Consider the following 65303-nt stretch of genomic DNA (forward strand, 5'->3'; position numbering starts at 1 on the left):
ATCAGTAAAGACCCTTACGTAACATAACTAGGTTTGGTCCCCAGCATCTCCTAAACCCGGCTTGGTGGTTTGATCCCAGCATTTGAGATGTAAAGGCAGGTCATTCTCAGCTACATATGTAGTTTCAGGCAGCCTGGACTATATAAAACACTGTCTCAGATAAATTTTTAAAAAATCTTAAATGAAAAAAAAAACTCCTAAATGAATAAATCAGTAGTTGGTAAGTGCTATGCAGAACATATAATTAAATGAAGTGCTTGAGAGCGATTAGATGACGTCATCAGTGACAGCCTCTCTGAAGGGTGGCATTTTAGATGAAACTTGAATGACAGGAGCCAATCCAAAAAAAAAAAAGAGGAGAACACACAAGGAAAATGAGGATGGAGAACAGGACAGTGACAGCAAAGGTCAGGGACAAAGCCGGACGGACAGTAGGGACAGGCTAGGGGAGGGCAGGGAGAAGGAGACCAATAAGAACAACCTCCCATTATGAGGCTGTGAAAGGAGGGAGTGGCAAATATCCCCATGACTTCCTTATTTAGAGACCATGGCCATTGTGATTGCTTTATGCCACCTTGTTTTATTTGCCCAGTTCTTAAAATGTGTGATAAGGAAGGAGGGGTGCACCATATGGGCTGGCTCAACCTTCATGACATTGGCCCTGGCCACGTTCATGGTGTGTCTTTTCCAAATTTACTAGGCTGTGACTCAAGCCAACCATGACAAATGGCATTCGAGAAAGCAAAAGGGCAAAGATGTTTAAACTGTGTTGCTGTGTGCCTCAGTGTCTCAGAGGTCACGGGTGTTGAAAAGCAAAGGCTAAAAAGGCAGGACCCGGGGGGAGTGACTCCATCTGAACCGTTTTATTAAGGTAAGTAAACTCTCCCTGTGGAAGGTTGGAAATGTAGGGATTCGGAGTGTCTATATGTTTCTTTCATTCCAGTGTAGAAATTAATAGAAAGGTAAATTAGGCCTTAAAACATGTTTTGGATCCAGGTGTTGTTGTTCAGCACTTGAAAGGCTGAGGCAGGAGCATTGTCAACATGAGTTCAAGGCCAGGGCTACAAGACTTTGAGAAAGAAAGAAAGAAAGAAAGAAAGAAAGAAAGAAAGAAAGAAAGAAAGAAAGAGGGAGGGAGGGAGGGAGGGAGGGAGGGAGGGAGGGAGGGAGGGAGGGAGGGAGGAAGGAAGGAAGGAAGGAAGGAAGGAAGGAAGGAAGGAAGGAAGGAAGGAAGGAAGGAAAAAATGGAAAAGGGTGAAAGATAGAAAAGGGGAAGCTAAAAGCAGATAGCTCAGGCTGTAAAATCTTTGCTATGCAAATATGAGGACCTGAGCGGCATTCATAGCATCCATACAAGAAGCAAGGCATGGTGGTACACACTTGTCATCCCAGCCTGGAGAGTCAGAGACGACTATTGGGACTCACTGGCCGGCCGGCCTAGCTAAATCAGTGAGCGCCAGGTCTCAGTAAGAAAGCCTGTCTCAAAATACAAGGTGGGTCAGGCAGTGGTGTTGCCCGCCTTTAACCCCAGTGCTCAGGAGGCCGAGGCAAACAGATCTTTGAGTTCGAGGCCAGCCTGGTCTACAGAGTGACTTCCAGGATAGCCAAGGATACACAAAGAAATGAAGCCTCAAAAAGAACAAAAAAGGTGGATGGCTGCTGAGGAACAATATCCACGGTTAACCTCTGATTTCCACACACACATGCACATATAATGCACACATATACCCATGCACATTCTCCTTTTAAAGAGTGTTGGTCTGAGGGTTTATAACTCCATTGCTCTCAATTTACTTAAGGTAGAGCTGGCTCTGAAAAGTGATAAGCACTAATTAGAATTATAATGGGCTGGCTAATAAGTACACTATCATTTTATTCATTATCTATGCCCATTGATCAGCACAGGCTCTTCCTGGTAGGATTTGTGTTTGTGGGGAGGTACTGGGGATTGAATCCAGGACTTAGTTCATGGCAGAAAAGCACTCTACCACAGAGTTACACCTCAATACTTAATTTTACTCAATCCTTAGTATCATTTTTATTATATATATAATATTTTATTTTATATATATATATATATAATATTTTATTTTATATATATATCTGGCCTGGAACTCACTATGTAGACCAGACTGGTCTTGAACTCACAGAGATCTGCCTGCTCCTGCTTCCCAAGTGCTGGGACCATTGGCATGCACCACTATGCCTGGCCTACCTTGTTTTTAGAAACAGGGTTTCTCACTGGCCAGGAACTCACCAGGTGGGTGAGGCTACTTGGCCATGGAGGCTCAGAGATACTTCTGCCTCTGTGTCCCCAGGGGCGGGATTTAAAACGCGCAGGCCACCATGCTGGCTTCTCTCTGTGTATCCTGAGGACAGACCTCAAGTTCTCCTGCATGCAAGGCATGCATTCCACTGATTGAGCTACCTCCCCAAGCCCAAGATGGAAGTTCTTTATTGACCTCAACAACATCCCAGCTGATTTAGAATCACCCTCCAAATGTTTTGTTATTTTGTCTTTCCTCCACCCCTGTGGTGCTGAGGACCGAACCCAGGGCCTTGTGCTTGCTAGGCAAACGCTCTACCACTGAGCAACCCCTCCAACCCCTCCTCCAAATGTCTTAATTACATATCCCCGTATATTCCCACTGTCCTTTAAAAAGGGAACGGAATTTAGACGTAGAGTCCTCTCTTTGGCCGAGGGGCAGCAATTGGAAGTCAGAAGAACCCAGGGGGGTACTGTGCGAGCACCCCTCGAGTGGAGGCCACATGGCACTTTCTCACCTTGCTGGTCTTTGAAGGGAGAACTTACAGCAGGACCCTTCCACTGCCTCTTCATCCGAACACTTCAAAGGCCATTGATGAACAGTCAGTAAGCCTCCAAGCATCGCTGTGACATGGATAATTACTCCAACCAAAGAAGGAAGAAGATAAGTGGAGCAAATTCCTAGGCTAGGCTGAGTCAGCCACAAAACCACCAGGGAAACTTTAGTCCTCGCCATGAAAATATTTCTGCACCTGTTTCCCCCAAATGTCAGCATAACATTTCAGACTGAGTTGTTGAGGGGTTGGGGAGACAGCTCAGTTAATAACGTGCTTGTCTTGCAAACACAAGGACTTGGGTTCAATCCCATCAACCCCCGGAACTCAGTCCCTCAAATCCATGCGTAAAAGCTGGCTGGGCACACAATTGTAATCGAAGCACTGGGGAAACAGAGGCGGGTAGAGCACTGGGTCTCTGTGCCTGGACAGAGTAACTTACTTGGAGAACTACAGGCCAGTAAAAGACCCTGGGAAGGAAGGAAGGGAGGAAGGGAGGGAGGGAGGGAGGGAAGGAAGGAAGGAGGGAAGGAGGGAGGGAGGGAGGGAGGGAGGGAAGGAAGGAAGGAAGGAAGGAGGGAAGGAGGGGAGGAAGAAGGAAAGGAAGGAGGGAAGGAAGGAAGGAAGGAAGGAAGGAAGGAAGGAAGGAAGGAAGGAAGGAAGGAAGGAAGGAAGGAAGGAAGGAGAGAGAGAGAGAAAGAAAGACATGGGGGCTGGTAAGATGGCTCAGAGGCTAATGAAAGGCACTTGCCCCCAAACCTGAAGACCTGAGTTAATCCCTGGGACTCATATGATGGAAGGAGGAAAAAGAAAAACCTAACTCCCAAAGTTATCTTTTGACCCCCAAACCATGTGCCATGGCTCTTACACACACAAAACAAACAAACAAACAAACAAACAAACAAACAAATAAACAAATAACATAGTGAAAAGAAAATTAAGGTGGACAGTGGTTGAGGAACAAATCTGAGGCCGGCCTTTGGGCTTTATCCGAGTACCCAAACACACATACTTGTCCATACATAAGAAACAAAACAAAAACTGACTTGTTGAAAAGTTGAACTTCTTTTTTTTTTTTTTTCACAAAAACAAACCCGGCTCGTCTAATCAGGGGAGGAGAAAAGGAAAGCATGGCTGGTATCTTGGGGGAACAGCCAGGGTCCAGCTGCTCTGAGATCCTTTATGTCCTTCCCTCATCTTCCCAAATCCCAGTAACTGAGCTCCTGGCCAGGGTAGAACAGCCTGGGTTCCTGATGGCTGGCCCAGCTTGGCTTGATGAGCACAGCTGAGAACCATCCCTACCAGACAGAAAGCGTGTGCTCAGCTCTACCCCATTCTTCTCCAGCTCAGTTTCTGCTAAACATAGCTCAGCTCCCAGCTGGCAGGACTCTGAACTATTTTTAGCTAGGTTCAGAGATCAGGCCAATAAACGGAGATAGGTACCTGAGATTTAGCTCTAGTTAAACACACACACACACACACAGAGAGAGAGAGAGAGAGAGAGAGAGAGAGAGAGAGAGAGAGAGAGAGAGAGGAGAGAGAGAACCATTTATATTGTTTTATTCCCTTCACTACAATTGATAGTACCTTCATTTTAGATTTTTTTGAAAAAGTATAATTCAGGCCGGGCGGTGGTGGTGCACACCTTTAATCCCAGCACTTGGGAGGCAGAGGCAGGTGGATCTCAGGGAGTTTGAGGCCAGCCTGGTCTACAAAGTGAGATCCAGGGCAGCCAGGACTGTTACACAGAAAAACCCTGTCTCAAAAAAAATTATATATATATATATATATATATATATATATATATATATATATAATTCAAGAGAATGAGGAGAAAGGTCACATATAAAAAAATAAAGCATAAAGAAGAAAACCAAAATGCCCTATAATACTGTTTATTGAGGTATTATACATGCAACACACTATTCATAACGTACTTTTATGTAAGCAGTAAGTATATGCTTGCTTAATTACCACTCATATCAACATAAAGCACCCAGCATTACACCAAGTTCTCACTTGCCCCTTCTTACGCAGTGTGCCCCAGAGACAAATCCTTGTCTGACTTCTAACACTTTCCATTAGTTTTATGATTTTTGTTTCATTTAAGGATCATTGGTCTGTTTGGGTGCTTTGAGACAGGGTCTCTTGTGGGCTGTTCTAACCATAAACTCCTAGGTAGCTGAGGGTAACCTTGAACTCTTGATCTTCCTGCCTCTGCCTCCCAAGTGCTGAGATTACAAGTGTGCACCTGTTTTTACACTTCATACAAACGACACAATGCAACTTATCATTTTTTACATCTGTGTGACATTCTTCTGTGTTGTTACGTGTAGATAGGGTTTGGTTTTACTGTGTAGAAGTCGACCTTACTCACTTGCTGTGGTTTTGTTTATCGACTCTTGCTGTGTAGCACTTTGCTTGTTTCCAATTTGGGGGTTATTACAAGTCAACTTGAAAGTGAACATTTTAGGGCATGTCTTCTAGTGGTTATATGCACTTATTTCTTCTTAATACATTGTAGAGCTAGAACTGCTAAGCCACAGGATAGGTTCACACGTGGCTTTCAAAGTCACACCGATATTCTGAAGTAGCCATACCATTTTACATTCTCACCGTCAATGTGCAGAGTTCTAGTGGGTCTGTATCTTCCCGAACACTTGATAGTATCTGTCTTTAATACTAGCCACATTGTGGTTTTCAGTACATCCCCTAATGTGCGTTGTGTACCTTCTTAGATACTTGATAAATATTTAGAATCTTCTATGAAATCTCTGTCCGTCTTTTATTTTCTCACTTATTTTAGGAATTGAGTTGTGAGATGTATATGTGTGTATGTATATATGTGTGTATGTATGTGTATATATATATATGTATATATATATATATATATACAGGAGGAGCTCTCCACGTGGTTATCCAATACCAAGTGGCCAGACCTGAAATCATATATATATCCTGAAATCATATATATATATACATATATACATATATATATCCTGAAATCATATATATATATATGTAACATTATACAGATTCAGCAGGTTGTATATTTGTATACTAATATAATTTATACTATAATATATATAACAATTAAAGAGAAAGAAGCCATGAATTTAAGACAGAGCAAGGCAGGGTATGTGGGAGGGGTTGAAGGGAGGGAAAGGGAGGGGAAAACAATATAATTATATTTTAATTTAAAAAAATAAAGAAAAGCCGGGCATGGTGGCACATGCCTTTAATCCTCGCACTTGGGAGGCTGAAGTAGGCGGATCTCTGTGTGTTTGAGGTCAGCCTGGTCTATAGAGTGAGTTCCAGGGCAGCCAGGGCTATATAGAGAGACCCTGTCCCAATAAATAAATAAATAAATAAATAAATAAATAAATAAATAAATAAATAAATAAATAAATAAATAAAATAATAAAAGGCTCTTATTTTTAATGAAATCCTACTTATCAGTCTTTCCTCTCATGGTTAGTATGTTTTTCAATGTTTAAAATCTTTGATGTCCCCCATATATATATTATATATATATATATTATGAATATATTCTCTGATTTATTAACCACAAGCTATGCTTTTGTCATTTAGGACCCTAATCCACTTCAAGTGAGTTTTTATAGGCTGTGAAGCAGAGCTCAGAGCTCTTTTTGTAAGAAGATGAGATCATGTGAGAACATCACTGATTGAGGCCAGGAGTGCTGGCTCATGCTTGTTGTTCATCCTAGCACGTGGGAGGCTAGGCTGGAGAATCTTCGTGGGGGGGGGGTTCGAGGACAGCCTTGGCTACAGAGTGAGAACTTCTCTCAAAAGACAGAAGGAAGGAAGGAGGAAGGGAAAGAAGAAAGGAGAGAGGGAGGGAGGGAGGGAGGGGGGAGGGAGGGAGGGAGGGAGGGAGGGAGGGAGGGAGGGAGGAAGGAAGGAAGGAAGGAAGGAAGGAAGGAAGGAAGGAAGGAAGGAAGGAAGGAAGGAAGGAAGGAAGGAAGGAAGGAAGGAAGGGAGAAAGAAAGGAATACAAGGGACTGGAGAGATGGCTCAGCGGTTAAGAGCACTGCCTTCTCTTCCAGAGGACCCGGGTTCAATTCCCAGCACCCACACGGCAGCTCACAGCTGTCTGTAACTCCAGTTTCAAGGGATCTGACAACCTCATACAGACATACACGCAGGCAAAACACCAATGAACATAAAATAAAAATAAGTAAAAGATACATATGTCTAAAATCTCCAAGACAGAATTGTTGATTTAAAAGACTCTCCAGGACTGGGAATATAGCTCAGTAGTGGAGTACTTGCTTAACATGTATGAGACCCTAGGTTTGCTATTCTGTACCACACATGACCATCCAGCTTTTCCTCCATTGTGTATGTATGTGTGATACTGTATCTAGACTCTAAACTCTCTCCTACCAATTTGTCTATTCCCGTGCCAATATCACGCTCTCGTCATCTTGTATTAACTCCTTTAACCTGAGAGTATAATCTGCTGGCTTTGATCTTTCTCTTCAAGATTGTCTTGTGTATTTTAGATCTTTTACATTTTCTCATACATTTCAGTGTCAACTTGTCAGTTTTGACCACCTTTCAAACAACAAGAAGTTTCATTAGGGGGCTGGAGAGATGGCTCAGAGGTTAAAAGCACTGACTGCTCTTCCAGAGGTCCTGAGTTCAATTCCCAGCAACCACATGGTGGCTCATAACCATCTGTAATGAGATCTGGTGTCCTCTTCTGACCTGTAGTCATACATGCTATATATAAAATAAATAATAAATAAATAAATCTTTAAAAAAAAAAAAAAGAAGAAGAAGAAGAAGTTTCATTAGATGGATATTGAATCAAGGCTGGAGAGGTGGCTCAGTGGTTAAGAGCACATACTACTCTTGTCAAGGACCCAAGTTCGGTTCCCAGCACCCATATTAGGCAGCTCACATCCACCAGTCACTCCAGCTCTAGGACATCTGACAATCTCTTCTGGACTGCAAATGAACCTGCCCCTCATACATATACAAAGCCACATGGAGATGCACACACATACACATAATTAAAATATGATAAACCCTTTAAAAAGTAATTAAACTCCAAAATATATTTAAAAGAAGTATATTAAATCTGTAGATAAATTTTGAGAAGGTAGATTTTTCTTTTGTTTATTTATCTTTGTTTTGTTTTTAAAAGAACATCTCCCTGCCAGGCGGTGGTGGCGCACACCTTTAATCCCAGCACTCGGGAGGCAGAGCCAGGCGGATCTCTGTGAGTTCGAGGCCAGCCTGGGCTACCAACTGAGCTCCAGGAAAGGCGCAAAGCTACGCAGAGAAACCCTGTCTCGAAAAACCAAAAAAAAAAAAAAAGAACATCTCCCATAGTGCCATAGTCCAGGATGGCTCCCAATTTACTATGCAGGAGAGAATGATCTTCATGATTTTCCTGTCTCCACCTCCCAAGTGCTATGCTAGAACTCCTTATATAGACCAGGCTGGCTTCAAACTCACAGAGATCCACCTGCCTCTGCCTCCCAAGTGCTGGAATTAAAGGAGCACACCACCACACCCAATATAGATGGACTTCTTGATCCTGTGTTTCCCAGTTGTACTGAATGTGATGTATAACTCCATTTCTTTGGGTCTTTAACCATAGTCTGCTTTTCTCACTTTATAGTGTTAATGTATGTGTAACTATGTCATTAAACATTCTCCTAGAACATGACATTTAATGAACTCATGGTAACTACTATTTGGGAATACCATAAATTAACTTCATTCCTAAGCATTGGGCATTTATTACGAATATTTTGTTCTTATGACAAATTTGGAGATAGTCCACATTATAAATTATCTTGGAGCAAAAGCACAGCTGTGTAGAAGGATGTGTCTGTGCACATGGATGTGCACACATGTGTGTAGTGCCGGAGCTAGAATCCAGGGCCTTGTACATGCTAGGCAAGTACTCTGTGACTGAGCTACATGCCCAACCCTAAAAGAGACTTAAAAAAATTGTGTATATGTATACTTGTGTGTGATATATGTATGTGTTCACGTAAGCGCTTGCATGTGTACATGTAGTACACAAGTTCATGTGTGCACATGGGTGTGAAGGCCAAAGGTTGGACTCAGCTATCTTCTTCAGTGGCTCTCCACTGCAGTTTTGGGACAGGCTCTGTCACTGAATCTGAAGCTCACCCATTTGGTTAGGCTGGCCGGCCAATGAGCTCCAAGGGCTCCATCCACCTCTGGCCCTTTAGCCCAGCACTGGATACATGCCACTGTGCCTACATTTTCATGTGGGTGATGGAGACCCCCAACTCAAGACCTTATGCTGGTGCAGGTCACACTTTGCAACTGAGCCATCTCACCAACCCCCACCAGAAGAGACTTCTGAGGAGTACAGATAAGACCTCCCACCCACCCAGTCGAGAGAGAGAGAGAGAGAGAGAGAGAGAGAGAGAGAGAGAGAGAGAGAATTTTTGGTCTGCAGAATATTAAGCATGTGAGTTTTTCCCCCTCATTTTCTGACCAAACACATTATACATTTTTGTGACTCCGACAAATTCTATTCTATACAGGAAATTCAAGATTCCTAAAAGCAAAAGGCTAAAAAAACATTCCACTCAATCCAGGTATGCTGTGGGATGTCTTTCTGTACTCTGTGAATATGTGTTGCTATGACTGGTTAATAAAGAAGCTGCTCTGGCCTATGGAGAGTCAGGTTATTGCCAGGCGGGAAATACAGCAGAGAGACAGGAAGAGGAAGGGCAGAGTCAGGAGCCACTAAACAGACACAGAAGAAGCAAGATGACAAGGCAGAACTGAGAAAAGGTATCAAGCCACGTGACTAAACATAAATAAGAATTATGGGTTAATTTAAGTGTAAGAGCTAGTCAGTAATAAGCCTGAGCAGCCAAGCAGTTATAATTAATATAAGCTTCTGAGTGATTATTTTGTAACTGAGCCACAGAACTGTGAGGGCTTGGCTGGACCAGAGAAACCTTCTGACTACACAGGCATGAGAGAAATTTTGCTTCTAACTACTATTAAAAGTGAAGATTTTGTGGCATTTTCTCAGACTCCTGATTGTCTCATCTATACATAGAATAAGAAGCCAACTATGGTGGTGCATACCTGTGATCCCATCACAGAGGAGGAGCAGAGACAGGGGACAGGCTAACCTAGGCTGCCAGTAGCAGGCTAGCCTAGACTATACTGTGAGTTCAAGGCCAACCGGACCTGCATAATGAATTCCCGTATCAAAACAAACAAAACAAAACAAGCAAGCCAAAAAAGGGCTGGGGATGTAGCTCAAAGGTAAAAAGTATGCCTAGGACTCTGGGTTCAATCCCCAGCACCGCTAAAAGTAAACAAGTAAATGAGGGTCCTGACATTAAAATCCCTTCAACTTTGAACATTTCACTATTTCACTAAGTTCGTGGGGTCAAAACAGATGGATGAAAACAACCAGTACATATATAAGGAAAACAGAGTGAAGGAAATTATATATGCTAAGCATAAACAATAGGAGCTTCCCATCTGTGATGGTTAACATTGATTGTCAACTTGACAGATCCTACAGTCACCTAGGAGACAGGCCTCTGGGCATTCCTGGGGGAGGTTATCTAGATTAAGTCAATTAAGAGAGGAAGACCTACCCTAAATGAAGATGGTACTATCCCATGAACCAGGCCCTGGGCTGAACAAAAAGGAGAAAAAAAAATTGAGCACCAGTAGTCATCTCCCTCTGTATCCTGATTGCAGATGTGATGTGAACAGTGGCCTCAAGGTCCCGCCATTGTGGCTTCTCTATCATGGTGGGCTGCACCCTGAACTGTGAGCAAAAAGCAACCTTCCTTCTTTAATTGTTTTTATTAGACATTCTGTGGCAGTATTAAGAAAAATAACACACTGTCCAAAATATGGAAACTGACACAAATATATAGATTTAAACATGAATAGTCAATACCCAGTTATCTTCCTTAAGTAATCAGAAGTGAACAAGAAGTTCATAAGTTAAAAGTACAGTAAAGCTCATTAAAATAGGAAATTAACATGCTGTCAGCCTGTCAACATATATATATATATATATATATATATATATATATATTAGCAAAAAAGAAATAGAAATGGTTAAAATGCCAATAATACTTTCATGGTTGTGAAGTATTCAGCTACACACACACAAAAAAAAAAAAAACCCACCATTTTACAGGTAGCTTCCTAGAGTTGAGCATGGAAGTTGTCATTGGGTGAAGTTTCCTGGGGAGCAATCTATGAATATGTCCAAAGGAGCTATGAAATTAATTCTGTTGTTAAATAATGATTCCTAGCCATGTATGCTAGGTCATGCCGATAATCCCAACATTTGAAAGGCAGGAGAATCAAGAATTCCAGGTCAGTCTGGCCTAAAAAGACCCTACCTCAGCAATGCAAACACACACAATAACAGTTATTCTAATGAAATAATGTAGAGCTGGGTGGTAGTGGTGCACATCTTTAATCCCAGCACTAGAGAAGCAGAGGCAGTCAGATCTCGTGAGTTAGAGGCCAGCCTGGTCTACAGAGCTAGTTCCAGGACTACAGGGGGTAGGGCGGGGGGATAATGTAGATGAAAAGAAACAGTTTACAAAATTTGGACATATTTATTGTTTGTCCAGATGTTGAAATAAAAGAATAAAGTAACAGCTAAACAGGAAAATAAAGTCTTCAATAGAAATTTATGCCAGGTGGTGGTGGTGCACACCTTTAACCCCAGCACTTGGGAGACAGAGGCAGGCAGATCTCTGTGAGTTCAAGGCCAGCCTGGTCTACCCAGTAAGTTCCAGGACAGGCTCCAAAGCTACACAAAAAAACCCTGTCTCAAAAAAAAAAGAAAGAAAGAAAGAAAGAAAGAAAGAAAGAAAGAAAGAAAGAAAGAAAGAAAGAAAGAAAGAAAGAAAGAAAGAAGAAAAGAAAATTCATCTATGCCTCCATTCAATAAACATTCAAGTGCGTACTATCAAAAGAAAATGAATTTTGTTTGTTTAAGATAGAGTCTCACTATGTAGCCTAGGCTAGCCCCAAACTCACACTTCTCCTACCTCAGCCTCCCCAGTGCTAAGATTGCAGGCATGTACCACCATGCCTGTCTAAGGTAAGGGATTTTTTTTTTTTTTTTTTGGTTTTTCGAGACAGGGTTTCTCTGTGTAGCTTTGTGCCTTTCCTGGAGCTCACTTGGTAGCCCAGGCTGGCCTCGAACTCACAGAGATCTGCCTGCCTCTGCCTCCCGAGTGCTGGGATTAAAGGCGTGTGCCACCAACGCCCGGCTTGGAATTTTTTTTTTTTAAAAAAAGGAGGGACAGAGAGAAAGAGAAAGATACACACACACACACACACACACACGCACACACACACACACACACACACATACGCGCACAAGAGAGAGACCGAGACCAAGCGAGACCGAGAGATCTCATTTTTCCTTAAATTTGGACTCAGGGAGATAACATGAAATGTACAGACATTCCTTTAGGGCTTAATATGTCCAGGTTGGAAAGGATTCAGTCTTCACATATAACCCTGAGAGGTGGGCATGATGACTAATATTCCGTGAAACCTGATAGGGAAATAACCTTAATAATAAACAGAGCATTCCGGCAAAGGGAAGCACCGTAGGTTGTTTCTCTGCTCATCATCTGGCCCAGTTGTTAAGGGACAGCTCTGGGATTTGGTTGGAGGTCACATGGCTCCAAAGCTCCTGGCCCGGACTCCCACACCTACTGTCTCATTCACTTTTTATTAGGAATTATGGGGAAAGAAGTGGCAATAGGTACAAAGTACCACGGAAGCATGAAGCATAAAACTGTGGGTTTGGCAGGGGTAAGGAACAGAGGGTGGGGCCGGATCAGGGAGGACGAAGATGCAGAAAAGGCACAAGACACACCTTGGATTGGGCAAGGCCTGGTACACCCAGCTAGGTGTTTAGATGTTATCCTGAGGACAAAGTGCAACGGCTGAAGGATGTAAACTGGTGAGTGGTGCAATCGTGCTCGTCTGGTGAAGTGGGAGTTGGAGGATGGGGGAGGAAAAGCAGGTTGGGACAGTGCGAGTGCCGAAGAGGATGAATTGATATTCTCCCTCTCCTGCCAGCACAGAAGCCCGATGAAGGGAAGGACCGGGGCTCGGCTTTATCCGCAGCACAGCGGAGATACCCAATAACGACATATTAAATGAACGAAGCACAGATCATTTCTTGTGTCAAATAGCATGGAGTTTCCACTCTCCTGCCTCACATTCCAGGTCCTCCAGGCTGGCCTTCTTAATTTTCCCATCGTATACAGCACAGTCTGCTCGGGGGGCTCCAACCTCCCCATTCCTCTGTAAACTTCACCTGGGGCTGTAAAGAATCCTCCCTTCTCCATCTCCGTCTCCATCTCCGGACCAGAATGAATCTCTTTAACAAGTTCTGCTGTGTTTCCTTTTGTTTGGTTTTTGAGATCTCCATCAGTGAAAAGTGGGGGAGGGAGTGGATAGTGTTGCGAGGGGATTTCCAGGGGCAATGTTTCAAAATATAACACTATTTAGGAAAACGTTCCCTGAGTAACTCTTTGTGTTGAGACAGGGTCTCACTTTGCAGTCTGGCTTTGAACCCACATCGTAGGCCTGCTGGCCTTGAACCCAAGATCCACCTGATTCTGCCTCCCAAATGCTGGGGTTACAGATGTGGACCACCAATAGCTGGCTCCCCAAAGTGATTCTATGACAACACACCAGCCACTTGGACTGCAAGCCACTGATGTAAATTTCCCAATGCTTTAAAACCCCCGTCAAATCCTTTTCCAGCATTGGTGTTCTGAAGGCTTTACATGACCTCTCTGACCTCCTGACCTCTTTAAAATTCATTGGAACTCTAAAAAAGCTTAGGAACCAGCCCACACCTCCAGAAACAGTCATGCTGTACTTGAATAAGATAAAGGTTTCTCTCTTCCTTCCTTCCTTCCTTCCTTCCTTCCTTCCTTCCTTCCTTCCTCCCTCCCTCCCTCCCTCCCTCCCTCCCTCCCTCCCTCCCTCTCTCCCTTCCTTCCTTCCTTCTTTCCTTCCTTCCTCTCTCTTTTTTTTCTCTCTCTCCCCCTCTCTTTCCTTCCTTTTTTTCCCCAAGACAGGTTTCTCTGTGTAATAGCCCTGGCTGTCCTGGAACTCACTCTTTAGACCAAGCTGTCCTGGAACTCACAGAGATCCTCCTGCCTCTGCCTGTGACTAAAGGCACATCCCATCACAAGATAAAGGTTTGGGTTTTTTTGTTTGTTTGTTTGTTTGTTTTACAGGAATATAATGTTGATCTTACCAGGGCGCTACATGAAATGGCAGGAGGCTCCCTGTCCTTGCCCTAGTAGGAGCTAGGAATCACTGTCCATGGTTCACTTCCTAGAAGACTCCCTCTACCACCCAAATTGCCTGCTTCCTTCCCGATGTGAGCCTCAGCCTACCAACACAGCTGTCCGCATCCACTGCCCTAGCCCTACACTTCTCTTCTCCCTGCAGACTCCAGAGCTGCTACCTACCTAGCCCTAGGCAGTTAGAGGCTAGTTAAAGCCTCTTAGCCTTCCTGCCCATAGCTACTGTAAGCATTCTCAGCTTACTTTCTCAGCCTGTGTCCCTGGGGTGTGCTCACCCCTTACAGTTCCCAGCACTCCATAAAACTGGGCGTGGTGGTGCATGCCTGCAATCCTAGTACTCCAAAGGTAGAGGCTAGAGGCTAGAAGTTCACCACCGTCCTTGGCTGTTTAGCAAAGTTTAAGGACAGTTTGAACTGCAGGAGGCCTTGTTTAAATGGCAAAACAACAGCACGTGGCATTGCCAGTCATAGGGGTTTCTGAAAAAAAAAAAAAAAAGCTATTATCTAGGATATAGGTACAGGGACACAGAGCATCGCTATGAGGTCTGACCTAGGTCCTAGAGTTTGAGGTTGCTGAGTTTGAGGTGGCTCATCGCATTCTCTAGGTGGTCTGTGTAAGCTTGCAGCGGGAGAGCAACCTCTTGTGAGCAAGCGAGATGTCATCCTCTGAGCTGCTGGCACTGTTTAACACTTGGGGACACAACAGGAAAGTGTGGTCATCGCTGTTATGGTTTGCCCTCAAAAATAAAATAAAGAATGTGGGTCGGCAGGGGATGCCAGGTTCTAAGATGTCAGAGTAGGAAGGAGAGAGGCAGAAAAGAGGACTTTCTTGCATAGCATGGTATCTCTCAAGTAAAAATCTGGGAGTGACAGAGAGGAGTAGAAACAGCAAGGTCCAGATGCAGGTTCCAACTTCAGGATTACGTCAACAAGATCAACTTTTATAGATCTCAACTTCTAGTTAAAAGTAATTGTGTCTTTTTTTAAAGTTCCTAGCACAATCTGTCCACTTCCTGTTTTCCTTTTGTCCTTCCATCCCTATCCTTTGGTTAAGAGGCCAACTTCTTCTTAGCAACCAAACCCCCAGACACCATGGCTACACTGAGCCCACCCTGCCTTTCCAGTCTATGAGGCCAAGCTTTGGGCCAGGACCATCTGATAGAAGAGAATTTCCTTCATGCTTATTACTCAGGGCAGTAAAAACCCCTGTGTAGGTGGAGTTTTTTGTTGGAATCATCAGCTCCCCAAATAACCACACAGAGACTTCTTATTAATGCTCAGCCAATAGCTTAGGCTTGTTACTAACTCATTAACCCATTTTTTTAAAATCTATGCTCTAGCACGTGGCTGTACCTTTTTTCAGCCTGGCATGTTCATCTCCTGCCTGCTCTACATCTGGCTGGCGACTCTGCCCTTCTTCATCCCCATGCTCTCTTTTTGTCTACAAGTCCCACATAAACTAACTATTCGTGGCCATTTATCCTTTTATTAAACCAGTGAAAGCAACAAATATTCACAGTGTACAAAAAGATTGCTGCATAGTACCCCTGAGAGGTGTTTTCTGCTGTGCCAAATTAGAATTCTTGGGGAATGTTTTCCATTGATGTTTCAAAGACCGGTAATTGAAGTCCACACTGCTATAGATACTTTCCTATAGCTCCCACTAAGGCTCAGATAGGTTGTGCAGACCAATCTGGAAATGCACCCTTTGTACCATGGTCTCTGTGGGAAAATAGAGTCTGTATTCCAGAGCAATTGACCTTTTGGAGTTGAGCCAGTTCCTAAGTTGGGGACATTTTGTACACTGTTATATTATATGTGTGTGCTTCATCTGTGTGTCTTAGAATCAAAGACTTGCCAGGGGTAGAGGATACCATGAAGAGTATTTTAGTAATGGAAATCTTTTGTAGTTAATTATACCCAAAGTCAGAAGATGGATTTGGCTAACATTGTCCAGTTACTCTGGTCTTCCACCTTTGATCTGATTCTTTTCCTGCAACCCAACTTGTTCTGTGGCCATTTTCCCACATGGTCAATGACCTTCCCAAAGTACCTCCTTTAGTGCAAAATCAGACACAGTTTCTTGATACTCAGCTTTGCATTTCACTTTAGAAGTCTGTTCATTGTAAGATTTCTGTAAATATCGATGTGTGTGGCGGGGGGGGGTGGGGTGGGGGGGACGGGGGGAGTGGGCACACACCTTTAATCCCAGCACTTGGGAGGCAGAGACAGGCAGATCTCTGTGAGTTCGAGGATAACCTGGTTTACAAAGAAGTTCCAGGACAGTCAGGGCTACACAGAGAAACCCTGTCTTAAATGCCACCCCCCCAAAAAAAAATTCTAGGAATAACAAGGACCACAGGGTATTTCAATTAAGAACATATATGTTGGGCATGAAATGGCTCACTTTGTAAAGGTGCTTGCTGTTCCAGTCCCTGGAACCCATGTAAAGGTACAAGACAGAATCAACTCCACAAAGTTGTTCTCTACATGTCTCCATGCACACACAGGCTCTCACACACAATAGTCATACAACTTTTTAAAAAGAATAGATGCAGTGAACTGGACCTACCTAAAATTAAGGTGTAAATAATAATTCATAAATGCTATATTTAATCAGTATCTCCTACCTAAAAGGATCCATTGGTGATAAGTCTAACTGTAGTGAATATTTATCACAGTCACAGATGCATTGGTTTTAGTTTTAGGAGATATAAGCTGTTCATTTTTATGTGTTCTTACAGAAGAGCTATTGATCTCATGACATTTTAGAAAACTCATCTTGGGCTAGGGATATGTCTGCTCCATGGCAGAGCACTTGCTCAGTATGCGTGAGGTTCTGTGTTCCACCCCCAACAACGCCAAAAGGAGACAGAGAGCGGCAGGGAGGGAGTGGCAAGGAAGGAAGGAAAGAAGACAGAGGTCAGAGATTTATTTTATTTACCCGAGTCAGTTGAAAGAGACTTTCAGAAACCATTCAGGTAACTGAAAAGGCGAGCAGAACAGTTTTGGTCCTAAGAGACCAACTTGTATTATTAGTGAGAAAACATTTCAAGTGTTTCCTTTGAAACAAACTTTCACTTAGTATATTTTCCCTCAGCAACAAGTAGCTATTAGTGAGCTCTTGGTGTCCTGTTTGAAAGAGAAACATTTTTACAGATGTAGACCACAGAGCCTGTTGTAACAAACTAACCCTGACCTAAATACATACTGCCCCGGTAATCTCTTTACAAGATAAAAGGAATGGCCACAGACTCAACTCCAACCAATAAACGGTCGCCATTGATGGTGACTGTTCTTCTAACCTTAATTGCCCTCTATTAACAGTTTTCTATGGCTAATTAACCCTTCAGTCATTAGGGATTTGTTTTCTATTCAGTTTATCTTGAAGGGTCAAGATGGGGGGGGAGCTCTACTGTGTGTGTGTGTGTGTGTGTGTGTGTGTGTGTGTGTGTGTGTGTCCCTGTTGGGGGGCCAGGATAAATGAGAAGTCTTTGCCCAAGGTCAAGGAGACACTTGTGCTTTAATTATTTTGGACTAAGGGAGGATAGAGTGTATATAATAAAAGTACATATGTGTGTATAAATATTAAAAAATGGGAAGTATCTAAAATGACTGAGGACAAGGATTACGCCTAGTTTCCTTTTCTTTCTTTCAGTTTTTGTTTGTTTTTTGAGACAAGGTCTCATTATTGAGCTCTGGCTGTCTTGGCACTCACTGTGTAGATCTTCCCAGTGCTGTTATTAAAGGTGTGTGAGTCACCACACCCACACCCGGCTTGAGTTACTTTCCTATTGCTCTGATAAGACACCATGACCAAGACAACTTATAAAAGAAAAATCTTTAATTTGGGGCTTACTGTTTCAGAGGGTTTAGAGTCCATGATCATCGTGGTGGAAAACACGCATCAGACAGGCCTGGCACTGAAGCAGAAGCTGAGAGCTCACATCTTAAGACGACCAGAAGGCAGAGCAGACAGAGAGGCTGGGAATAGCAAATGGCAAGAGCCTTCTGGAACCTCAAAGCCCACTCCAGTGACACGCCTCCTCCAACAAGGCCACACCTCCTGATCCTTCCCAAACAGTTCCACCAACTGAGGACCAAGTATTCAAACATGTGAGCCTATGGGAGTCATTCTCATTCAACCCACCACACCTTCTTGGGAAACCAGTGGCTTTGCCATGCTGATTATTTTCTCATATGTGCGGTGAAATAAAATCTGAACTAAATCTTAAGGAAAAAAAAAAACTGAAGAATTCTGAATTATTACTTTTTTGGGGGGGTTGCTTTTTCTGGTATTTTTTTTTTTTTGAGACAGACTTCCTCTGTGTTACTATTGTTAGTGTCCTAGAACACAGTAGACCAAAGGCTGGCCTCAAACTCAGAGATCTGTCTGCCTCTGCCTCCCAAGTGCAGGGATTAAAGGTGCTCACCACCACTGCCCAACTAAATTCTTACATTTTTTTCCCCCAAGAGAGGGTTTCTCTATGTAGGCCTGACTGTCCTGGAACTTGATCTGTAGACCAGGTTGGTCTCAAACTCAGAGATCCACCTGTCTCTGCCTCCTGAGTGCTGGGATTAAAGGCGTGCACCACCACCACCACCGCCCGGCCAGAATAATTTTTTTGTACACTGTAGAGATTTTCTTTGTTAGGGCACCTTCTGAATGGTTTAATAAAAAGGTAAATGGCCAATAGCTAGGCAGGAAGGGGTTAGGCAGGACTTCTGGGCAGAGAGAGAAGGAGAGGAGGTGAATCTAGGCACAGGAGAGATGCCAGAGGACATGGAGAAGAAACAGGAGGTACAAAATGAAGGAGAGGTAAAAAGCTATGAGGCAAAATGTAGATTAATATAAATAGGTTAATTTGTTATAAGAGCTAAATAGAAACAAGCCCAGCTTTCATAATTAATAAGAAGTCTCTGTGTCATTATTTGGTACAGAGAATGACTTGTTATAGAAAGTGACATAATATCTACCTCCATCTGTAACTGACCTCTTCTCTGGTTTCTAAAAAGCAGAGTCAGTTTTGTGGTCTGTCTTTAGCAAATCAATAGGATCTAACGCCAGGCATTTTGCAAATAAAATTGCTCATTTAATCTAATCTTCCCCACTCTTGGTTTCCTTTTTATTTTCTTCTGTACTTCTAAAAATATATTTTTAGTCAGACATTGGTGGCAGAGCACGCCTTTAATCCCAGCACTTGGGAGGTAGAGGCAGGTGGATCTCTGGGTTCGAGGACAGCAAGGTCTGCAGAGTGAGTTCCAGGACAACCAGGGCTACTCAGAGAAACCCTATCTTGAGGAAAAATATTTTTATGTGTATGAGTGTTTTGTCTTCATGTATGTTTATGAACTATCTATGGACAGTGCCCATAGAAGCCAGAGTGGGCATCAGATGCCCTGGGACTTGTTAGATCTCAAACTGGGGACAAAAGGCTGAGGTACCTATTTAACCTATCAAAGGGGCTGCTGTCCACCAGGTTCTTTCTCTCAGCATCCCTCAGTCCCTACCATACAGGGTGACAGGCATACATACCCCACCTCTTACCCTAAACTTCTCCAGCCCAGCAGCTAGGCTGCCCTTCCCCGTATAGTCCAGCCATTTTGGTTGGTTACCTGCCCTTTTTTTTTTGACCTCTTGGATGCTGCACTTGGTGTGTGTCATCCATGCCCCCCCCCCATCTCCTCACTATATTCAGTGTCATGTCCACTCTGGACTCTCCCAAATGTCTCTGCCTCTGACTATGCTCTCTCTTTTATCTACAATAAACTTTCTCCTCCACCATACCTAGGAGCAGTCATGTTCTTTCCTTTTTTTATTTCTTGTTTTCATTCACAACTGAAGTTTATAGGTGGTTGTGAGTCATCGTGTGGGTGCTAAGAACCCACATGCTCTGCAAAAGCAGCCCAGTGCTCGTCACCTCTGAACCATCTCTCCAGCCCCTGTATTTGTTTAAATTTACCCCAACTGTAAGCATTTATTTAAGTTAATGTAAATCTTTCCTTCTGGAATAGAGTTGGGTATAAATAAAGTGGACTTGAACAAAATATAGTGAAAACGAGCCATCTCTTAACCTCTAAAAATCCCCAAAGCAAACTGCTAGTTTTCACAGACTACTCCAGAGTCTGTGTAGTCTACATTAGCCATCAATATACAGGCTGAGTTCTAAAATAGAGAAATAACTAAGGGGGTGTTTTAGGAAATTCTAGCATTCCTCTGGACATGTAAAGTACTTGATTACATACTGTTTTTTTCCAAAACAACACACACACACACACACACACACACACACACACACACACACCCCTTAGTTTCTGCTCTCCAAGTTCGTGTCAAAGCATATGCACCTTTGAGAAAGAGCATTGCAATTTGGTACACATTCTAGCACTGGATTCCTGGGTTTGGATCCCAGTTCTCACGTTTGTTTGGAGTCCCAGATAGTCTTATCCACAAGTGGATGTAATAATGGTACCTGCCACCTAGGGCTTGCTGTAAGGATTAAATGAGATGCTGCTGCATGACATCTAAATTAGTGCCAGGATACGCGATCTCAGTAAGTGTTAGCTATTAGTGGTGTGTGAGCGAGAAAAGCGTACCCAGCCGTGCGCTCTCAGCTTCATGAAGTTTGATTTCTGGAAAAGCACCGGTTTGGGAATAGGTAAAATCTTTGCCTATATCTTTTCCGTGGCTATTCTTCCTACTGTCCTTTGGTGGCAATTTAGGTGTTGGAAGGAAAGGTGAGCAACGAACCTTTCCAAGTCCCCGAGTTTCTATTTCTCCCTGTCCTGTATGAACCAGATACTTGGTGGGTGGTGCAGCCACAAAGATCAACGTGGTGTGTATGGTGTCTTGAGACAGGAACTCCTGTAGTACAAGCTGCCAGTCAGTCCTGTTATGTAGTTGACGATGACCTTGAGCTGCGGCATCTGCCTACATCTCCCAAGTGCAGGGATTACAGGTGTCTCATGCCTAACAAACGATGTTATCCTCTAGGAATCGAGTGCAGGAGAAAAATGTTTAAATTATCATAGGATTATTAATCTTCATAAGAAGATTAAGCAATATAATTGAGCAACGAATAGAAAAGCACTATAGAAAAGTGGGATCTAGAGTGTATGGAGATGTAAGGTATGATAAAAGGGTTACAGAGGCAGAAGCCGGGAGCGTGTAAAATCTTATTACTGATGACTGGGGCCCACTTTGATGCTTGTTTCATCCAGGGCCCCCTGGAGAATCAGCCACACTGGTAAAACGATAATAACCCCTCATTTGCAATGTCAGTATTTTTCAGCAGAGAAGTCTCCTGCTTCCAGCACGAGTAACTGCGGCACACGTTCCCAGCTGGGCGGAAACCATGAGGTACTGTTTGCAAAAGCCGTGAACCCGAACCAAGAAAAGCAAAAGGCAAGGCGGGAGGGCCGCCAATCGCTAACTCTGCGGAAACTCCAGGCCCCTAGGTGTATGTAGCAAGAGTCAGCGAGGAAGGTCATTCGTGCCTACGCGGGCTCCGCGGTCGCTCTGCGCAGCCAGGTTGGCTCCGCCCTGCGCCTGCGCAGCCCGCCACAATGCGGCGCAGTGCCCCCCCCCTCCCCGCGCCCTCCTCCCCGGGATCGGAGCGGGAGGGAGCCGCACCTGCGCGTTAGCTGCGGCGGAGGCGAGGGCGGGGCGGGGACGGGGACGGGGACCGGGGGGAGGAGGGACCGGGAGGATGGAGGAGCCGGCGCCGCGGGAGAGGCGGGCGGGGTGAAGGTGGCGCGCGCGTGCGCACGGCTCTGCGCGGCTGGGCGGCGGGGGAGGGAGTGACGCTGGGGGCGGGGCTCTCCGTGGCGCTGGCGAGCTCTGCGGAGCTGGGCGGCGCCGAGGAGGAGGAGGAGGAGGAGGCGGTGGTGGCGGCTGGGGTCTGACGCGGCCCGCCCGGTTCGTGGGGCGCCCCCACCCCCCCCAACTTCTCCGCTCCAGATCGTTTTATTTATTTATTTATTTATTTATTTATTTTTGCAGTGGGGTTTCCGCCGGGCGCGTGCGTGAGTGCGCGTGTGTGCGGGGTGAGCGTGCGCGCGCGCTCTCGCTGCTCGGCGGGGAGGGGGCGGGGAGGGGGGGGAGTGAGAAGGAGGGCCCGCGCGCGCGCGCGCGCCCAAAGTGGGGGGGAGTTGGAGCCGGGGTCGAAACGCCGCGTGACTCGTAGGTGAGAACGCCGAGCCGCCGCCGCCCCTGCCGCCGCCGCTGCCTCCGCCTCTCCCGCCGCCCCTGCCGCCGCCCCCGCCGCCGCCGCCGCCGCCGAGGAGCCCTTGTTCCCGCTGCGGGGAGGAAGAGTCTGGTGCCGACAAGATGGCGGACGGGGAGCTGAACGTGGACAGCCTCATCACCCGCCTGCTGGAGGGTGAGTGCGGCGCCGGGCGGGCCGCGGGGCCCTTTCCCGCTCGAGCCGAGCCCGGGGGAGAGGGCAGGGCGGGCGGGCGTGCTGGCGAGCGGGCGAGCGGGCTCGGTGGTCCAGGAAGCCCCGGAGCGCGGGAGGGCGGGCGGGCGGGCGAGCCGGCGGGGAGGCCGGGCCTCGGCCCGGGGACCCTCGGCGGGTACCGTCTCGGCTGGAGGCGGCGGGGCCCGGCTGGACCGCTGGGCCGGCGGCCTCCGCTCACCCCTTCCGAGAGCAGGGGCGACGGTGCCTGCCGCTGGGCATTGTGTGTCCGTGGAATGTGTGTTTCTTCTCTGTTCTCTTTGTGCGTTGCCCTTGGCTGCCTCCGATCGTCGTTCCGGTTGTGAATTTTACACCACCACCACCACCACCACCCCCCAAAAATAAAAAAAATAAAAACCCTTCCCAGGAAGGCTCTTGGATCGTTTGCATTTTTGTTTTTCTGGATGCTCCAGAACAGCTTAAGGGGAGGATAGGATGAATAGTTTGCCATTTCTTATCTGGCGTACAAAAATAGTAAAAATCTTGGATCGGGTTGAGAGATGTCCGTTAGGAATACGAAACGCCCGAATACATGGGGGCTGAAGGGATTGATAATGGAGGGCTTAAAATTACAACACGTTTGAGCCGAGTTTAATTTCTGCACAAACTTAGTAAATGCCTGTTGTAGCAGCCTCTGGGACTTAAAAGGTATTTACGAGTCTTCCCAGCACTTGAAGTTCCGGGCTCTCATGTTTTTTTATTGATTAGTTGTGTGTTGGTGGGAGCATGAGGAGGAACGAGAAGGCTTGCTAAGAGAGACCAGTAGTTAAATGTATTGATCTGTTGCGGGATACTATTCAAAGTTAAGGGCGGGTCTTGGTTTAAAAAAAAAAAAAATCCTTTTACTCTAAAATTCGCGTCGTCACTAATTGTTTGGGGAGTGTGTAAAAAAAAGAAATGCCTTTTTGAATGATTTAAGAATCTTCTTTGTCAGACACCTAATGAATGCGTGTGTGCGGCTTTTGTTTACTACATACAGCGAAGCAGTTTGTGCTTATGTTTGGAAATTTACCAAAGAGGATTGTATGGGGAGGGGTGGTGACTTTTTCAACTGAGGTACAACGTTTCTATTCCTTGTTTTTTAAAAAAAAAAAAAAAAAAAAATCTCTGAATATTTGCTCCGGATAGTAAAGCTTTCCAGCAGCCTTAAGGCTGAGAAAGAAGAAGAAGTTTTTTTTTTTTTTTTTTTTTTTTTTTAAACCAGGAACTCTCTCTTATTTACCTTTTCCATTAGTATCAAGTTATTCCTGGGAGGCCCCCTGGTGCTTGCTGCGTTCACTACTTGGGACTTCGTGGTCTTTAACTGATAGGAACATCTTGCTGGGTCTGTGAGCCATGTGTTTAGAAAAAAAAAAATTATACTTACAGTGCATGACTGGCTTTATAAGGGAAATACAGTTAATTAAAAATTTTTATATCTTGTTAGTCTTTGGAAAAGGGGAATTTAAGCCTACCTCTGTCTTCGCATTCTTTAAAGTTTAAATCTGATTGTATCTCAGTTTATTCATATTTAAACTTTTTCATAAATACCTAATAGCCGATTCATGTATTTTAAACTGCTCTAGAACCCTTTAAATCAAATGTACCTTTATATGATTACAGATATTTTAACTAGTAGAGGGTTGTAGAGAAAAGGGTGAAAGCAGCCTAATATTTGGTTCTAGCTTCAGTCACCTCCAACCCCCTTTGGGGGGAAGAATTCTTGTCAAGATACATTCTTCTTTTTTTCTAGTATAGCAACTGTGTATTGACTCGCCTGTGCCAGGCACCAGGAATCCAAAGATAAGACACATCTCCACCCGAGGAGCTCAGTATAAACAAGCCACTCCAGTGTTTTGTAGAACTTCTTGCTCTTCCGATGTTGAACATACAGTTTACTGGTGGTTTTTTTGCAGTCTTGTTCCTTTATCCAATTGAAGATTATTTACCTTGACATCTCCCTGTTACTCTGAAATATTACCAGTCCCTCTCTTTCTCCCCAAATCTGGATCTGTTCAAATAATTGTCAAAGACTTGGATTTTCTAGTGAGTAGTTTTAATCTTAATTTTTTTTCTTTACTTTGGGTTTTAGAGATGTTATGTGCTAATTTACCTCATTCAAGTGTTGCTATTTTGCAAAGTTGCCTAGCAGAATAACTGGGTGTGTATGTGTGTGTGTGTGTCCTGAATGAAAGTAAACATTTAAATTGGACCAGTAAAGATACATAATTATAGTTAGAATACATTTCAAAAGACTTCTATCATAGCAAGATTAGTGGTCATTGTATTGAAAAAACGGTGAAGAGAACATATGTTTTGTGCTCTAGGCACAAATATGATAGCCTTGTGAGGTAAAATTTGTGAATTCAATATGTTCAACCATTCCAGTGTATGTACACTTAAAAACATCGTATTGTACCTAAGAATATGCAGTGTTATCTGTCAATTAAAGTTTGCTTTTGGCTGGGCAAAAGATGTGGCTAGTATATGTCTTTAATCCCAGTACTCAGTTGATAAAAGCAGGCAGGTCTTTCTGAGTTTGAGGCCAGCCTGATTTTGCATAGCAAATTCTAGGCCAGCAAAACAAAACACCTTGCTTTTGTAAAACTGTTTCTGTATTAAGGGGAACAAATGACCAGGATCTGGTTCCATTTTAAAGTGCTTACTCTATGTCACAGTATATTACTTTAAAAAAACAACTTCTATTGTTTTATTGCCTGTACTGACCTTGTAGAGTAACTCACAGTATTCTTGTGATTTATCATGATTGATTGATTATTTAAATTAAGACTAGTTTGTATAAGGTAAGCTAGAAAGCCCAGTAAAAGGTTTTTGCTAAGTAGTTCTGTAGGTATTTGAGGTGGAAGTAGGAATTCCCTAGGGGCTTCAGGTCACATTATAAATGCTATTTATTTTGGAAGAAGTCAAAAGTGGAACTATGATGCTTTTGGGAGGAGACTCAAATGGTGCTCTTGGAGGCCGGAAGATCTAGAGCTGGAATTAAGGTGGTTGTGAGCCACCTTGTGGGTGCTGGGAATCGAACCTGAGTTTTCTATAAGAGCAGCCAGTGCTCTTACAGCTGAGCCATCTCTCCAGCCCAAACCTTCCCTTTTAAAATGACAGCTTTATGAGATGCAATTCACGGCTTGCCTGTTGCTGGTGTGTTAGTGATTTTTAGTGTGTTCACAGTGTTTTGCAGCCATGGCCACAGTCAATTTTAGAGCATTTCCAGACACATCTCCCACAAAAGCCCCGTTGCCTTTTTCCTTCATCTGTCTCCCTCTAGTCTAGGCAACCATTACTCTGCCTTCTGTCCCCATGGATTCGCTGTTTGTGCTCACTTCATGTAAATGAAAGTGTATGTGATGTGGTCGTTTGTGACTAGTTTCTTTTCTTTTGAAACATTTTGAGACAAGTTGTCACTATGTAGCCTTAGCTGGCCTCAAACACGCAAAGATGATGCTGGGATTAAAGGCTCCTGGGCCTCTTTTAATGTTTTTAAGTTTCATCCATTTTGTAAAATGTATTAGTACTTCATTCCTTTTATGGCCGAATAATATTCCATTTTGTCTACGTACCAGTTTTCAGAAATACTCACTGGTAGCTGGCTGTTTCAGTTGTTTGCCCTTTTGACCATTGTGGACAATACTGCTCTCAACTTCTGTGTTCAGGTTTTTGCATGGACTTAGGCTTTCGTTTTCCTAGAGTGTGTTGCTAGGAATGGAATGCCTCGGCACATGGTAACTCTGTGTTTAGTGTTTGGAAAAACTTGTAGACTGGCTAAAGCCCCTTTACTGGTTAAATTGCTTAAAATTCAGGCCCAGCAGTTAAAAAGACAAGGTTGAAATGCTAGCTGCTCAGGCCACCTCTGCATCCACAGGGAGCATCATCATACTGTATGTATCATACTGCGTGTGGGTGTGAGGCAGGACCCATTAAAAATAAGAACAGGCAAGCCGGGCAGTGGTGGTGCACACCTTTAATCCCAGCACTCGGAAGGCAGAGGCAGGCGGATCTCTGTGAGTTCGAGGCCAGCCTGGTCTCCAAAGTGAGTTCCAGGAAAGGCGCAAAGCTACACAGAGAAACCCTGTCTGGGGAAAAAAAAAAATAAGAACAGGCTAGAAAGTAGAGGAGCTCATTGGAGGTAGAATTTCTGGACAAGAGGTGAGTCTAGCATCCATAGAGAGAGACATTCTTTTTGTAAACTAAGTCATAGATCACTCCCACCCCCTTGTTAAATAGTTCCAGCAAATAAAGGAAGCTAATTTGAGAAAAACAATCCATGCTTATTTTTATATTTGCTACTTAAATCTAGTCCTGGAAGTTTTCTATGAAGTTTCCAAATTCAAGATAAAAATTCATTGAGATTTAGAAATGTATTTGAATTTCTATTCATGAAGAAAACTGTAAATTACATCTAGCAAGATTTTTCTTTTGTTACTCCCCCCCCCCCCCTTAGGTACTGGGGACTGAACAAAGGACCTTACTTACACTTGCATGCTAGGCAAATGCTCTACCAGTGAGATACTTCTCTGGCCCTTTTTAATTTCTGTTTTAACAAATTCTTGCTAAGAAAGTAGCCATTCTGGCCTTGAGCTTACCTGTATCCCAAGTAAGCCTTGAACTTTGAATCTTCTGACTTAGCTTCCCAGGTAGCTAGGATTACAAGTATATGCCACCGTACTCTACGTTTATCATTTAACAGACTATTCATTCTCCACAGCCACAATGGCATACTCATACCAGTAAGTAGAATCATCAAGGTATTTTTCTATGACTAAACTCCCATTGAGTATTTCTGAAACTAAAGTCTCAGAATTAATTTCAGTGTCGGTAGGCAAGCAATGGTTTAGTGGGGTATGTTTGGACTCTTGAGTCTCCTGGGATTTAGTTTTGATCGGGTACAAATTATAACCTCTGACAACCACTTCTGTTGTAACTATAAATACCCATTTCAGGGCTTATTTTCTCTAGGAAAAAAAGCATCTATGAAGGTAGAAGTCCTAGGCGTGACTTGGTGATAGACATTGGTCAGTTGGAAAATGGTTCAGCTGAATTATATAGTTGATTAAATGTTAATAGATCAAAGAATGCTATTTGTTAACCTTGGAGGTTTCCTCATAAGAGACTTTAAGACTGGATGAACTATTAGAATAGATACAAAGTTTCCAGTGTTTAAATTTTACACTGAACTGTTGAATTTCATCATTGGCTGTGAAGTACTATTTCTTTGAAATGGCAGGTTTTTGTTTGCTTTTGAGAGTGTTAATATGTAAGTCTGGTAGCAATAGTTTGTCAGGCATGTGCTTTCCTTTGAGACAGTTACTGTGTTGTGGTATGCAGCAGACATGTTTGGATACTTTGCATTTTCTCTCTCTTTTTTTTTTTTTTTTGGTTTTTCGAGACAGGGTTTCTCTGTGTAGCTTTGCGCCTTTCCTGGAGCTCACTTGGTAGACCAGGCTGGCCTCGAACTCACAGAGATCCGCCTGGCTCTGCCTCCCGAGTGCTGGGATTAAAGGCGTGCGCCACCACCGCCCGGCGCATTTTCTCATAGATGATTAAAGATGTAATTGCAGGAGCTGGGCGTAATTGGTCATTCTTGCTGCTTTTATCAAAGTATTTTATGGACTCTCATGGCAGTGAACACACAGGGTTCTCAGTAGTTAGGTGCCTCTGATCTAGTGTGTGTCAGAGTGCCAGCTGATGTGAGCATATTGCTTCTGTCCCTCAGTACAGATGTTTGTGTAATGCTGGGGTCTGTACTTTGTACTGGGCACTTCTTTATTCCTGAGCTGTTTCGTCCCAGCCTGCTTATCAACGTTCTCCACTCCGAATTATACCAGCTCTTTGACGTCCAGTCTCTCACAGATCCCCTTGAGGATTCATGAAAAACACCCAAGTTTTACTTCCTGTTGCTATAGACAGACTTTTGTGCTCAATGTGGAGCACCTATACAGAATTAGGAAGTCTAGGTGAGCGGACATTAGTTAGCGTTGGGGTGCTGGGGGAGGGATGCATCAGTGGAAGTGAAGAAAACTATCAGTAGTTAGTGAGGATGACTAGGAGCTTGTGAGGCCCACATGGAAAGGGGATAGAATTGCTTCGTCTTGGTTTCCTGCTGTCCTTTCTGTTAGAGAAGACTGCAGGTGATGGTTAGTGAAAGAATACTTTAGTGTGCATGCAAGATCGCAGAGACACATCACAAAGCCTTTTTAGTGTAAAAGTCAAACCTGAAGCCGGGGGGTGGTGACACGCGCCTTTAGTCCCAGCATTTGAGAGGCAGAGGCGGACGGGCCTCTGTGAGTTCAAGGCCAGCCTGGTCTACAGAGTGAGATCCAGGACAGGCTCCAAAAGCTATGAAGAGAAACCCTGTCTTGAAAAAAAAACAAAACAAAAAGAGGACAAACCTGACCTGTATTGGAAAATTTTCAAACAAATAAAATTATAATACAATGGTGAGTACAGTTTGATGTTTTGTTTTTGGAATTACTGGAATGGAATTCTTTTGGAGAGAATTCAACATTTTACTTAAGATTCAAAGTAAGCGTTTTCAGTGTTGATCATCAAATTTGATTGTAAGTTCTCTCATCTGTTGATGCTGATCTGTAGTGAGATTTTATGTATTTAATCTTGAAAGATGCGCTTTCACACAGATAGGAGCTGCCAAATGCTAACGATGGTCTATAAGCATATGATTTTTCTTGTTTTGTTTTTTTCAAGACAGGGTTTCTCTGTGTAGCTTTTGAGCCTGACCTGGAACTTGCTCTGTAGACCAGGCTGACCTCGAACTTACAGAGATCTGCCTGCCTCAGCCTCCTCAGTGCCAGAATAATTAAAGCACTGCTCAACTAAGCATATGGTTTTAATTGAGCATGTTCATTACTTAGAACACACACACACACACACACACACACACACACACACACACACACACATATATATATATATTATTTTATTTTATTTTTTTGGAGACAGAATTTCTCTGTGTAACAGCCCCGGTTGTCCCATAACTTCTCACAGAGATCTGCCTGCCTCTGTCTCCCAGTGCTGGGATTAAAAGCGTGCACCACCACACCTAGCCTTGAGTGGTTTTTCTTACCCTTGGATAGTTGGCACTTGTTACTAGCGTGCTAAGCTGTTGGGGAGCTAGTGTTCAAACTGAAGTGACTACAGAGTCAGCCTGTAGGATAGCCAGTGTGAGGGACAGGTAAGAAGGTTTTCAGTTCAGTGTGACCTACAGCAGAATCTGCTAAAAGTTACAACTCACGGTGGTAAAATACACATAAAACAGGGAGGGGAAACCTTAGCTAGCTGGACAGTTTTATAAAGCTTGTGAAATTGTAAAATGCCCCCCCCCCCGCAAGACAGGGTTTCTCTGTGTAGTTTTGGTACCTGTCTTGGATCTCACTCTGTAGACCAGGCTGGCCTCGAACTCATAGAGATCTGCCTGGCTCTGCCTCCTAAGTGCTGGGATTAAAGGGATGCGTCATCACCGCCCGGCCAAATGTCTTTTTTTTTTTTTTTTTTTTTTAATGGTTTTTCGAGACAGGGTTTCTCTGTGTAGCTTTGTGCATTTCCTGAAACTCGCTTTGTAGACCAGGCTGGCCTCGAACTCACAGAGATCCGCCTGCCGAGTGCTGGGATTAAAGGCGTGCGCCACCACCGCCCAGCTCAAATGTCTTTTTTTAAATTTACTAATTATGAATACAATGTTCTGCCTGCATGTATGCCTGCAGGCTAAAAGAGGGCACCAGATCTCATTATAGATGGTTATGAGCCACCATGTGGTTGCTGGGACTTGAACTCAGGACCTCTGGAAGAGCAGCCAGTGCTTTTAAACTCTGAGCCATCTCTCCAGTCTCTGGTATTTTTAAAGTCTATGATACAGATATTCTGCAGAAAAAGGACCTTAATCTATCATGTTATCAACCAGGAGTATCAATAACCAACTTCATTTGCTTTCAGGAACTCAACCATTATCAGTTTTGTGATTATGTTGGTAATAGATTGTAACTTCAATTTTGTTTAATGATAAAAGTTTTCTGAATTAAAATTACTTAAATTTTTAAAATTACGTCTATGCGTGTGTCTGTGTGTAGCTAATGAGCACATGAGTGCAGGTACCATGGGGACCAGAGGTATGGAACCCTTAGCACTGCGGCTACAAGAAGCTGGGTGTGGAACCTTGCATGGGTTCCACACCCAGCTGGGTGTGGAACCCATGCAAGAGCAGCGCATGGTCATAACTGCTAGCTCTTCAACCCATGAACATTATTCTTAATTGTTATTACTGAGTGCAGAATAGTTTTAGACAGGCTCTTAATATGTAATCCATGCTCACTTTAAATTCAAGATCCCCCTGCCTCAGACCACAGAGTGCTGGAGTTACAGGTGTCCATGTGACCTCACTACCCAGCACTTAATGCCACTTAATAAGTTCAACTTAAAATTGTAAGAACTCCCCACTACACACAGTTTAGAAACAGTGTAAGTCATTTTGACAATAGTGTTTTCATTTCCTGTGCTATTAAAAGTTAAAATAGGTGAGATCTTTACCCTCATAAACCTACGGCAAATTATTTCCCAAGTCCCTATAGCTTCCTTCAGACCTTAAGTGCAGAAGCAATTTCCACATCAAAACCCATTTACTGTGCAGCTAAGCAGCTTCCACCTAGCTCTGTTTTTGGAAATAATCAATATGTAGCACAATAACATGTTAAAAGACAAAAGAATTGTAAATCTGGGTGGTGGCGCACACCTTTAATCTAATACTCTCAAGACAGAGGCAGTGGATCTCTTTGAGATCAAGGCCAGCCTGGTCTACAAAGCGAGTTCTAGGACAGCCAAGGGCTGTTACACAGAGAAACCCTGACTCCAAAAACCAGAAAACAACCACTCAAAATCATCTCTCTCTCATTTTTTAAAAATTGTTACTATCATCCCCAGTGTCCTTAATCCGGCTAATAGTCTTTAAAATTATTGTCTCAAGATATTTTAAAGATTATTCCAATCAAACACAATTGACCTGCCATTGGTAAAGTGGCTTACCTCACTTAGCCGACAGTTGAGACACCTGAAAATTTCTTCACTTGTGAATTCTGATCTTGAGGCCAGCCTGGGCTACATAATGTGACCCTGACTCAAAAAACAAAAAAACTGACCAACCAACCAACCAACCAACCAAATAACTCCCCCACCCCAAAAAAAGTCAAGAATGCTCCCAGAGCTTAGAAGTCATGCCTTTCAAGTGACAGCGACAAGGATAACTGATATGTCACCTAAACTACTAAAGCCCAAACAGAATAGCTTTTTTAAGACAGCAGAAGAAAAGAATGCTTACCTAGAATTCCAAAACTACTGAGAGTATCCTTCACAGTAAAGGCAAAAATAAAGGTAAGTTGGAGCAGAGAAAATTGAGATGGCTCAGCAGTTAAGAGCAAGGCTGCTCTCGTTCAATTCCCAGCACCCACATGGCAGCTTGCAACCACCTAAGACTCCTGTCCCAGGGAATCCAGCCTCTTCTTCTTCTGCAGGAGGAGTTCACCAATGTGAAATTTGCAGGAAAACACTTATACAACTTAAAACTAGAGGGAAAAAAGTGAGGGAAGCCTGGCATGGTGGCACAGGCCTATTTTTAAAAGTATTGCTGAACTGAGGAGCTACAGCTCAGAGGAAGAGCACTTGCTTCTTGGTGTGTGAGGCTCTAAGTTCAGTCCTTAGCAAAGTTTATTGCTAATATGTAGGCACTAGAAATTACTTCAGTTCTTCATGGAGAAAGCAAATGGTGGCAGGTAAACAACTGCAGAAAGACATGAGCAAGAACAAAGGAGCAGTGCAAATGAATTTCAGATGTTTAGAATACTAAAGTGTGGTTTGTGGGATTGAAAAGATGTGGAAATGAGATGGTGATAACTGTAGAACTAAGGAAAATTATTTATTTAGAGTGACCACTGAGTGAAAGATAAAATAAATGTGACTAGAAAACTAAGCTAAGCATGATGGCAGACACCTAAAATCCTATCTTCACGTGAAAGGTGAAGTCGGGAGAAAGGTCAACTCAAGATCTTCCTTGGCTACATAGTAGGTGTAAGGTGTAAAGCCACCCTGGGGTATAGGAGACTTTGTCTCAAAAATAAACAGTCAAAGAAAACAGGTTAGAATGTGTTGATTTCCCCCCCCCCAAAAGAAATGCAAAATAAAAGAAAAACAGGAAAGTAAAGAACAGATGGGTCAAACTGAAAAGAGAGTGATAAAAATCTCACCTGATTTTGTCAGGAACCATAGTAAATATAAAAGAAACACACTGACATTAAGACAGCCGTAGCACTGGGAAGCAGAAGAATCACCAAAGGACGTAGGAAGTTTCAGGGTAGCCAGACATACTTAGTGAGGCCCTGTCTCAACAAGTAAGGGAGGGGCAGGTGGAGAAAACTTGGAAATTTACATATTACACATAAATTACAGGGCATATTTTAAATTTAGGAACACAGGTGAGAGGCTGGAGAGACGGCTCGGCATTTGAAAGCACTGACTGCTCATCCAGAAGACCTGGGTTCAGTTCCCAGCACCCATGACGTGGATAATAACCATCTGTAACTCCAGTCCCAGGGGATCCAACACCTTCTTGACCTCTGTAGGAACCAGGCACCCAGTGGTACACAGACATGCATGATGGCAAAACATCCATACACAAGCATAAAACCTTAATAAAAAAGAAAGACGGGTAAATACAAAAATGGGAAAACGCTATGTCATGTCCACATTAACCAAATGAAACCTGGCTTGACTATGCTATGTAAAGCTGTAAGCTTCAGTGTCACTAGAGATAATGAAGGATATTAGTGCTTTCATGATAAATTCAACAGAAATAAATATTTTTGTCTCAAAAAATATGACCAAAACAAAAATGGAAAGTCACTAGACCTAAAAAGACATATGGAGAAAACCTTGTCCCCATAGTGTATTACTATACTTTTAGTAACTAGTAGAACAAACAGAGAACATCCAAAGAGCTGGAAGTTAAGGACCAAAGACATCACACAAATTGGCATGTGGAGATAACCCAGTAAGCTTTCGTGAAGATCTAAGTTGGATACACAGAAAGTATGTGTAAAAAGCTAGATAGATGTGGTGATGTGGGCCTGTAACCTCAGCATTGGGGATGCAGAGATGGGTTTGCAGAATCACTGGTCAGTTCATTTAGCCTACTTGGCAAGTTCCAGGCCAGAGGAAAGTGGACAACACCTGGAGAATGCCACCCCAAGTTTTCCTCTGGCCTCCATACACAAAAGAGAGCTGATTCAGACAGTGGAATAAGTATTTTATGAAAGTAGAAGGAAAAAGTAGCAGAAAGTAAGTATAGATCTTCCTGATGAGAAGATTAAAGTTTAGGCATCTAGAAAGACTAATGAAGTTCTAAAAAGAGTATCAGTAAAGATGAAGGAAATAACAGTATTAAGGATACTAGTAAAGGGCCAAGATAAACACATGTGATTTATAATTGTGCTAGAGGAAAACAAATGCTTTACAAGATGTGATTGGAACAGCTGATTATTGTCTTTTAAATGTTAAATCCTAAGTCTGGTGACTTGTACTGTGACTCTGAAAGGGGTATTGTTATCTACTATTATGTTAAGGGGTGAAGGGACTTGATGCCTGCCATCTATGAAAATAGTTCAGAGAAAAGTGTGACTGTTGTTGAAGGACAATAAGATATAAGTAACTTGATGGTAATAAATGTGACAGTGTAGATGAAGAAATTAACTGACAGAAAATGTTAGTATTCAGGAAAATGAGTTTGTATTGAAACACCTCAGAAAATTCTGGGTTCAGATTGTTTTAGTAGTGATCTAAAATACAAAGATGTTAACATCTGCTATAACCTTACAGATACATACAAAAATATAGGGGCTGGTGAGATGGCTCAGCAAGTATGAGCACCTGATCCCCTTGCATATGACCAAGATTCTGTTCCCAGCAGCCAGCAAGGTGGCTCACAACTGCCTGTAACTTCAGTTCCACGGGACCTAACTTTTCTCTAGTCTCAGCTGGGCTCTTATGTGGTGCACTCATGCAGGCTCATACACACATACATAAATAAAAATAATAAATCTTTTACAAATAAAAGAGGTAATGTAATACTTCACAACTTGTCTTATGAAGCTTACGCAACACTTTACCAAAACCTGACAATAACAAGAAATGAACCGGTATATGATTAGTCCCCAAAATATTGAAAAAAGTGTCATTGTGAAATCCATTAATGTGTGTTAATAATTATGATCTTAAAAACTCAGCAAAATATTCGCAGGTTGAATCTTGCCATGTATAAAAAAGCATGTCGTGAACTGATGGGCTTGCTTTAGGAGTCCAAGTTTACTTGGAGCTTCAGTTAAAAGAAGTCACATTAACAATACAAAAGGGAAAGTTAGTGGTTTTCTTGATAAAAAGTATTTGGTTAAAAAAAAATTCCCGGCTACACAAAGAAACCCTGTCTCGGGGGGGAAAAAATTCCCCTCACCCCCCTGGCAGAAATTCTTAATAAACTAGAAACAGGCCTTTTCTTTGAGATTAGGCACGTAGAGTTATCAGACTTGATGGTGAGAAGCTAGGTGCCATTTCCTCCAAACAGGTTCAAAAACATAATGGGAGAAACAGCATCAATTCTGCTCCTGAAAGCTCTAGCCAGTTCAGCAAGGAAGGAAGAGAAAATAAACAAGGATTATGTCTTGGTCATTTTTCTATTACTGTGAAGAGACATCGTGACCAAGGCAACTTTTTTCTTCAGGACAGGGTTCTCTGTGTGACAGTCCTTGCTGTCCTGGAACTCACTTTGTAGACCAGGCTGACCTCCAATTTACAGAGATCTACCTACCTCTGCCTCCCAAGTGCTGGGATTAAAGGCATCACCACAGGGTCCCAAGGCAACTCTTGTAAAAGAAAGCATTTAATTGGGGGATTATTTACAGTTTCAGAAGGTTAGTCCATTGTCATCATAGTGGGAAGCAGACAGGCATGGCACTGGAGCAGTAGCTGAGAGCTTTGTATCCTGATCCACAGGAAGCAGACAAAGAGAGACTGGGCCTGGTTTGAGCTTTTGGAACCTCAAAGCCCACCCCCAGTGACAAACTTAATCCTTCCCAAACAGTTTATCAACTGGAGACTAAGTATGCAAATATATGAGTCAGTGGGGGCTGTTCTCACTCAAACCATCACATTCCACTCTAAGCTTGTATCATAATGCAAATGCATGTAGTTCAACTTCATTCAGTCTCAATCAACAGTCTCTTCTGAGACTCAAGACCATCTCTTTAATTGTAACCCACTATAAAGTCAAAAGGCAAATTGCACATTTCCGTCATACAATGGTACAGAATATACATTACCATTCCAAATGGAAGGAAAGGGAGCATAGTGATAAAATACTGGACCAAAGCAAGACCAAAACCCAGCAGAGCTAACTCCAAACTCTGCGTCTCTTAAGATCTCCAACTCCTTTCAGCTTTGTTGACTTCAATACACTTCTCTCTCTTGGGCTAGTTCCACTCCCTGTTAGCAGCCCTCCTTGGCAGGTAGCCCACAACTCTAACCTCTCCAACATCTTGGGGTCTCCTACACAATGCAGGCTTCACCTTCACAGCTTCCTGCAGTGGCCTCTGGGCCTGCATGCGGGGACTGCCCTGTTAAATGCCTGGCTTCAGCATCTTTCTTTAACCACAGAGGAAGGTTCCGTAACCCCTTTCCAATATGCTTCTTGGCTAAAATCAGAACCATGTGGCTGAAGCTGCCAGCCTCTGCTGCCTGCCTGGGCTGATACCTGGCTCCCTCTATGACTCGTATTTGCGTAAGTTCTGACCTAGTGGTTTCTAGGCTGAGGAAATCTCAGGCTTGTTCCTTTCACTGGCTGGGGCCTTGCCTGAAGTTACCGCTCCCTTTATTCCATTTAAGCATTGGGCTTTTCTTTAACATTTTCATCTTGAGCACAAGACTCGATTCCAGTACATTTCCTGGCTCTCCTTTCCCCCTCAAAGTGTACTTTTTTATTTCTTTATCCAGCTTTTCTTTTTGTTGTAGATCTGCATAAGGGTGATCACTAATAACTATGTGACACAGTTCATAATTGACTGTCTTGAAGTCTCTTCTGCCTGTGACATTAGCCTTAGGCAGGTTTTTAGGACAAGGGCAAAAAGCAGAAACATTCTTTGCTGAATTATCACAAGAATGGCCCCTAGGTCGACTGATAATATTTTTCCCCTCCAAAAACTCTTGAGCTGGACCTGCATAGTTCACGTTGGCCTTCAGCACTACCGTCTTCCAAGCTCCTACTAGGATGGACTGTTAAGCCTCACAGCATTCAACTGCTTTCCTAATCCAAGTCCCCAAAGTCTACTTTTCACTAACAAGCATCACGGTCATAGCAGTACCCACTCCTGGTACCAACTTCTGTCTTAGTTATTCTTCTATTGCTGAAAAGAGACACCATGACCAAGGCAACCCTTATAAAAGAAAGCATTTAACTGGAGGCTTGTTTACAGTTTCAGAGGGTTATCATCGTAGTGGGAAGCAGACAGGCATGGTGCTGGAGCAATAGCTGAGAACTTTGCATCTTTGCATCTTGATCCACAGGCAGCAGGCAGAGAGAAAGAGAAACTGATGAGCAACTGAGCTTGGGCTTTTGGAACCTCAGAGCATACCCCCAACAACACACCTACTCCAACAAGGACACACCTCCTAGTCCTTTCCAAACAGTTCATCAGCTGGGGACTAAACATGGAAATATGAGCCTATGGGGACCATTTTCATTCAAACTACCATGCATTGGAAAAGAAATAAAACTGTGTTTTTATAACTGATAGGATTGACTTTAAAAATCCAAAAGAAACTGTAAATGTTTGTAATAGTACACAAAGTCAGTATACAAAATTGATTGCTATGTATATTCCTATGGTGGGTGGGTGTGTGTGTAATCACGTCGTGGGAAAATGAAACTGACATTTACACTAGTCCTTCCAAAATCAGTGTGATGAAAAAATATACAAGACTGCCACAGTAAAAACTGTGAAGGAAAAATAGACATTGCTGAGGGAAATGACCAGAGCTAGCAAGATGTCTCAGCAAATAAAATTACCTATGTACACACACACACACACACACACACACACACACACACACACACACCAGAAATGAAACAAAAAGATAAGTGACAGATAAAAGGAGAGGAAAGGTCGTGGGTTGGGAAACTCAAAATTAAGACATCAATTCTACAGACCCCCCCTCAGTTCATTTTCCATAAACCCCATAAGCCCTACAAACTTAGAGTCCCGTAGATACAAGCCAACTTTAAAACTGGAAAATACAGCAGTGCCCTGATTGCCTTTAGAGTTTTAAGACCAGAGTTGAATGTTTGTATCCCATACACTGAGACTACAAACACTGTGAAGTGTGGTGGTGATGTAAAAAGGAGACACAGTAATAAAAGTGTGGTTTTCTACCAAGCTGGAGGGAAGGGTTGGTCTCTAACAGGTGCTGCTAAATCAGTTGTCTTTGTACCTGGACAAAGCGAACTCTGAGCTGGAGAGATGGCTCAGCAGTTAAGAGCTCTTGCTCTTCCAAAGGCCCTAAGTTTAATTCCTGGTGCCTTTGTGACAGCTCAGAACTGTGACTTCATTCCCGGGGGGTGGGGGGGGGTGGTTCTGGCATTCCGTGTCTTCCATCAGCACTGCACACGTGGAGTACACAGATACACATGCAGGCAGACGCCTGAATTAACCTTGACTTTCACCTCAAGCAAAATATACCAGCCGAATTCAAGATAAAATACACAATTCAATGAACTGTAACCAAACATCAAAAAACAAAACAAAAACAGATGTCCTTAGAAACGGTCTGATCTCTTGGTAAGATGCACAAAGTACAAAGGTTAACTTAATTGAAATTGTTTTAAGATCTATAGTCATTAAAGAACTTTTCATTGAAACAGCATTAAGAGATGGGAAAAGGTCCATTATCAAGTTTTAAAGAATAAACAAGCAGACTTAATTTGCCTCAAAACAAATGTCCAAATGACCTATTAATTATAGGAAAAGGTACTCAACAACCTTGGTTATCAGGGAAATGCACATTAAGATTTCAGTGAATGCTACTATAGATCCAGCAAAGTCATTAAAATTTAAAATACAGATAATGGCCAGTGTTGGCAAAGCTACAGAACAGTAGTGATGGTTTTATTATAAATTGATACAATAGGCCGGGCGGTGGTGGCGCACGCCTTTAATCCCAGCACTCGGGAGGCAGAGCCAGGTGGATCTCTGTGAGTTCGAGGCCAGCCTGGGCTACCAAGTGAGTTCCAGGAAAGGCGCAAAGCTACACAGAGAAACCCTGTCTCGAAAAACCAAAAAAAAAAAAAAAAAAAAATTGATACAATCACTATGAAAACTGCTGGCATCTCTCTCTTAAGTAATACTCAGCTTCCTGTGACTTTGTTTTACTCAGTGTTACAGACATGCTCAAGAAAAATGTACTTGAAAGTATTCATGGCATTGATGGTGGTAGAGTCATTCAGTGGAACACTTCAGATGACTGGACACAGTTGCATGTGTTGTGGAATATTATTTTAAGATGTGTTGCTTTACTTTTGTTTCTGTTGCATTTGTTTAACTCTGTGAAGCTGTGTTACTGTGCCTGTCTAAAACACCTGATGGTCTAATAAAGAGCTGAATGCCCAATAGCAAGGCAGGAGAGAGAGAGATAAGAAAAGCTGGCTAGAAACTAAACCAAACTAAGGCCAGGAATTCATAATTAAGAATAAGCCTCCTTGTTTGTGATTTATTTGGGACCTGGGTGGCAGGCCCCTAAAAAAGAGCAAAAATAAGCAACAATATACATGGGTAGTAGATCTCACAGAAAAGATTATGAACAAAAGAGTTTATTTTTATTTTTTATGTGCATTGGTGCTTTGCCTGCTCATCTATCTGTGTGAGGATGTCAGGTCCCCTGGAACTGGAGTCACAGACAGCTGGGAGCTGCTGTGTGGGTGCTAGGAATTGAACCCAGGTCCTCTGGAAGAGCAAGCAGTCAGTCCTCTTAACCGCTGAGCCATCACTTCAGCCCCTTATTTCTGTTTTCTAAAATTCAAGAACAGGTCACATTACTCTGTAGTGAAGGAATAGTGGTCTTGGGTATTGTTGGGGCACAAAGGAATATTGGTAGTTGCAGGAAGCATCCTATCTTGAGCTGAGAAGAGGCTTACTGTATGATGGCTAAAGATTCTTTAGTTATACATGCTAGCTTAGTTTTCTGTATGTACTACCTTAGACTGTTTTTGTTTAGTGGTAACTAGAGTTTTGCTCTGTTGGGGTCTTACTTAGTTTGACTGAAGGTTTTTACCGGGAAGTTTATATACAGAGTGGAAACAGCACTGGCTGTTGAGTGACGGCCTCTGCACTGTGCCTGTTGAGGCTGCGTAGAACCTGACTGCTGTGCTCTGAAGCTGTTGAATCGCTTATGTACAGTGAAGATGACGTGGAATTCTGGACTATCAGAAGGATGAAATAAAAGATGGTGCTGGTGTCCAGAGCCTGATGGAGCATGCAGACTTACTGTTGTGCCTTCATAATGTGCTGTGGCCTTATACCTGAACCCTTCGTTCAAACACCAGAGTCCTGGCAATATTGTGGGCTGCTCTAGTTGCTCCATGTCAAGGAACGGCCGACTTCTTGATTATAATGCCACCACCATCCCCCAAGATGATTGAGAAATGTGACGTGCTCTTAGAACTGGGAGTTTTTCAGGGCTTGGTTTTGAAATGAAAGAATTGGGTTGCTCTGGGGACTACCTTAGTTTGGCCAGTTAATTTTTGAGCTCTCTTGATAAAGGCTTTTGGAGCCTTTAGTTTCTCTAATAGTATTTCATCAGCTCCTAAGATACATGTTGTCTGAAATGCACCTTTATGTGCTACTAGGTGGGAGAAAAACCTAGTAACCCTAAGAAGAAGTAATTGAGCAATAATCATTGCAACATGGTTTTGTTTGATAAAAATTTTAGTTTTGTAGACTAACATGACTAAGTTAAAGCATTTTAAACTTTGTAAATGTTAGTCAAAGTCACATAATTACTTGGGAATTCAAAATCAAACCTACAACTGGGGAAATGGCATGCCCAAACATGAATACAGACCCGAGTTCAGACCCCCAGCACCAATGTTAAAAGCCAAGTGTGGCTACCTGTGTCTTAACACACACACCCCCCACACACACCCCACACCCCCACACACCCCACACCCCGCACACAACACAGTGTGTGTGTGTAGGGGGTGCTAACTGGATAACACTTTAACTCGTGATCAGTGGGAAGTCCTGGGAGTGAGACAGAGCCTTAGAGTGGAATGCCTAGTGTCCTTTTCTGGCCTCTGCATGACTCACAAATGAGCACACACATACAAAATTAAACACATAATTTACTGATAACAGAGAAAGAGGATATCCACTTTAAACTGACATACTGAGATGACCCACACTCATCTTCTGACTTATTGTAATTGCTGTTAAGTTTCAACTGGTTTTAGAACTGAGTATTTTATTGTTCATAAATTATAAACCTCATTGATGTTACTGTTGTTTAGGCTGACTTTGAATTTTAGGATCCTTTCACCTTAGATACATGCCATTGTGACAACCAGAAATGTTTTCATTGACTTTGTTGCTGTTATCTTTAACAACTAATACACAGTAGACTTTCAAGTATTTGCTGAATTGATGACTTCTGAACAATCATTTTTAGCTCTGCATTTACTCATCCAGAGGCCTTTAATCTTTCTAGGTGAATGCTTTTCTCTCTTAAACCAAAAGTCTCCCAATTTACAACTAATTCCAAACTGAGCATGGTGGCCCACACCTTTAATCCCAGCACTCAGGAGGCAGAGGCAGGTGAATCTCTGAGTTCAAGGCCAGCCAGAGCTACACACTGAGACAGTGAAAAAAATAAATACAAGCAAATAAAACCCTAATGCCAAAACCAGGTGTGGGGTTGTATGCTTTAATCCCAGCTCTTGGGAGGTAGAGCCAAGAGGATCAGGAGTTCAAGGCCATCACCTGCTATATAGTTCAGAGTAGCCCAGATTACGAGAGATCCTATCTTAAACAGGTAAACAACAAACCAATGCTAAATTAAAATTTGTTGCTGTATTGATGCTAATTTTCCAGAATGTTTGGATTTCAAGGGTAGTTTTTTCTGTTTGTTTTGTGTGTGCGCGTGCGCACAGTGCACACATATGCATACATGTGTGGAGGACAGAGGACATCTTCGGGATCATTCTGCAGAAGTGCTCCAACTACAGGTGTGAGCACACTTGGGTTGTTCTGACTAAGCATGTTGCGTTGGCTGGACAGGGAGCACCAAGGATCTACCTCCTGTTTCTCCTTCCCCAGTGTTGGGGTTACTTCACCCTGCTTTTTACTTAACGTGGGATCTGGGAATTTAAATTAGATCCTTATGCTTTTACAGTGGTCTTATTAACTGGTATATTTGCCAAAGCACATTTGTACATTGCATCCTCTTAACCTCTTCTTTGGTGTTTTGGTGTTAATATGGTCATAGAATATATAATTTTAATGTATGAGTGCCTGACTTTTTAAGCCTGTTTCAATTTGACAAAAGAATTATAGCTGTTGTTAGGGAATAAAATGTGTGTTTCATTTATAAATAAGAACTAGCCGGGGTATATAATATGGCATGTTTTGTTGTTTATTTTAATCAGCAGCTGTAAGTGCAGGTTGGTAAGTCTTGGTGCTTCTGATAACTTTAGGGAACTGCTTGAAGCCGAATCACCTCATCTCCCTTTCTTTATGGGCACTGGTTCTTAGTGATGCTGTTCTGCTTTCTGCTTAGTGCAAGACTTGATGAGAGTAGGCCAGACCTTAAGGTGCTAGCCTTGAAGTCATTGAAGTACCTTGGGCTCCTAGCTCATGCTGTCCACTGGAGAACAAGGAAGAATACATTTAATTGGTCCAGATTTGAGGAGTACCCTCAGAAACCAGCAACGTTGGAAATTAATACCACAGTTCATAAAATAAACTCACTGTTAGCCGTACAACCTAGTCCATGTGTGACTTTTCTGGTCTTCAAAATATGGGTGTAGCTCTTTTGGAAGCATTATTACTTTGTGGATAATCTGGAAAACTGATGAGTTTCCTTATTGTTTTATCAGTACGAGGATGTCGTCCAGGAAAGATTGTGCAGATGACGGAAGCAGAAGTCCGAGGCCTGTGCATCAAGTCTCGGGAAATCTTTCTCAGCCAGCCTATTCTTTTGGAATTGGAAGCACCACTGAAGATTTGTGGTATGTAAATGGCCAAGTTAGAAATGAGTTTTTCCTGGACCAGACTGGCTTCAGGCTCACAGAGAGCTTCCTGCCTCTGCCTCCCATGTGCTGGGATTAAAGGAGAGCACCACCATGTCCTGCAGGAAAAGAGTTCTCTAAAGCACATTTTCTCCTGTAGTAATATCGAGGGTGTATTAGAGAAAACTTCCACATTTGAATTAAAACAATTAATAGGTTTTATTAAGGGTTCATAATAATGACAGGTTAGAAGCAACAGAAACATTTTGGTACATTACAGATGGTCGAAGGGCGCTATCTGTAATGTATAAAATGGTCTTGGAAATAGAACAGTGTGTTAAGAAAAATGGGCAGATCTTTGGAGAGAGCTAAAATCAGTGAAACCTGTCCCTAACTTATCAGATTACAAACAACAAAAGAAAGAGTGATAGTTAGTGCTTGTAAGGATGTGGGGAAATTGGCATTCTAGAACGCTGCTTGTTTCTGAGTAATCTACCTTGAAGCCATGTAACTTGAAGATGTTTAGTGTACTTTTTCAAACTGCTCAGATATTCACTAATGGGGCAATAGCTTTCCTGTTCCCTGGCTGCTGCCCCTCCCGTCCCAGGGTTCCACTGAGTTCAGTCCTGTTAGGAGAAAGTCCTGGTGCTCGGGCACCTGGTTTGGAGGAGGAACTCATTGCTTTCTAGGGGTTACTGGTCTTTTTGTTGGAAACAAGGCGCATGGGGAGGGGGTAATTGGCCATTAGCGTTCAGAATTCCATGTTGTCCCTAACTGGGGTTGGGGTTAAGTAGGGGCTGGGGGTATTTCCCAGCCTCAGCAGCCTGGCGGCCTCAGGGATCAGACTCGTAGGATAGTGCCAGAGAGGCAGCTCTGGGCACCAGCTCCTGACTGGTGACTGCGTTTGGGGAGACGTCACCAGGGACTGTAGTAGGGTAGTCATTATGTATGTTGAGTTGGGAGAGGTGGGTGACCGGGTTCTCCTTGGACTGGAACCGCTTGGGCGAGGGTCCCTGGTGTCCAGGCCTCGAGTCGCCCCAGTGATGGCCCACACTTGTCCCCACTTGGAGGGCCTTGTTTCAGAAGGTATTGAAGAGTCACGGTGAGGTTCAGGGTCCTACAGATTCAGTGTACTTCTGAAGTACTTTGTATTCTCTCTCTCTGTGGGGTTTTATTGTGTGTGGTACTTTGTGCAGTATCCAGCAGATAAATAGTAGCAAAGTAAATGTTTGTTGATTAATTAGCTTAGATTATCACTTTACATCAAAAACCAGTAGTTTGAAACTTTTCTGGAAATGTTCAGTCTCTTGTGATTTATAAATAAAGTAATTTAGTTATTTGTAGATGATCTAAAAATTATTTGAAGTACAGATCCTCCTGGATTTATGATAGGGTTCTATCCCAGTAAACATTAAGTTGAAAATATCATAAGCCCAGAATACATTTAAAACACTGAATGCCGAACACTGTGGTTTGATACATTACACTGTAAAGCATCAGTTGTTTACTGTCACGATCAGTGGGACTGATGGATGGTTACAGCTTGCTGCTGCCACCTAGTATCTCCCAAGTGTTGTACCATATTCCACTAGCTTGACAAAAAATCCAGAATCCAAACTACAGTCTCCTGACTACACAGTGCTTTTGCACTGTGGGAACCTTATAAGTTAAACCATTTAAGTCAGTGATTATATTTCATACAAGTACCCCATTCAAATTTTATTTAATACAGCAATAACTGGAAGATAATGGAAGTTATTTGTGTTTTAGTTCTTGATATTTGATATAACAATATGATTTAAGTTCAGCTACCAGCTAATAAGACTAACTGCCAATTATTTTATAAAAAATTGCCTGAAATTTTTGTATTGTAGAGCCACAAAAAATACTTTTTCATCTCAGTTTCTATAGGATAGGAATTCAGACTCAGCTTTGCTAGATCTCCAGGTTCTGAGTCTCTGATGACACTCCAATCCAAGTGTGCTCTGGGCCTTGGTCATCTGCAGGCTGCACTGTGGAAGGATTCAGTTCTGTGCAGGCTGCTGGACTATGGGCTTTTATTCCAACCGAATGAACCACTGGCCAAAGTTTCCGCTCTGTTTAAGACAGCAGCTTCATCAGCAAGCTTGAGAGGAGAGAGGCTGCAAGTCTGACAGAAGTCACCGTGGTCCGTCATGAGCCCTAGCAGGGACTGCCCTCACTTTTATAGTGTTCTGTGTGTTAGCTCAAGTCTAGATACTGACCTGTGCTTTAAGGGGAAGGAAGCATACAAAGTTCCTGTCATAGAAGCTGCATAAAACTAATCCATTTCTCTACCCTGACTTGTTTTTAGGAGATATTCACGGACAATATACAGATTTACTGAGACTATTTGAATATGGAGGTTTTCCACCAGAAGCCAACTATCTTTTCTTAGGCGATTATGTGGACAGAGGAAAACAGTCTTTGGAAACCATCTGTTTGCTGTTGGCTTATAAAATCAAATACCCAGAAAACTTCTTTCTCCTAAGAGGGAACCACGAGTGTGCCAGCATCAATCGCATTTATGGATTCTACGATGAGTGTAAGTGGGACTCAAAGCTTAGAGTGTGGTTAGTTTCCACGTGCTTTTACAGTTCAAGTGAATCTCTTCAGTTCAGGGGAGCTGGATGGTTTCATTTAGATATTTTTTAATATGGTCTTGGACAAAGGTCCAGAAAGAGCCTAAAGCTAGGAAACACATTAAGTTGCTTTCTTGGGATCTCCTTGGTCATGTTTCAGATCGGCCGCAGCTTAGTTGGCTGAAGGAGGTCTTCTTATTAGTTTACCTGGTAAGACACCCAAGTGAAACAAGCATGGGTTACTGCAGGCAGTGGCTTCTGCTTTCCTGCCGTTAGGAAGGTTTGCTTTTTACATTCATTTGTTCACTCGTGTGTGTGCGTGTGTGCAAGCATGTGCACAGGCATACTACATGCACGGTGTCATGACACACATTTGGAGATCAGAGGACAGCTTGCAGTTGGTTCTTGGTACCTAGGTCTCAGCAGTTAGGAGCCCTGCTGCTCTTCCAGAGGGTTCAAGTTTGGTTCGCCACACCCACACGAAGAGGCTTACAAACTCTGTCTTTAACTCCAGTTTTGGGGGATCCTGTTCTCTTCATGGCTTTGGCAGTCACTTCATGCATGTGGTTCATATACAGAAACAAGCAGGCACATCATAACATAAATAAAATGCTAAATGAAAGTCAAAATTCATTATTAAAATGTTAATTTGCTTATGTAGCTAGAGAGCTAGGTTACTGAGTCCTCAGGGTTACCTTTGTTACATTGTGCTCTTGGTTTTTAATCAGGAAGTCTGATGGGCTGCTGTGTAGAAGTCTTTTCAGTGTCGTTAGCTACGTGTGGATTTGATTTTCAGTTTCATTAGATTGAATAGTAGTTTTCTAATTAAATTTATTTTTGATGGCTAAATTGTTGGTTTGAATCTACTTTTTCTCTTTTCCTTTCTTAAATATGGTAGAGTCATCATCAAACTCATAGTCCATTGATTTCTGCAATATAACAAATGTTTGTGAATGTGTTATATATGCCAGTCACTTCAGACACTGGAATGTGGCGATACTCAGGGCAAGTTGCTCTTAAACAGATAAAAACAGAATTTATGTTATAATGGTAATGATTCTATATTTGATTTCTACATTTTTGTGATCTGAATTGTCAGACTTGTACAGAGGAAAGTAAGTTGAAGTACATCAAACTACAGGCATCTTTCTAAGCTACAACAGAAGTTGGGGTATATTGGCATGTTCTTAGAAGGTGAAGTGAGATATGAATGTCCTTTAGGGCAGAAATGACGTCAGATGGAACGGCGTGTGGGAAAACAGCTTGTAAACAGTCTATAAGTTACACTTATTCATTAAAGGGTAGGCTTGGACATAAAAACAGGAAATTAATAGCTGTGACTTTCATCCCTTCTTTGGCTTGGTAGTTGAACTTAATGCCAAATCATGAAAATCAGGTAACCCTTAGTTGAAGTTGTCTTTGTTGTAGCTGGGCCACAGGAAAATTATAGCCTTGCGTCTTTTCACTTGCTCTAGTGCCAAGTTGTAATTTGCTCTAAAGTGAACACCACTTAGGCACTTGGAAGTGCTCCTTTCCTGGCAGTGGGTTTATACCTCATTACTCAATGCGTCAGGTTAACGTGGACCAGCTCCAGAGGACCACTTTCACGTTTGTCTACTTACTTGGCTAGGTAAATATACTGAATGGGGAGAAATAGCTAATACCCTATTGGACAATTTCAGAAATACTGTATTATAGTAATGTTATACGATAGTCGTTTGATGTAGTTGTTTCACTTAACAGTGTAGTCTTTGAAGTCTTTGCAACTCTACAGATGGTGTTGAATGTTTATTTTATTGCCCTCTTAGAAACATAAGAGGAAAATGAAGTACAGGGATAAACCTGCATGCTGGACAAGTACTGAAGCATGAACTTACATCTCTAGCACATGAAACTGAACATAGCTTATTCACTTACAGAAGAAAAATGTGCTTTGTTAAGACAGAAAATTTAAACAATCATTCTGGTTGGAGAGGTGGCTCGGAGGTTAAGAACACCAACTGCTCTTCCAAAGGTCCTGAGTTCAATTCCCAGCAACCACATGGTGGCTCACAACTATCTGTAATGAGATCTGGCGCCCTCTTCTGGCCTGCAGGGATATGTGCAGACAGAACACTGTATACATAATAAATAAATAAATCCTTTAAAAAAATAAAACAATCATTCTGTCTTTGAGATAACTAATAAGAACAGTTATTGATTCTTTAATTCCCTATGTTTTTTTATTTTTGTAGGTAAACGAAGATTTAATATTAAATTGTGGAAGACATTCACTGATTGTTTTAACTGTCTGCCTATAGCTGCCATTGTGGATGAGAAAATCTTCTGTTGTCATGGAGGTAGAGTAACAAATTTGCTATGTAGAAGGGACCTATAATAATTCAAGTGCCGTGGGAAATGGGAGGGTGGCAGGAGGTGCACAGTAGTTCAAAGCCAGCCAGACCAGCAGATGCCAGGCCAGCCAGGGGCAGGGCTGCATAGGAAGACTGTCTCCAATTAAAGTGAAGTCATGCTACCAATAAACAAAAACTGCTTTAAGCATGCCTAAGACCTCCTTCAGTAATTGGAAATGTGTGATTATTAAAAATGAAAATTAACATTGGTCCTTATAAAGAATTCCTCATATAAAAGTATTGGCCTGAGAGTGGTCTGTACCCGCCTGTAATCCCAGGATTCAGAGGCTCTGATGCAGAAGGATTTCAAGGCCATCTTGGGCCATGTATACTATCTGGAGAAAAGAAAACTAGTTGGTTTTAAGAAGTACTTTCACTTTGCCTCAGTTTAGGCCTGGTCAGCTGGTTGGATAATTTTTTTTTTTTGTGGTGCTGAAGATCTAGCCCGTGTCTCAATTTTTAATAAAAAGGTACTCTGCCATCAGTAAAAATGAGAGGCTAATTATCTTTCTGTCTGTATTAAGTACCTTTTATCAAACTCTAAACACAACCTAATTTACTATTCGTGTGACTTCTAAGTGTTGCGCAGTATGTCAGCATAAGTACACATTAGGAAATGAGGCCATGAGAATATGGAGATTAGAATTCCTATCAGAAGTTTTCAGCTCTCCAGCCTCAGCACCCAGCTTCACCTCAGTGCCTTTTGGTGTCTCACTCAGAGGAGCTATGTTTCTGATTCATGCTCTGAATGAATGGCCAGGACTAATTTTTCTGAAACACCCCGATGTGTAATCATGAATGGTATAGTTCATTGCAGATGAAGTTTTTGGAAGATCACATACATCAGAACTCACTTGGGAATATGTAGTACAGTTTTCTATGATACTACATTCACACACAAGTTTTTCACAAGTTAGGGAGGAGGATGGTATATTTGGTAAAATGCTTGCCATGAAAGCCTGATTAAATTAAACCTGACTTAAATTCAGCCCTTAGAACCCATGTGAAAAGCCAGCCTAGTTTAACCAGTGAGCTCCAGGCTAGTGAGGTATCTTCTTTTAAACAAGGCAGAGGCAAGACATGCTCAGAGGCAGGCGTATCTCTGTGAGTTCAGGGCCATCCTGATGTATGTACCAAGTTCCATGTCAGCCAGGGCTTCCCAGTGAGAACCTGTCTTGGAATAAACACAGCAACAACAACAAACATGTGGATTGCTTCTGTGGCACCTTCTGCACATAAAAAACGTGCGTGCACACACATGTATCGAACAATTTATTAACAACATTGGGTTTGCCTATAGGGAAGAAATGTAATGAACTAATGTAAAAAGTTGGTTGCTCAGTGTCATCCATGGGAGTATCTTATGGGACGCTTTAAAGTGGAAAATGCTAAAGAGACGAGTGGGTAGGCCTGAGCTGGGGAGTGGTTTGTTCTGACATCGCCATTCACTGTAGTAGTTGAAATGCTGTGTTCCATAGACTAACATTTAAGGAGTTGTTCTTGGGCATTAGTGTAGCTGAGACAGGAGCATGGCAGTTTGGAATGTGTGTTTGACTTCATTCCTTGTGGTGATAGTTGAATTACTTCCTAGAGAAATAATAGCTTATATTTATGTTCTGCTTTAAAGACTTCTGAGTATATTCTTGTGGTTTTTCTTGTTTATCTTTCTGATTAATAGTTTACTACACATTTTTGCAGATAATGAGCATGTTGAGGTAGGATATGGGGGAAAAGTTCTTAGGGGACCAAAAGAGGTGTTTTAACTTGAAAGTAAAAATGATTTAAGATTTGATGGTCATGAAAGTACAAAAGTCATAGGAAAGGTTGCAACCAAGTATGTTCTTATGAAGGAAAGTAGAGAGTGGAGATCCTCCTTGGTGTCTCTTTGAAGTAGAACAATTTATTTCCTTGGTAGAAGGATAAAAAGACAACATTATTATAGTGTTCTGCTAGATATCAAATCTTTCTCCTTTTATTTATAGGACTGTCACCAGACCTACAATCTATGGAACAGATTCGGAGAATTATGAGACCCACTGATGTCCCTGATACAGGTAAGTATATACAGAAGTTTAGTTAATTGCTTTGTGTAAAATGTTGGCATGATTGAACCTAATTGTATTTAGTGAAAGTCATTCAGAAAGTTATCATCTCTGAAACCAGTTAACATTTGATAGTAAGTTTCTGTTTCTAGGATATTTTAATGGAAAGTTTCTGAGATACTGAAAATGTTTATTTTGGTATTTGACTTTCTGTTCAGCCTCCAGAAATATAATATAGTTCATAGATCTTTTCCTAGGTTCAGGTATTTCTCAGAATAAGGATCTGATTTTGTTCTTCACCATATTTTTAATACTGTAAAGATTAGAAAAGCAGGCTGTAAAGTGGAAAAACAAAGAATTCAAAGTGATCAGGTCAGTCAGTCCTGAAGGAAAAACATGACAGGAAAAGCTAGCCCTGTCTGCCAGATAGAAAGTCTTACTTAAAGGTGTTAATGTGATGGTTAATGATAAATAAATAAAATAACTCGAGGCTAGTGCTCAGTGGTATATAGGTATAAGGAAGTGATAAGCTGACTGTTCAGGGAATGATAGCAAGAAACTAAACAGAGATTCCAGTTACTATGCTTGGGTGTACCACACACCATTTCACTTGTACAGAAATCATCAGAAGTGCTGCCTTAGGACGTCAGGAAAGGTTCTGTTAGTGTGGCTGCTTTAACAAAGAATGGTTAAAGTGTAAGAAGGCGGGAGAAAGATATACATGCTTTCTTCAATTTCATTGTTTTTTTTGTTTTTGTTTTTGTTTTTTTTTTTTTTCTGTTTTCTAAAGGTTTGCTGTGTGATTTACTGTGGTCTGATCCAGATAAGGATGTACAAGGCTGGGGAGAAAATGATCGTGGTGTGTCTTTTACTTTTGGAGCTGATGTAGTCAGTAAATTTCTGAATCGTCATGATTTAGACTTGATTTGTCGAGCTCATCAGGTAGGCAATATTAAGACTCTTCATATTTTATTGTTAATTTGACACATTTTCATTCATAGATAGATAACCCCCATCCACCCATGTGTCTTAGTTACTGTTCTGTTGCTGTGAAGAGACACCATGACCAAGGCAACTTATAAAAGAAAGCATTTAATTTTGGGCTCACAGTTTCGGGGGGCTAGAGTCCGTGAACGTCATAGCATGGAGTGTGGTGGCTGGCGGGCAGGCATGGTGCTGGAGCAGTAGCTGAGAGCTTCTGTCCTGAGGCAACAACCACAAGGCAGAGAGAGTGATGGCTGGGACTGCTTGGGCTTTTGAGACCTCAGAACCCCCAGTGACACACCTCCTCCAACAAGGCCACACCCAATATTCCCAGCACTTCCACCTTCTGAGGATCAAGCTTTCAAATGTAAGAACTGATAGATGAGAAAGGTAGTATGGGGGTTGAAGAGGTGGCTCAGGAATTAAGAGCACTGGCTCTTCTTCCAGAGGACCTGGGTCTGATTCCCATCACTCACATGGTGGCTCACAACTGTCTGAAATTCCAGTCCCACGGGATCAGACACCTGGCCTCAACGGCAGCAGGCATACAGATGGTGTGCAGACATACATGAAGGCAAAACACCCATACACATAAAAATAGAATAATTAATTAAAAATTGAAAAGATAATATGGTTTGTATAGGGAAAAGAGTAGGTGAGGAGGCCAGCATCTAGTCTCACATAGTCTTGTTACCAAAATGTGGGGGTATTGTTATTTGACAATGATAAACTGTGCTATGAGACACTTTTTGAGACAGTTGTGGAATGTGTCTATAAACTGGTTAATAATAATACATTGTTCATTATTTTAGCTATTATCAAGTCATTGATACTGTAAAAAGAGTATCCACTGTTCTCAGTAATACATACTCAGTGCTTATGATCTGTAAAACATAATTGGTTTGTAATACATTGGCTGGAAGGCATTCTGAAAATAGTTTAAAGTGTGTATTTAATTTTCTATGTGTGAGTATTTTGCTTGAATGTGTGTACTTGCACCACACGCATGCCTAGTGCCTGACAGGTCAGGAAAGGGTGTCAGACCCCCTGGAACTAGCGGTGTGGGTGTTTGGGAGCTGAATTCAAGTCCTCTGAAAGAGAACAGGTGCTCTCAGCCACTGAGCCATTGCCTCAGCCCCTTTGGCCTCTCTTGTTGGTTTGGTTTGTGGGTTTAAAAAAGAAAGTTGTGTGTGTCTGGGGGGAGTATGTGCAAATGGGAAGAGTCATTTTCTTTTCTTTTCTTGCTATATTTGGGAGGAAAGCCAGGGTCTTGGCACCTGACTGAAGGAAGATTGGCTGTTTGGCCTTTGCTTCATTAATTTTCATTAGCATAGATGGTTAAGAATTACCTATCAATGAGGTTTGTTTTTATCTCCTTTGACAGGTGGTGGAAGATGGATATGAATTTTTTGCTAAACGACAATTGGTAACCTTATTTTCTGCCCCAAATTACTGTGGCGAGTTTGACAATGCTGGTGGTATGATGAGTGTGGATGAGACTTTGATGTGTTCATTTCAGGTAAGACATGAAATAAAAATGTCTGTCTTTCTGGTTTTTTTGAGACAGGATCTCCCTGTATAGCCCAGACAGACAGACCCTGACCTTGTCTTCCTGCCTCTCCCTCCTGAATATCGGGATAATAGGCATATAGTGCCCTGCCTGGCTTGGTAGATTTTTTTAATGACTAGACATTCATTAAAACTATTGTCAGAGTCATTTTTCTTTTTAAATAATCTCTCTGAGCAATGTGTTGATTTTAATTCAGAATTTATTACCCTCCAGGGCTAGAGCTATAGTTCAGTGGTAAAATGCCTTCTTATGTTCAGGCCTTTGGTTCAATCTCCAAATACATCAGTGGAGGTCACACACACACACACACACACACACACACACACACACACACACACACACCGCAAAAAAAATACACACAAAGAAAAATGTGATTACCATTCAGACTGATGAAAACTTTCTGGTTTGGGTCATGAACTTCCTAGCTTTGGGTCTGTAACCAGAGATGGTTTTAGAAAAGTTCAGGCTGCACCATGCTTCTTCCAAATGTTTCAGTTGTTAATTCTTGTGTGAACCTACCAGAAGGATGTGGGTGGCAGGCTGGGAAGCTGACTAAATATAAACACGAGTATCTTTACCTTAGTTTGGACTCCTAGAGCAGGGCATGGGCCTGTCATTTCAGTCGGAGGAGGGGGAGACAGCAGGCGTGTGCTGGCCAGCACGGTAGCCAGTTCAGGAGCTGCAGGTGCATTGACCACTCCTCATCGAAAGAGTGGAAAAGCAGCTGAGGAAGACTCCCAACCCTGGCTGACCTTCCTCACATGTGTGCATTCTCCCACACAGCAAAGAAGGAAGGCAGTGGACAGATGAGGGTTTTGTTTTCTTTTGCAAGATGAGTACATGAGATAGGTATTGAGGAAGAAAGAATTACTAATTTAGATGAAAATGAAGTGCTTAGCTACGAAGGAAAATTTCTAGGAATCTTACGTTCCCTTATAGAAACACGCAGGTTAAAAAGGTCTAGCTTTGTTGTGCTGCTTGTACAAACTTGTTACTCACTGACTGAAGGAGCTTACTGCCAGAAAGGTGATTTCATGATCTTGACATGTTGCGTTCAGAACTCTCATTACCAACATCTGAGGACGCATAAATTCCTTGTATAAAATGGTATTACGTTCGTATATAAGTGATATATACCCTTCCTTCTGTATGGCTTAAATAACCTCTAAATTGTTTATAATACCAAGTACAGTGTATATACTGTGTAAGTAAAAATCATGTTGTTTAGAGAAGGACCAAAAATGTCCATACACGTTCAATCCAGAAACCTTTTTCTGAATGTTTTTACTCTAATATTAATTCAGTTCTTGGATTAAACTAATTGACTGAAATCCACTGGTCTGTAGAACTAACTCTGTTTCTAAGTGTAGCAGGGCTCCTGTTTTAGAGTTTTTATTGCTGTGAAGAGACACCATGACCATGGCAACTCTTACAAAGAAAAAAACATTTAATTGGGGTGGCTCATTTACAGTTTCCAGAGGTTCAGTCCATTATCATCATGGCAGGGAGCATGGCGGTGTGCCGGCAGACATGGTGCTGGAGTAATAGCTGAGAGTCCTATGTCTTGCAGGCAACAGGAAATTGACAGACACACTGGGAGGTATCCTGAGCATAAGAAACCTCAGAGCCCACCCCCATAGTGACACACTTGCTCTAACAAGGCCATACCACTACAACAAAGCCACACCTAATAGTGCCACTCCCTATCAGATTATGGGGGCCAGTTACAGTCAAACTACCACATCTGTCAACTACAACTGAAAGCTAAGTGGCTGGTGTCTTCACTGTATTTTAAGGGTTCTAACCAGGTCTTGTCCCTCAGCAGTTGTCATAGAGGAGTTAGATTAATGTATTTCTTTAACTGATATACTCTAGTATGCAGAGTGGTTTTAAGAAACACTACATAAATCTTTTCCATATTTGGTCTTGTAAAACGATGACATTTTCTGTTTCTAACAGGTAATGCTCTATTTATGCTATGCCCCTGTAATGAGTGTAATAAAAGTAACAGGTGTTTATTCAGGGCATGGTTTCATATACATTTAATCCTAGTACTCAGGAAACAGAGACAGGCACTTGTCTTTGAGTTCAAGGCCAGCCAGGACAACATAGTGAGACCCTGTCTTTAAGAAACAAAATGTTTATAAAGACATGGAGCACTTTAAAACTTAATTCATTCACCAGGTGGTGGTGGCGCACGCCTGTAATCTCAGCTCTTGGGAGGCAGAGGCAGGCAGATCTTTGTAAGTTCGAGGCCAGCCTGGTCTACAGAGCGAGATCCAGGAAAGGTGCAAAACTACACAGAGAAACCCTGTCTAGGAAAAAAAAAACAAAAACAAACCTTCATTCATTCATGGTGAAAATGCAGATGGCTACAGCTGCCCTAGGAACGCAGTGGCAATTCATTAAAAGTTAGACATGGTGTTATCAGATGACTGAGCAAAATCAGGGCACACGAATCTTGTAGCATTATTTATAAGAGCTACAAGTGGGAACAACCCCAGAGCCCAGCTGAAGAATGGATAAATAAAATGTGCTATCTGTCCATACAATAGAGTCTAATTTAGTAATAGAAAGGACTAAAGGTACTGATAGGTAGTACAGCATGGAAGAGCTTCGAAATCTTACATGGAGAAGCCATTCACAAAAGACCATGTGTTATTTGATGCCATTTATATGGAATAATCTAGAATAGGCAAGTATATAAAGACATAATATAGGTAAGCGATTGCAGATGCTTATGGGGAGATGGAGAACTGGAATATGAAGTGACTAAGAACAAAGTTTCTTTTAGGGTTGAACAAAAACTACTAAAATCAGATCATTGTAGTAAACATACAGTGTATTAAATAAATAAGCATCCTAAACACTTGTGCACTGTAAGCAGTTAAACTTTATGATATGGAAAATAACCATAAAAATATCAGAGTAATACCTACATGTAAATGAGAAATAATCGAAGTTGTGCGTGATAGCTGATGCCTATAATCTCAGTGCTCAAGACGCTGAGGCAGAAGGATTGCCATGAGTTTGAGGCCGGTCTACTGCACGGACAACCTGTTTCAGAAAACCTAGGGGTTTTGACTCAGACCAGTGTTTTTTCCTCTCTAATGAGGTGAACTGAAGACGAAAATTTTAACTTAAAATTTAACGCTCAGCAGCTACTGAGACTGTACCGAAGCTTTGCTTACTAAATTACAAAGGGAATGATAACTAGGAAGTGTTCCTAAGGGTGGTGCTGGAGGTGGGACCCAGGCACTTTTCCATGCTGAGCACTAACTGAGCTGCTCTGACAAACTTAAATCTCATAAATGTTTGTGGAATGTTGCCGAGCTATTTCTATATTTTCATTGGACTTTAACAATTGATGCCATTTATTGAAGAATAATATTGCTGATTATTTATTTCAAGATATTGAAACCATCTGAAAAGAAAGCTAAGTACCAGTATGGTGGACTGAATTCTGGACGTCCTGTCACTCCACCTCGAACAGCTAATCCACCGAAGAAAAGGTGAAGAAAGGAATTCTGTAAAGAAACCATCAGATTTGTTAAGGACATACTTCATAATATATAAGTGTGCACTGTAAAACCATCCAGCCATTCGACGCCCTTTATGATGTCACACCTTTAACTTAAGGAGACGGGTAAAGGATCTTAAATTGTTTTCTAATAGAAAGATGTGCTACACTGTATTGTAATAAGTATACTCTGTTATAATATTCAACAAAGTTAAATCCAAATTCACGAGTATCCATTAAAGTTGTATCTTCTGGTATCACAATTTTTCAAGTGGAAAAGCATCCCAGTTCAACTAGCTGTGGTAGTCACCCAGATGAAAGCATGGTGTTCCAGCTGTGTCGGGGGCTTAGTGTTGCTCGGTGTGAGTGTTTGGGGCTTGTTTTGTTTTGTTTGTTTTTGCTAGAATAATGGCAACTTTTCCTGTTTTTCCCTAAACATTTTAAAAAGTGAAATATGGGAAGAGCTTTAAAGACATTCACCAACTATTATTTTCCTTCACTTACCTACTTAAGTAACTGTTTGATCTTACTAAGAAAACTTATGCCTCATAATAGCAAAAAGGAATTTTAGAGGTTGATAGGTTTTAAAAATATGCAAACTATCTGATCCAATGATTTTAATCAAACAGTTTGACTGGGCAAACTTTGCAGCTGATAATGAATATTTCGCTTTTTTCAAAATTGCCACTGATTTGGATTTGTGCACTCTAATTTTTAATTTATTGATGCTCTATTGTGCAGTAGCATTTCATTTAAGATAAGGCTCATATAGTAATACCCAAAATTAGTTGGTGATGTGATTATGTGGTACCTTGGCTTTAGGTTTTAATTCGCACGAAACACCTTTTGGCATGCTTAACTTCTGGTATTGCCCTCTCCTGCATTGGTTTTGTTTTTGGGGTTTTGTTGTTGTTTGTTTGTTTGTTTTTAGATCCACACAACAGGAGAGTCCTTTTTTGACAAGCCTTGGAAAGCTGGCGCTCTTCTTTCCCTTTCTATGTGAAGGGTGTATTTAAATGAATGCCGGTCAGTGGGACATTGTCAGCTCTGAGCATCGGGTGCTTCACTGTCTAATAATTGCCATGTGAATGTGGTTCTCGACTGTAAGGCTTTGTCACTAAAGATTTTTACTCTGCCTTTTCATAATCAAAGGTCATAATATGTATAGACATGCTTTGTAGTGAAGTATAGTAGCAATAATTTCTGTCCATGATCAAGAGTTTATTGCAGCATTTCTTTTCCTGTTCTCTTTTTTTAAGGGTTAGCATTAGCAAATGTCAAGGAGTAGCAAAGTCAACACAGATTTTAGGAGGACTTAACAACAGGCACAGATCTGTGGTTCTTCGGATGTGACACTATTGGATGTGATTCTAAAGTCTTTTTATTGAACATTGTCAAATTTGTAAGCTTCATAGGGATGGACATAATATTTATATAATGCCCTTCTTATGTGTTACCATAGATGTGAAACCTTATATTGTCTTTGAAAATGTTAAATTGAGAACTCTGTTAACATTTTATGGATTGGCGCATTGTATGACTGCAAGAAACATTTGATTTTCAGCACAGTGCAAAAGTTCTTTAAAATGCATACATCTTTTTTTTCTAATTCCATTTTGTTTTAAAGCACATTTTAAATGTAGTTTTCTCATTTAGTAAAAGTTGTCTAATTGATACAAAGTCTGAGTGATTATTCTGTGTTGTTTGTTTCTACAGTGAGACATGTAAGCACACATTGACATAGTTGTAGCCATGTTCCATTAGGTCACACATGCCTTTATCAAATATGATCTGATAACTTCACTGGAGTATAAGTCAAACAGTTGCTAATAGGATTTAAGATGTTCTCTCTCAGTAGTCAATATTTAAGGTAGCTCAAGAAAATGAGACTTAATCTCAATGTTAATCCATATTAATCTGTATCTTATAGACTGGATTTTTATAAACATTCTTTCAAATTAAAACTAAAGAAAAGTAAGCAATTTAGTATTGGTTGTTAAAGAATGGACATTTACTATATTGAAAAATCATTCAGACCTTTTAAAACTACTTTACAGCTTCTTATGGACAAATATTCAGTATATGATATGCTCCTAAACCGTAATATCACAGCTGAACACCTGTAACTATCACAGATTATTATGCTAGTTTACTGGCAAAAATCACAAAGACAAATACAATACAGGCTGCCTTAAATCCCAGGATTGCGGTGCAGACAGGAATACCTATGAATTTGAAGCCTAGTTTACATATTAAGACCTGTCCTGGGGGTGGGAGGATTACAAAGTCTGATCACTAGATGAAAAGTTACAAGGGATTGCAGAGGACCTGGGTTCAATTCCCAGTACTCAGAAGGTTGTTCATAGCTATCTATAGTGCCAGGCCAAGGGGATCTGCTGCCTTGTGCCCTCTGGGCACCAGGCACACATGTGGTGGGTGCATAGACATACATGTAGGCAAAACTCCTATACATATAAAAAGAAAATGTTTAAATGATTTTTATTTGTTTGTTTTGTTTTGTTTTTGGAGGACAGGGTTTCTAAATGTAACAGCCCTGACTGTCCTGGAATTCGCTTTGTAGACCAGGCTGGCCTCAAACTCACAAGATCCACTTGCTTCTGCCTCTCGAGTGCTGGGATTAAAGGTGTGCGCCACCACCGCCCAGTGGATTTTTTGTTTAAGTGCTGAGCAAACACAATGAGTATTTTGATTGGGAGGTTGTCACTGTGGTTGCTGTTTGTTTTGAGACAGATTCAAGTCCAGGTTGGCCTCGAGCTCCAGTGCTCCTGCCTTAGCTTCCTGAGTGCTGAGACTGTAGGCGTGGCCCAGGCTGGGCTAAAACATCTATGTTAAGTGTGTAACCTGCTGATAACTGCTAGCCACCGTAGGTGCCCCAGAAACTTCATCTCTGATAGAACTCAGGAACCTCCTCAGCGTAGCAAATTAAACTGCTTGCTGCTTCAGAGGTTTTGTGGTTTTGTTTTGTTTGTAAGATTTAATGTGTATGAGTGTTTTGCCTATGTGTGTGTATGTGCACCACATGGGTGTCTGGTGCCTGTAGAAGTCAAAAGAAGGTGTTGGATCCCCTGAAACTGGAGTTTGGGGTGGTGGTGAGCCACCATAGGTGCTGGGAACCTGGATCCCCTGCAGAAGCAGCAAGTGCTCTTAACCACTGGATCATCCCTCCGGTCCTTGCCTGAAGTCTTATTGTGAGCCCCACTGTCCCACTCCCAGCATAGTGACCACAGTCTGTGGCAGGGGGGTTGCCATTTGAGCCCAGCCTGGGCCATACATCAAGACACTACCTCAAAAAAGTCACAGACAGCAAAACAAGTTTCTCAGCCAAGTGTAGTGAGTGAGACCTACAGTCCTGGTTTTTAGGAGTTGGGGGCAGGAGGATAAGAAATTCCAAGGCCAAGTTTCAGCTACACAGTAAGTTTGAGGCCAGCCTGAGCTATATGAGACCCTGTGTTAAAATAACCACACGTTTACTGGGCGTGGGGTGGGGGCAGAGGCCGAGGCTGAGGATAAGTGGTTCTTCGGTGCTCACCCCTAAACCCATCTAGCACCCCAACACCCTGAGTCTCCGAACATAGTGCGAACGGGGCAGAAGGATGGAGAAGAGTGCTATTCAACACTGTCTTCTGGACATGACGTACTCATAAACTGTGGTTACCTGCACAAAATTTGAGCTTGTCAGCATTCTAGCCTGGGTGATTGATGGGCTCACAAAGGCCCACTCCAGGCTGAGGAACCAACAGTTAATGGTTACCGGGGAAAGAAAGTCTTTTCTTTAGCACTGTAGCCAATGCCAAGTTGCCCCTGCTCCAGTAGTTAGCTCCACACCCGTGTTCATACATGCAACTTAAAGTCAAAACAAAAATGGCCATGGGACGAAGGGGTCCAGAAGGAGAGGGTAATGTGATGAAAATGATTAAAATATTATAAATATGTTCAAAAGTGTCAACAAATATTTTTGAAGCTTATCCCCCAGGATAATAGCCTGAATCTTACATATCAGACCTGTTGACCTCCACTGAAGTTAATTCCACTAGTCACCGGAGACCTAGGTTACAATTGCTTGCCATAGTGTAATGTCTGTTTTGTTAGAAAACTAGTCTTTTTAGCTTTTGAACTCCCTAGACTTTGAGTGAACTGTCAATTACTCCTTTCGTGTATGTGTTGGGTGTCCCTAGAGACTATGGATCGTTTGGCCTTCAAACCTTTAGGTGCCTACACAAGCTCTGGAACAGAGATGATTGTTTTTTATTACTGATACATTGCCTGGAGTGATGCTTGGCACATCAGAGTCATAAATATGCAGCATTTAATGAATCACAGATTTTAAAAATGACTGCTCAAATTACTCTTGGCACTTTGACCCTGTGAAGGAATTTACAACACAGTTCCAATTTCCCTTTATTCTCACGTCTCAAAACAAAAATATTGGAGTTGTCTCGGGAGATTTTGAGTCTACTACCCAGATAATGGCTCATTGTGAAAACTGTCATCCTAATAGTTAAATTTAAGGAAAAAAATAATTGGTTTGTGGAAGAAAGCTGACACATACTTACCTTTTAGAAATGAGGTTTATCACTGAGGAGGCAGAGGCAGGCGGATCTCTGTGAGTTCGAGACCAGCCTGGTCTATAGAGTGAGTTCCAGGACAGCCAGGGGTACACAGAGAAAACCCTGTTTTGAAACAGGGAAGGGGAGGGGGAAAAGGATTTATTAGGAGAAAGGACCTCAAGGGCATGATCTTGGTTAAAGATGGGGAGAGAATGTTAAAAAGAAAGGATACAGTATATTAAAAACCACATACAGGGCCTTAAAGGGAAAGAAACTTCCCTTTAAAACCTTCAGGATAAGAGAGGGAGAAAGGGGAGCTGGAGAGATGGCTCAGAGGTTAAGAGCACTGGCTGTTCTTCCAGAGGTCCTGAGTTCAATTCCCAGCAACCACATGGTGGCTCACAACCATCTGTAATGAGATCTGGTGCCCTCTTCTGGCCTGCAGGCATACATGCAGGCAGAACACTGTATACATAATAAATAAATAAATCTTTTAAAAAAAAAAAAAAAAAAAGAGAGGGAGAAAGGAAGCCACCATGAGAAAGGTTGGAAGGGAGGCTAAAGAGGCACCTTCAGAGAACCTCCTACCCCCAAAGGAGACCCCTTCCTATTACATGATTTCATGGGGTGGCAGGAAGCTTCACACCAGGTTTAGATCAATATAGCATGTGACAGGGCACAGGAGAGCTGAGTATTGAGTAGACCATAGATTAGTTGCCAGCCACCACACAACTTCTCCCTGGGAAAGAGCCACAGAGGGGGCGTGGCTTGGTGGCTTCTGACTGGGGTGTGCATAACCACTGTCTTAAAGGGGCAGGTTTGTGTACTAGTACTTAAGTTGTACAGTATGGGTAAGTATAAGAAGTCTGTTACTTGAAGGAAGAGTCTGCAGCTAGCTCGTCACAGGCACATTGAGGAAATGACGTATTCATAGTCAAACATCCCCAGATCCTCTCATGCCTGCATTTGGGAGTCTCCATTCTTCCATTATCTTAAGTCATCCACTTCGTATATTTTTAGGAAAGTGATACATAATGCTGTATTTTTATACACTCATCCAAGTGTGAACATTTTAGACAAGTAACCAAGACTTGAGGGCAGAGAAGTCGTTGCCTCATTTGCAAGGATTGTGTTCTGGGTTCAAGGAAAAACAGAAGCTGGGCATGGTAGCCTTTACTCCCAGCACTGGGAAGGCAGAGGCAGGTGGATCTCCATGAGTTTGAGACCAGCCTGGTCTACACAGCAAGTTCCGGGACAGCCAGGGCTGCTACACAGAGAAACCTTGGGAGGAGAGGGGAAGACCAGCAAAAATATTTTCAGTAAGGAACAAAATGGTACTGTGGAAGAAACTACAGAAATGCAGAGGTTTTATTTTTTGCTTTGGGTTAAATGACCAGTTATTCGGGCTGAATGCTTTGTTTCCATACAAAATTCCACAAAGAATTTGGTACAGCTTTTGTCTCCCAGTAAGTGGAGAGGTGTGTCTTTCATGAACATGATTACTATCCTTGGCACCTGAGAGTACCAAAAGGAAAAAAAAAAAAAAAAAAGAGTAAAAAGGGAATGGGCAAAAAGTTACCCACTCATTTATTAAGAACTGCAATCCGAGGAAGAAGAGGAGCTACAGAATTCAAACAGTAATGGTAATCTCTTTCTTGCATATAAATTTGGAATGTGGGGCTAGAGGGATGGCTCCGTGAGTTAAGAGCACTTAACTGCTTGAAGAGGACCCAAGTTTGGTTCCAAGAACCAGTAGCAGGCACCTTACAACTACCTGTTCCCCCAGTCTGCAGGCTCGAATGCCCTCTTCTAGCTTCTGAAGGTGGTGCACCTAATCTACTAAGGCACACACACACACACACACACACACACACACACACATACACATAAATAAATCTTTAAAATTGAAGCGTTTGGGTGATGCCTACTTACCATCATGTCACATTTTCAACCTACACAGTTACATATGTTCTTTGTACATATTCTATTTTAAAATACATGATTCTTCATGTAAAATTGTGTCTGAACACAAAAGTTTTATTTTAAAAACCTGGTTAACAGCCAGGCAGTAGTAGTAGCTCCCAGCACTTGGGAGGCAGAGGAAAGTGGATCTCTGAGTTTGAGGCCAGTCTGGTCTACAAAGAGACTTCAGGACAGCCAGGGCTACATAGAGAAACCCTGCCATGGGGTGGGGTGAGGGGACCTGGTTAACAAAATTACCTAAATGAGAACTGCCAAAAATGCTGCAAGGATTCAAGAGTGGAACAGCAATCTCCTTACAGCTACTTCCACTCAGTCACTGAGCCCTGTAGAGACAGATGTGAGATTCAAGTCAGGATGCACCATAAGCACTGGACCATGCTGACACCCCTGTGGCACTGTTCCAATTCCCTGCATGTAGCAAACACTCAGATTCACTGATTTAAGCAGGGCATCAGCATGAAATATAAATGGTGAAGAGAGCACATTATAAACTAGGCTTTTAAAAGGAGCTACGTTGTGGTGTCACATACCTTTAATCCCAGTACCAGGAGGCTGAGGCAGGTGGATCTCTGAATTTGAGGCCAGCCTGGTCTACAGAGTGAGTTTCAAGACAGCCAGGGCTACACAGAGAAACTTTGTCTCAATAAACAAACAAGCAAACAAACAAAAAAAAAAAACAAGACAAGTGGAAATGTTTCAGACATGTTAAAAGAAACAAAAAAGTTTATAAAGTTTAGTCTGGCAAAAGATTGTGATTGGGGATGCATTTTTTTTTTTCTTTTTAAGTACAATGGGAACAAACTGTTCTATTTCAGACAGTGCAAGCATCGCCAAGGCATAGTTCAGAGATTGGAAAACGGGATGGCTAAGAAGAGGGAAGGGACTTAATCCTTCAGAGACTTCTTTTCTTGCATGTGTGTATTTGTACCACACGTGCCAGGTGCCCACAGAGTCCAGAAGAGGGTGCTGGATTCCATGGGACTGGAAGAGAGTTGTGAACTGCCATGTGAGAACTGGGAATTGAACCCAGATCCTCTGGAAGAGTACCCATTGCCCTTAATCATCTCTCCAGCCCTCAGAGACTTGCTTTAAATGCCGAGTCAAATCTCAGGTATGAGAGAGACAAGGAAAGGGATGCTGTTGATGTCCCTGTCCACTGTATGAGCTTTGTCCCAGCATGACACGTAGATATCATCTCACATTCATCTTTACGTTGACATATTGAGGTCACATCATCTGCCTACACTTACATTGCTGGTAAAGAAAAGAAAGAAAAAAAAATACTGAATTGAAACCAGATCTCAAACTATCTAGTGCATTCACATTATACACAAAAAATAGTTTTAAAAGTAAAAACAAAAGCACAGGAGTGAGAACATTCACGAAGTCCTCACTGGTTGTAACCTTTTAAGCCAAAATATTAGCAGTAAATTACTCCTTCAATACCTTTATTTTGACAAATTGACCTTAATTATAAAAATAAAATATAAATTATAATTATTTGAGGAACACTGTCAGACATGGTGGTACACTGAGTTAGTTCAGAGTTAATCTCTGCTGCATGTGGGTCAATTGGAGGCCAGCCTTGACTACACAAAACCCTGCCTCACCAAAAAGAAAAAGAAAGTGTGTGTGTGTGTGTGTGTGTGTGTGTGTGTGTGTGTGTGTGTGCGCGCGTGCTTCTCTATACCACTCATGGAAATGGCTCATAGTGTCTTGTATTCTAGTTAGTTTTCTTGTCTGTCCAGTATTTTACAACAGGGCAGCTCATGCGCTGAGTATTCATTGCTCGGTTAAATAACATTGTATACCCGTGGCTGGAAATGAGCCATCACAAGAATCCCTGACACCTAAGAAAAAAGAGGCAGCAGGGAAGGATCCTCAGGAAAAGCCAGAGGAATGAAGCCTGCAGCCGCCACTTGCCTAAAGATTTTCTTGACTCATTCATTCATTCACCCAAGGGCCATGGATTTAAAAAAAAAAAAAAAAAGGAAAAAGGAAAACGCCAGGTGGTGGTGGCACACACCTTTAACCTCAACGCTTGGGATGTAGAGGCAGGCAGATCTCTGTGAGTTCGAGGCCAGTCTGGTCTACATAGTGAGGTTCAAGACAGCCAAAGCTACACGGAGAATCCATGTCTCAGAAGAAAAAAGACAAAAAAAACCCACCAACTCAAAGGCCTCCCTCCCCCAGGAAAACTCAAAGTTCCCCTTACTTGTGACTTTTGGTGTGTTTAAGTGTAAGCTGCTTTCGACGTTCCGAGTTGCTGAGCGAGAAACTCATTGGCCGGGAAGTACCTCCAACAGGCAAGGCTAAGCTGCTCTTAAATGCTATAATTGTACCAGAAAACTACAGAAGCAACATCAACCACCCTGATGATTTAAACATGATCCTCTTCTGGGATGTGCAGGCAGTAAGACGTGAACGACTAACAGGATGGAAAAACGGATGCGGTGTGTCAACAGAACCAAAAGATTCTGCATTACAGGGATGGGGGGGGGGGCAGGCAAGCATTTATTAAGCACCTGCTACATCCCAGGCCTCCCAAGAAGGCACGGGATGATGAAGAGGAGGCTTTGGCTGTGAACGGGAGCACACTACCCTCCGCTCACTAAAAACCACTTTATTCACCCCTTTGGAACTAGCTTGGGCGGGCTCTTCCCCCCATTTTACACACTCGTGCACACGCGGTTCCGG

At 42.3% G+C, this 65303-nt stretch overlaps 1 protein-coding gene across 1 annotated transcript; it reads left to right on the forward strand.

Annotated features, from left to right (window-relative positions):
* The first annotated feature begins 22265 nt into the window (after nt 1–22265).
* On the forward strand, nt 22266–57735 carry Ppp1cb (protein phosphatase 1 catalytic subunit beta). The gene is made up of 8 exons (XM_076558955.1): nt 22266–22557; nt 42815–42946; nt 45279–45509; nt 47781–47885; nt 49922–49993; nt 50772–50923; nt 52350–52484; nt 55947–57735. Exons 1-8 carry the CDS (start codon nt 22506–22508, stop codon nt 56049–56051), a joined length of 984 nt encoding a protein of 327 aa, XP_076415070.1. The 5' UTR covers nt 22266–22505; the 3' UTR covers nt 56052–57735.
* The last annotated feature ends 7568 nt before the right edge of the window (nt 57736–65303 follow it).

The sequence above is a fragment of the Peromyscus maniculatus genome, chromosome 22 (assembly GCF_049852395.1).
Source record: "Peromyscus maniculatus bairdii isolate BWxNUB_F1_BW_parent chromosome 22, HU_Pman_BW_mat_3.1, whole genome shotgun sequence".
NCBI classification, from domain to species: domain Eukaryota; kingdom Metazoa; phylum Chordata; class Mammalia; order Rodentia; family Cricetidae; genus Peromyscus; species Peromyscus maniculatus.

What these genes read in the sequence shown, in the direction of transcription:
- Ppp1cb (XM_076558955.1), top strand. Translation starts at nt 22,506, where the DNA reads ATGGCGGACGGGGAGCTGAACGTGGACAGCCTCATCACCCGCCTGCTG. An exon ending in AGCACCACTGAAGATTTGTG is followed by an intron (nt 42,947 to 45,278) that starts GTATGTAAATGG and finishes ACTTGTTTTTAG; the next exon opens with GAGATATTCACGGACAATAT. An exon ending in CTTTGATGTGTTCATTTCAG is followed by an intron (nt 52,485 to 55,946) that starts GTAAGACATGAA and finishes ATTTATTTCAAG; the next exon opens with ATATTGAAACCATCTGAAAA.